Here is a 71,441-nt window from a genome sequence, read left to right as displayed (position 1 = left end):
TGAACCCGTTTCATCTTCCACTTCACAACAATGCTCTACTTTGTGTACAGACGTCATGTACAATCTTAACAAATTGCTTTAATTACTGCAGTTAGACTAAATAATAATAATAATTAAAAAAAAACTATTCAAAGGATGTGAATCCTTTTGTGACAAAAAATATTCACCTCAGGATTGGATCCCTAATAGCATACGATGGGAAAAAAGAAAGCAGTGTGTCTCTGTTTCTGTGTCTGAGTTGGCTTGCTTGAACAACATCTGCTTGTAATTACTGATTTGATTTGCTCCATTACCGCCGGACCCTTGGTTACATTTGTCCCTCTTTTATGACCTGTCACCGGATTACTCTGAGCCCACCAAAACGAATTAGCACGCAGGGAGGCTCCACCAAGCCCAGCCGACAGATGCCTCCTGAGAAGATGATCTGTCCTGCGTGTAACATGGAGAAATTTCTACTGCCGCTCAGTTTTGTTTTGTTGTTTACCATACTTTTAACGTTTTTAAATCCAGTCCTCCCTCAGCCATCCTTCCCTCCTGTGTCAGCCCCCTATCTGTCCTGTTTACTGTCACAGGGTTAATCCTTTAAAGCATCGTACCAGAAATATTTTTCAAAAAACATCTAATGCTAACAAAAATATGTTTGAGTCATTGCTTGATTTTCACCTTTTTGTATTAAATATGATACATTAGGCTTATGTTATGATGTAAGTAATATGAAAGCAGAGAGATACATTTTGTATGCATTGTCAAACCCTTTGGAATACATAAATGTCTATTTTTTTTTTTTACCATTATGTAAAATACAAATATGTAGCAATGTGTTTAATCTTTACTGAAGGTTTTTGTTCAAAATTTCTTTTACTTTAACTGAAGTAATGCAAAACATTGTCATTATGGACAGGTCAAAATTATATCACAAGTTTTCATGTTGAAATAACTTGAATGCAGCTTATTAGGATTTTATGTGCTAGATCAACAAAAGGTTGAGCATAATTGTGAAATGGAAGGAAACCAATGTCTTTAAATAATTGGTAACATGTGGCACACGACTGAACGCAGCCCCATTTTACTTTAATACCGCTAAACTAATGCCTTCAGAAGTCGTCTACATGTAAATACAGTCTAGCTGTGAGGATTTTAATCTGATTTTACATCCAGCTGTCCTCGCGCGGAGGCCTCAGAGGTTTTTAGACATCAAAAAATTGCTACTAAAATAGACTGAGGGGCCAAAGGAGAGCATTAATCAGAGAAGCGTATTTGTGTACTCCAGAAAACTGGCCTGTATGTGGACTAGATGATAATTGGTGTGTAAAAGACGCACAACGCCGACCATCGAGGACAGAAGGTGAGACCTCTGCTCTGGGTGTTCACGGCTCAACCACATTATGGGGATTTATGACACAAAATCCTAATAAAACACTCCGGGTGTGTGGTGCCAATATGACAAAACTTTAAAAAGCTCAAGGGGGATGCATGTTTTTGCAAGTCGCTGTGTAATGCGGCAGGTTTTTAGACGTTTCTGGTACCCGTTCATCGATCTATTACCTGTATTGAACATCAACTCGGCAAAATGTATCAGCTTTGTTTTTGTAATGGCTAGAATTTAAAATGTATCCTAAAAGATTAAAGGCAAAAGAGAATATCTATACCCCTTCTGGCTTTCTAACAGGAGGTATTTAGACAAAATGGACTAAAATTGCTTACTAAAAATGGCAAAGTATTCCTTGTTTCTTGTTCTGATTTAGACTGTAATTCAAGAAAGATTATGTTTCAGATTGAGCGGTTTGATATTTTTATTTTAGGACTAATGAGATAATATTTAGTAAAACTGGCATGCAGAGGCATCAGAAATAATTCTAAATAATCCCTAAAAAAACATTTACAGTTTATCTGATTTTAAAGCAAAAGAGTTGGGATTAAATGTAACATATTTGTATTTTTTTAATGTAAGACAGAAAGGAGAACAAATGCTTAAAAGACAAGCAGTTGGTTCTTAGCCCCTGTGTTATTTTGCATTTAAAAAAAAGAATAGAGTTTATTTCTGTTTTGTTTTTTTCACGCAGTGGCTTTAATGTTTCCTGAGAAACGACACATCTTGCTCGTACTTCCTGCAGAAACTAGATCGAATCGCTGAAGCGTAGCTGGGATAAACAGCCACCTCATCAGGCTGTTACCCGCAGCAACAAAAGTCTTGTTTACATGGCAGCAGGCCTGTTTCTCAACACGACCTTTAGCCCTGGACCTTTACGTGCCTCCGCTGTTCTTCCAAATCTGGTTAGCCGGCACATGAACTGAGCCAAATTATCTCCAACGGGGGGGGATAGGTGACTCACCAGCACGCCCAAAACACTCCACATGCTTCCTCACACACACAGAGCCGTGTTGGAGCGCAGACATAAGGTCAGGATTTGGCTGTGAGAGCCAGACATACCGAGGTTGAAAATATGTGTGGACAAAAGGCCATGGGGGGAGCTCCATTAACGCAAAAAGCACTCCCAAACTGAAGTGGAGACGCAGACATTTTCAGATAAGCTCTCTACGGTTCCTGCTTCGCTCGCAGGACTCAAAACAGGAAAGACGTAGTTCCTTTGTGCCGATATGGGGAGTCGCTTAAGCCCATGTGGAAAATAATCGTGCATGTCACATGAAGTTTTCCTTCACACTGCAGGGATTGTGTAAAAGTGTGAATAAAAAAATAAACATGTTGAACATTTTGCTCTAGTGGTGCATTTAAAAGGGCCATGAGGGGGGTTCCAGCTGAGATGTTTAGATCGTTTAAAACTAAATCTGGCCCATTTCTCCTGCTGACCTGTTTCTGTAGATGGGAACACATCATTTGGGTCCAAATAACCGCACCAGGAGGTGGTTCTAATGCTAAATAATGACGACTAACATGTATTCACTCTGAGCTTGTGCCACATGGGTTTCCATAGCCAGGTGTGCATTGCATTGTGGGAAGCAGTAGAGTAAACAAACTAATAAACAAAGACAGCACATCTTTCTCATAAAGCCCCATGTAACTTTCAAGACTTGAAAAAATGAAATGAAAATTTAAAAAATCCTGATAATTCGACCAAACTCTGTTTTCAACAGCTCAACGAAGCACCTTCTTCCTGTGTTTACATTTCCTCATGGCTGTGCTCCCGCCGGAGACTCAACTGACCAATAAACAGACTGAATGTTCTCGGATGGCTTTTAGTAACGGTTGCTGTTTCCCTTGGACTTTTCTCTGTCTGTGAAAACAAATCGAACCAACTGCAAAAAGTAAAAAAAAAAAAAAAATAAACTCAACTGATTTGGACTAAAGTTACCAAACCAGAGGTGTGAAGACGCCTATACGCTCGTCCTGGCCACCAATGTCATATTTTTATATTTTATTTGTATTTTAATGGTTCTTTTAAGACAATTTTATTTATTCCAGAACCAGTTTTGATGAGTTTTTGGGATTCTTTTCCTGCTGAAACGGAAATTTCTTCAGGAATCAGTAATCTGACCCAAACAGTCTGGGAAATGGGACAGGATCGGATGTTGAAGAATTAGCCCCAGACGGCTTAAAGTCTACCATTAACTGAAGGAAGGCCGAACACTGTCCCCAGTGATGCAAGTTTTATATAGCTATGGACTTAGATGGTGCTGAACACGAAAGCCTCCTCTGCTCCAGAGTCCACACCAAAAGTGAAACTTGCAGCTGCCTACATGGAGACGCTAAATGCCTCCTGGAGGAACAGATTTAAGGTTGGATGAAACGAAAACTGAGTGTTGGGAGGAGTCTGGATGAGGCCAGTATAAGCTGCCATGGTGGTGGCGGCACCATGCTGAGGGTCTGTTTCAGTGTCGTTACACTGAACAAGGTGGGGGGGACGATGAAGAAAGGAGACTGCCTCCAAATCTTCCAGTCAGATGTTTGAAAGCTGGACCCAGGTGGGTTTTTTAACGGGACACGGATCCCGAACACCTCAGAGGAGGTTTAGGAATGCATTGTCCTCCTGGAACAGCCCAGATGTCAACTTTTAAAGTTATATTTGTCTACTTAAACCAATCAGCATTACTCAGCTTCATGATTTCTGACAAGAAGAGTGGTCAAATATCCAAACGCTTTTTGACGGCTGCAAACTACCTATGGGTTTCTCTCGCAACTTCTTAAAGGATATTTATCCACATGTTTGTCTGGATGTTTGTATATATTTTCTGAATTTAGCACTTTTTTTAATCAACAATGGACTGAAATAGGCTAAATTCCAAGAATAATTAAAGTTTCATGTTGTATTATCGGTACACTTGAAAAGAAAGTGTACCAGTTAACAATGAGGGTATATGCAATCTTGGAAGAATAACTATGTTTATTGTGTTTATTGAGTTATTATTGAAGTTCATTACTGATTTTTTTATATGTTAAATATATGTTATTAGTGATACTGTATTACTATAACATTATTTTCATTTGGGAATACCTAATTTAAAGAACTGAAAGGCGATTCCTCCGCTGCCAACACCACATGTCGCACATGTTGCCTTGACCTCACTCTGTTTGTAATATTACTCTGTGAGGATTTTAGATAAGTAAACAATTTCAAACATATTTGCTTCTTACGCCTGTTTTCCCTCTAACGCTGCTCTACAAATCATCAAGCACTCATGCGTAATGCAGTTTAGGCTTTTGGGCTGCTGAAAGGGGACGCAGCCGTCTGTTATCCTCCACCCAGCTCGCTCGGCCCACGCAGAGGAACACGCAGCGTTGCCTATTTAAGGCAGCGCCGGGCTGCTGCTGCTGCTGCTGCTGCTGCTTACGATTCATCAATGCGGTCAGCACCGAGGCACGCCCTCTTTCCTCCTCCTCTCCGCTCCATTTGCAATAAAAGAAAGAGTGATGGGACTGTCTCAACACGAGCGGCCCTCTGCCTGAATGACTGCTGGCACCGGGCTGCCTCAGTCTGCCTGACATCCTGCTGCTGATGGAGACCTCCCAGGCAACGGCACACGGCAGATGTTCAAAAGAAAGGAATTACTGTTATCAATGCACATCTCCAAGGTTGCGTTTGCTTCAAAAGTGGTCTGACGTGAGAGCCGCGGTTAAAAACTCGTTCCCCTTCACCACCACCACCCATTAAAGGTTGGTTAATTCATTACCCAGTCACGTACAAAGACTTCTTGGTTTTTAAAGGCCGGTGAGGTCATGCTGGAGGGAGGAGAAAAAGTCCGGTAATCTCCTGCTCACCTACATTACATCATGTAGTCGGTTTGGCAGCGTCTCAAACAACAAGGAAAGGGAGGGGGACGTCGGTTTTACCGGCTCAGAGCCACACGTAGTACCTCTGGGCTCAGCAGGTCATTACAGGAACACACGAAGGACATCAACATCAGGGCACATTTAATCTATTAAAGCACCATTGTTTTATTTACAGAGAAAGCTTTGTTTTTCTAATCTAAGGAAAAGGACATGATTTAAATGTGTTTAAACAACCTTCTTCCCCCCTCATTTAAAACAGAAATGCATTTTCTAGGTGGGGAGAATGTCAGGACACCCGACCCTACATTACGCCCTTCTGTTGAAATACTTTCAGTGAGTCGACTCACATTGGTCTGAAGAAAGTTTTCCTCACTCCTCACTTGCAGCAGTGAGATGTTTGAGAAGTTTTTGTTTTGTGCTTGTTTCAACATCCTAAATAGATCAAGATCTGGGCTTTTGGCTCCTCCCAAGACTTTCCATGTCTCCATTCTCAGCGAGTCGTTGGTGGATCTACTGGGATCCTCTGGGCTACAGTTCTGCTTCGGCTTTCGTTTTTCTTTCTTACAGATCATCTCAGATTTTCTCAAACACACTCAGATACTCGGCAGGCTTATTGGTTGATTCTGCCATGGTGAGCTGGCCAGCTGCTGCCACAGCAAAGCCTCCCCAAACCATGATACTTCCTCTTCGATCTCCACCAGTTGGGAGGAGGATCATTTCCTGAAAGGCTGTGTTAATGTCAAACATGTTCTCTGGTTTGGTGTCCAAATAAAAAAAAACATTTGTTTTAGACTTATCTACCAAAAGAACATCCTGGTCTTTCTCCACTTTCTCCTAGGCAACATAATTTGTCTGGTGCTTCGTCTTTTTTTTCTCAGAGAGCAAACATTTCCTCATGGCACACCCCCAAAAGAAAGTTTCTGTAGCATATGTGTTTCAAAAAGTACAAAAGTGACGTTTCCTGAACAGCGGTGCAGTCGGTAGCTCTGTTGCCCTCCAACAAGAAGGTCCTGACTTCAAATGCCGGCCTGGAGTCTTTTTGCAGGACGTTTGCATGTTCTCCCTGTGATTGCGTGGCGTGCGTTCCCACTGGGTGCTCCTCCTTCCTCCAGTGGTCTATTCTCTAAACTGCCCTCATGTATGAATGTGTTTCTGCATAGTTAAGGCCCGTTTACACTACACCTAAAAACCAAGCCATGCCGAGACCGGTCCGAGCTTGGTCCAGTTAACTGAGATAAATGCAGCCGTTTACACACAAGAGTTATCTCGGTTATCCCGGTTCCTTGGTTGCTCCTCGCCTCCTAGTGGCGATCTGCGGTACTACCGCTCTCTGGGGTTGAAGGCGGGACCGAGCAAATCAAAATGGCGGCACCCATAATATTCAGGATGTTATTGTTAGACAGATTCGGCTTTTGGGACGTGGATAAGACAAATGAACGTCTAATAAGGATTTACAGACGCAGGAAACAACAACAGACGCTGAGGTTCATAAGCAGAGTCATCACTGGAAACCGTGTGGCACGGTAAGGAAGCTAGTATTATTATGAATGTCTGAAATTTGTCTGAATGGAGTGTGAATCGGGACGTGCAGCCAGACACGCCGGAAAATCCGCTGACAGTCAGCTGACTGTAAGGGGATGACGCGGTCTGCTCATGCGCTCCTCGTTATCAGGGAACCGGGATAAAAAAAACCAGTCCGAGACCTGGTGATGAACTGGTCTGCAGTTAGCGCGGTCCGGTTATCGTTAGCGCGGTCTGGTTCAGTCTGCTGACCATTTACACACAAGAGTTATCTCGGTTACCGAGCTCGGACTGGTCTCGGCTCGGTTAAAAAAGTGTAGTGTAAACGGGCCTTTAGTTGTCTTTGTGTCGCCTTGTGATGGACTGGCGGCCTGTCCAAGGCGGACCCTGCCTCTAGCCCAATAACCAGCAACTGAGTGGTTGTTTTTATTTGAACAATCAACAAAAACTAGTTAAAACCATAAAGTATTAATTTGACAGGAGGATTGAGTCCTCCTAAAGCTGAAGTCCTAAAGCTATAACATAACAATGCTGAGATTATCCCTCTAGCAACCTTTCTTCCACAAACACCAAAGGTAACTTTCTGGGGTAACTTTCTATCCTTGAAATCTGTTTTTCCTCAGTCAGATGCAGTGCAAACGGCCGGAGGTAAATTATGTGCTCCCCGTCTGGCTTTTGGAACAGATTGTGAAAAAGGTCCATAACGTCATAGCAAGCAGAGACCATCTTTTAGAGTGCTTTGTTCTCCTTCCCCCGGGTCGAAGCTACAGGTTGCCATCTATAAGGTGCACTGACATTCTTTTGTCCTAAGCGGTACCAAAGCTCTCAATCAAATTTGACACGTTTTAGAACATTTTAGAATGTTTAATGGTTTTTATTCCTTAACGTGTTCGGTGTTTTATTTGTGTTGACGTGCGGATTATGCCTTGATTATCGCTGTTGTGCACCAGTTTCCACTGTCTCCGTCAGAGGAGCAGTGTCCTAAAGTCTTTAAAACAAGAAAAAGCCTGACAAGGATCCTGGAGACTGCACCATCTTTAACTATTTTTAAATGGCAGGTTATTAACTAATAAATCTTTAGAAACCACCTTTTTTCTATATTTTTTTCTATATATCTTTTATGTATCTTTATAATCATATAAATAAGATAATCCTCTAGAGATGCACTTGGCCTGCAAATTATTTTTTTAAAGCACCTATAGGGAAAACCCAAAAGCTATTCACCAAGGCCATGTAGAAGAGAACGTGTTTAGAGACAAAATGTGACAAAATGAGGGATGACTCAAGACATTTGCACCCCTGATGGGAACTGCTGCTTCTACTTCCTGTTTGATCTGGAGCGGCTTATGTCCAGGCCAGATACCGTGGTGTTTGCGAGGTCACCATGATATCAAGGGGTGGTCAAAACACCAGATAAGGCACAATTCATCACCACAACCTGAACTGTTTCTACTGAAGCTACACTTGCATCACTGTCATTTTTTTTCACATTAGGTTACGTGACCCAGTTACACAGAGAATTACTTTACCACTCAAACCAAACAACAATTCAAAAGTGAAGGAAATTCCCACCAATGATCAATATCAGATTTGTTTTATTTATTCTTCTGTCCCTGGGCACCAAGGAAGGCCAATTGTCACCATTCCTGGAGGGACAGCACTATGTGTTTACAAGATTTTACTTAACAATTAAAGAGATTAAAGGAAAAAACTTTAAAAGAACTGTAGAATGTATTCATTTATTTAATTTACATGAATATGCTTTCTTCATCGGTACATCCTTTTTTAATGTCTGCCACTGCCCTCAACTGATAAAAGAAACAAATGATAGAGTTATTTATTTTTAAAATTATGGAGACTGGGGCTAAAAACAACAACAACCTGTTTTAACAACTTCCATCAGTTGTAGTTTAGCACACCAAAAGGTCAAGTTTGCAGTGTATTAGGTTGTTTAAAAAAATCCAAACAGGAGGTTTAAGAGATTTTTATTTATTATTAAGGCTTTTTTTTTTTTTACCAGACCTAATTTTTTACATGTTTTGTTATGTCTAACATAGCAAAACAAAACTCCTAATATTCCTGCATGGCTTTTCGTTGCGGCGTGCCAACCCAAGATTACCGGTGACCTGCGTCATGGCCACCCCTTAAAAACCATTCTGGAGGCTTAAAGGCGCCCTGAGAGAAGGACGCACAGACTGATGCGTTGTTGAATTAAACTGCTTCATGTTACATTAAAATACAACTTTATAAAAACCTAGATATGTCAGAGAGGCTGTCTGGTTTCCCCAAAACGCATCACCTCTCGTGCGTAAAACCAACCCCTCATAAATAATAATTTCAAATCATGCCGGAAACGTCCCTCTGATAAAAGAAAAAAAAAATAACTTCTGTTATTTGGCATGACTGTCCTAATGGACCAAAAGAAAAAAAATCCTCCTGCTTTAAAAACAAAACGTCGTTCCTGGTGGTCTGAGCTGTAAACGCAGCAGAGAGACTCACCTCTGCAGAGAGCGTCTGTCACTGTGCGCCAGCAGCGATGCGTCCGGCGAGTCTGACGGAGACGGTTCAAATGAGCGCAGACTGCGCAGCTTTAAAACACGCAGAGAGAGCGCGGCTGAAAAAAGAAAAAGGAAAAGAGAAACTAGAAGAGCCAGACCCTTACAAATCCCAATATACAATGACCTCAACCAGGAATTTACAAGCGCTCACTTTAGTTAGTTCTCATTGGCTCTGCGCAAACGGAAACTGGGGGAAAGTAGTCATAATTTTTCTGCAGGCATGAGAGCAGAGACTCAACAGTTACAACTCTGCGCTGCAGGGATGTTGGGCTATTACATGATTCATCTTGGCAGCACTTCAGTTGTTTACAGCTATTTAAAAAATGCAGCGATTTGTTAACTTGACACTTAAGTCCCTCTTCACGTCCAGCTTCACTCATCTCCTTCTTTGGTAAAAAGAAAAAGCAACAAAACCAGATGACTCAGCCCTGACCCAAGTAAATACAGACCGCAATTTTAATTTATTGGGATATAAAGTGTGATATAAAGCCCCCAAAGGACTTTAACAAATGTTTTTAAGCTGTCAGGGTGAATTTTCAGAGACCAGGAGGTCATGTCTGTTGTCTTAGAAGCTGCCAGGGTTACCAACACATCCAGTTAAAAGAGATAAAGGCTTCATAGACTTTATGTCCGTCCTGCTGATGTATGAGGCCCTGCAGCAATGCTCATACTCCCTAAACATTTTCACATTTTATCCTTTTACAACCTCAAACGTCAGTGGTGGGATTTATCTAGGCCAAAGCAATGCACCATTACAAAGCAGAAGGAAAATGATGCATTGTTTTCAAAGCATGTGCGAGTATTCAGCCTCCTGCACTCTTAAAAAAACGTGGTTAATGAATAGAGCCCACCTGTATGCAATTTAGTACAGCTGTTCTGTGAAAGACTGAGAGGTTTGTTAGAGAACGTTAGTGGCAAACGTTATTAGGCAAGGCAAGTTTATTTGTATAGCACATTTCAGTACAAGGACAACACAAAGTGCTTTACATGGTTAAAATATAGGAAAATGAAACAGGATGAAAGCAAGTTGGAATAAAATGTAGAAAAATTTAAACAAAATAAAACGTTGGGGAAATAGAAAATAAAAGCAAATGTTTCAAACAGTTGGACTACAAACTTAAACTAATGTTTCAGTAAACCAGTTTGCGTAATCAGTCAAAGGCAATCCTGGTTTTTAATCTTGATTTAAAAGAACTCAGGCTTTCAGCACTATAGTTTTCTGTAAGTTTGTTCCACATAAGTGGAGCATAGGAACTAAATGCTGCTTCTCCATGTCTGGTTCTGGTTCTGGGAATGCAGAGCAGGCTGGAGCCAGAAGAGCTTAGTGGTCTGGAGGGTTGATGCACTCGTTACAAGTCCGTAATGTTTTTAGGTGCTAAGACATTCAGGGATTTATAGACTAACAGAAGTATTTTAAAGTCTGTACTTTAGAACTGGGGTGATGTGCTCTACTTTCTTACTCTTAGTGAGGACCCGGGCAGCAGCGTTCTGATCGACTTTTTGGCTGACCTGGGAAAACACTGTTGCCGTTTTCGACTCTATTAAGGCCAAGGATGACTGCAGACAGGTCAGGGACAAAGCTATGTAGAAGGTATAGGTTATGAAACAATTTACTAAAATGTATTATTTAGCAATTACAATTTAGTTGTATATAACTAGGACTTGGCAGATCTGATTCGTCCTGAAAACCATCTTTGCGCACAACTCTTGAGGTCAGATGGGTAAGCAGACATCGACAGAGCTAAACAATGAATCCAGTTAACGCTGAAACAATTTACTAAAATGTGAACATCTTTCGGTGTCCAGTTCAATCCATTATCAAAGACGAAAGAATGTGCCTCAACTGCACACCTACCAAGACATGGATGTCCACCTACACTGACTAACAGTGAAGGAGAGGATTAATCAGAGAAGCAGCCAAGAGGCCCATAACTGAAGGAGCTGCGGAGATCTAGAGCTCCGGAGGGACAACTACTCCTAAGATCGACACTTATTGAAGACTGGCAAGAAGAAAACCAGTTGTTAAAAGAAAGCCATAAGATATTCTGTTTAGTTTGCCAAGGGGACACAGAAAACATCTGGATGTGGGTACTCTGGTACACTACCAGTCAAACGTTTGGACTCACCTTTGTCATTCAATAGCTTTTCCTTGTTTTTATGACTTTCTACATTTGCAGATACATAGTGAATACATCAAAAGTATATAGAATAGTGTATCAAACACAAAATTGTGAAATAAGTCAAAACATCTTGTATATTTTAGCTTTTTCTAAATGCCCCTCTTTGTTTTGGTCACTCTTGACCTTCTCTCGGTTAGCTTTATGAGGTACTCACCTGAAATGGTTTTCCAACTGTCTTGAAGCAGTTCCCAGAAGTGGTAATAAAAATAAAGACAAATGTAGTGTAATCTTAGACCAACACTGAAAGCCTTAATCCAATTAGGGATCCGCTGTCACACTTGAATCATTTCCAGAGTTATTCTCCTAACCAGACTTAATTTGAGCTATTTTGCTAAGAAGAAAAAGCAAACATTTAAGTGTTTGGACATCCAAACCTGACTGGTGGAAACCTAACTCAGGACGCATAGAGCTCTTATTGTGGTGGTCCCACAAGGCAGACTCAGTGGGGCTGAATACAGAATCATATTACAGTTAAAAAAGAGAAAAAAACAACTACTTTCTACTTTAAAGATAGATAAACCAGATAAATTGAAATTTGTGCAAGGCACTGTATACTCCACTGAAAACACAGGGGCAGGTCATCATTTTTATGAAATAATACTTCCCTAAATAGACAACAATATCAGATATCAACAATAGACATATGTTTTTAAGTTGCCATTTCAGAACTAGATCCAGCCAAGACAGAAAACAAAAAAATGTCTTCCATTAGGTCTAATTTATCTGTTAAAACAAGACTCTATGCTTAAAGTCTGCACAATAAATCTACTCGATAGAATAATCACAAAATAAGTTTGGGAAAGCATGAGCTAAGTGCTCCTTTAAATTCACTACTCCCTCCTCTCACTGTGACTCCTCTAAACAGACGATCTTGAGCAGACTGGATGGACTTGTGTCCATATTAGGAACATGTGGAGATTTAAATGCTGTCTCTCATAGAGGGGTAACGTATCATATTAGAACACCAATGCATGGCTTTGATTTATCCGTTTGTTTATCAATTACAATTTAGTTGTATATAACTAAGACTTGGCAGATCTGATTCCAGTCCTGAAAACCATCTTCGTGCACAACTCTTGAGGACAGTTGGATAAGCAGACATCGACAGAGCTAAACAATGAATCGAGTTGATGTTGAAATTTGAATCCACATGGCATGAAATTGCACTATGGCTGGGAACCCTTGCAATCTAACTGTTTTTATTTATGACCTCTGGTGTACCCGTTGTAAGACCAGGATGTCGGCTAGCAGTACCAACAATCACTTTGTGTAGTCGTCTTCTTTCTAGGGCTACATCCACACAGAGCTGAATACTGTATCCGCACAGAAAAGCTTGAGTGTGAAGCTTGCTCAGCAAGAAATTAGTTTTTGTTCTCGAGGTGCCAAGAGCAAGAAAATGTTCGTTTTGCCTCTGAATAACAATGCTTCATAAAAAAATGCAGCTGCCGTTCTCCTGCGAAGCCCCATCCACTGTGGCTATGTTACATCCGGGACAGACAACAATAACACGATGGCGTTAGAGCCATTTGTTTGGATCAATGAAAGAGGAGGACATGAAAATGTTTGAAGCGGAGAAGGTTATTTGTTATGCTGTTATTTGTGATAGCTAAAGAAATAGGGAAAACGAGTGAATGCAGACTGTGACATGTTCAACAACCACCCAATAAAACCAAAGTTTTAATTGGACGAACAGTGTTTTAGTCCGACAGATGTATGAGGCGGTTGTCGAACGACATTTTTCTGACTGCTGGACGTCAGTCAGTTGTTCTGATGATATTGTTCATCTATATGGACCGTACATCCAGCATGTCCCCATCACCCACAGCAGGCCAATCTCTACCTAGGAGATTAGTGGTCACACTCTTCTATCATCTGGGAGCTCCTAGAGTACTGTGATTGCTTGCTTCAAAAATGGGAATAACGACTATGTCTTCAGTTATTTCTGAGCTGACCAAGGTGATTGGGCTGGCCTTAAAGGGGACCTATTATTCAAAATTAAATTTTTGCACAGTTTTGTACTTACATCGAGGTCTCTATTGCTTCCAGAAACACTCCATGTGCTTAAAAAAAGCCTCATCCAGACATTTTTCAACAATAAATGTTTTGTTGGTGCCTTGAAAACAAGGCATTTCCAAAACCTCCCGATTATGTCACAATCGAAAAGCAATCCTGCCTCTAACCTAGCTACCGAATCTCAGCACATGGCAGGATTTGCCAAAAGACTTTGACTGAAGGAAAGTTCTGTTCCTCATGTTTGTTGTAAAGCTGCAGATGACAGAGAGGTAAGTACTTCATGATGTGCCTTGTGTGTTTTGTATTGCTGCTCGGCATGAACATGATCTGTGATTTAGCACAAGCTAACACTAACAGGTTACTGATAGCCCATTTAGATAATTACTATTCAGACATTGCTTGGTGTATCCTTGCTATTAAAATGTGTTTCCTGTAACGGATAGTACAAGTTTATGCAAACATAAAATTTGTGTATTGCCAAAACTACTGCTTTGGCACATACTGCTGCATGCTGCTATGCATACCTCCCACAGGTCAGACCTCAGAGCGGTTCAAAGTCTGACATGTGAGAGGTATGCATAGCAGCATAAATTAATATCATTATTTATGGCAATAATAAAATGTTAAATTTATTTGGACAACCATAAACTAGTCCAGTTATTCTTTTGCTCCAAATGGTTACTCTGATAAACTAAATTTATGGTCAGCAAACTACACTGCTACATCGGCTATATTCATTTTTCCTCCTGTTTTATATTTGAAATGTTACTAATTTAGTAGTATAAAGCAGGACCTTGCCATGAAGATGTATGACAATCCAAGCTATGTCTCATCCATGCCTGATCTTATGACCACAAAACAAGCCCTGAAACAGTCCATGCTGTTTAATTGGTTTGTAAGATCACAATCTGGCACCAAAGGAACTGATGTCCAATCACAGCTGCGCCCCAAAGATTAATTGAAAATGCATTCGGCATCTTAGCAGCAAGATGGGGCTCCATGACCGGGCTATAGGATGTTCTCCAGATAAGGTCGGGGATATGGTTAAGGCTTGCTTTGCGCTCCACAACTACTTGGTCTACACAGATGCTGTTGATTCTCCAGCTGCAAGATACATTCCCCCAAATTTTACAGAGTCAACCAATGTTTCTGGAGAGCTGCAGCATGGCGAGCGGAGAAGGCAAGTGAAAGGAGACGACAACCGCCGGGACACAGGAAGATACCGTCAGGAACCGAGCATCTAGGGCAGCCTATGTCAAAGAAATGACTCTTGTTCCATGGAAAGAGGATGTAATACACAGAGGGTGTCTGGAATAGCCAGGGAGGATGAACCTAATCCCAAAGAGTGAAATAACTTGAATTTAATTTTCATTGTGTATGCAGTTTCTGTCCGTTTTTTTACCAGGCTAGGTTAGTGTTAAATTGTTTTTTTTAGTAGTGAAGCCAGTAAATTTGTCACAGCAGCCCATTTAAGAAATATTACCAATGTGTCATAAGTAACTGTATCTGTGCCTTTAAAATGTGCTGATAATCGGACGGCTTTTGCTGTTTAATTAATGTACACAATCTACGGATTTTGTTTTTGCAAAAACCCCATTATCAGATTTGTGTCTCGCCATGTTTCTGAAAAGAGAAATGTATTTAAATCTGCATTAGGAACATTGACAGAGATGAACAAACGAAACGGTAAGACAGGATGTCATAAAGTTCTTAAGTCACTGCGGATGATGCGTCTCTATAGTTCTGCATCGCTGTTCCCAAGCTGGGCAGCTCTCTGCTCCGTCTCATGCATCACGTTCTGGAGCTTCCATTTAAAGTCAGAAAGCAGCTTTGGCGGCAGCGATCGCATGAAATCCCCAACATGCAGAAGGTATCTGTCAACGGGGTCCATCGTTTGCAGCATGGCGAGCATTCTCTGTCGCCCGGCTTCTATTGCAGCGTCCTGCTCGGTCCTCCTTCTGTCCAGGGCAGCCAGCGCAGCTTCAAACTCGAAGCCTTCCTCGGGCTCTGAATCCATTTCCTCCTGAATGACAGAATAAAAAAGTGTTAGAATCCATGAACACCAGCAAAATAAATAGAAACGTATAAAACCATACATTCTAAGTCTACTTCAACAACAACAAAGAAGTATCTTGTAGACAACATCGGGCTTGTTGAGCTAGATTTCTTATGGCAAGACCTTTGAAATTACCACCTGACGCATACTTTATGTTATTACAGTACATAAATGCTCTGTTCTCCAGATTATAGCACTATAATACAGCTTGTTGTAGGCCCAGTTCATATTAAAACCGTTTAATATATTAAGTAAGCCAAACAGCCAATTGTGGCTCTGTAACTGTAGGTTGCAGACCCCTGATCTTTTCTCAATACAGCGGGAGCTTAACGTGAAACAGCTTAATTTTTTATTTTTATTTTATTTATTTTTTAATTATTTTGTTATTTTATTATTGGGTAAAAACATAAACAAAACAAAAAAAATACAACTGATCCAAATGTCCAGTCAGTCACGGTATCTTTGTCAGCATTTATCATCCGAAGAAATTTAATATCATGTTTTTAGTACAGGGGCCAGGAACAGTTCTACAGGGGCACTGGCCCCTCTTGGCCCATGTCTAGAACCGCTCCTGCTTATATTTACAGTACAATGTCTCCCTGCATGGCAGATTTTATGAGCCCAGTTATAATCAATTAGAAAGAAATAATAATTTAAAGTGAATCTCTTGGTTATCAAGGTGTGACAAGCAACTGAGATGCTTTAAAAACGCATTTTATTGCTCTCCATCATTCGCTCTCTCACAGATCAGCATGTGTGTTTTTTGAAATGACCTCCTTTTGTGACACAGCCACGCTGTTGGTGGTCGTTTCGCGGGGTTTGATGTGTTTGTCGAGCCACTGCAACGAGGCGAAGAGTGCTGGCACCGACTTCTTCCCGCCAGGATTCTGACGCTTCTTCTCGATCACCCGTCGTTTGGCCTTCGCAAATTTATCGCGAAGGTATCTCCATCTTTTCCTACAGACCGTCTCCTCAGCGTCCAACGACCGAGCCACCTCTTTCCATGATTTATTGGCCACCTGCGGGTCTTTATACGACTTTAAAGACGTGTCGTATAAATTTTCATACTTTCTCACCGCCTCAGCCAGCCGTTCCTCAAAACTATCCATCGCTTACGGTTTCTTGGAATGTCCGCGGCCACGGCTCCCAAAACAACAGGCGGGGGAGATCACTTCCGGTTTCACGACTCGCAACGCCCATCCGGGTCCTGACCAATGGGGCGCCCCCGCGAGACAAACGTTCTGGCCAGGTGATGTGCCGAGAAAACACGCCGCGAGATCCCCCAAAGAGAGGTCTATGAGCAGGGGCGGTGCTAGGCATGTGGGGGCCCTAAGCGCAAATGCTTTTGTGGAAGGCCGAAATGCTTCACCAAAGTCACAGTTTAAAGGCAGCTCTACCGAAAACTACGTGAATTATACATACGTTTTTGAATTTGAAGAATGTAAAAAAAAAAAAAAATATCTCATAATAAATTTGTGTCACCCACTTTTTAATCAAAAGTAAGTAGCTTCATCAAAAAATTAAACCGCGAGCCCCTCTTTTTAACACCAGAGAGAGAACAGGTCAATGTTAATGAAAGTTAAACCTCTCATCAGCTTATTGTTTTTTTTTTTGTTTTTTTTTTTTTAAAGTGTTGCATGCTTGTTTAATTTTGGTTGTGCTTCTTTGTACACCAATGAAACGTATGGAATCAAACTTCTGTGGGATTAAAATGAAACATGATCCTATAGTTTACTTAACAGTTGATCGTTGATGGAATAAATTAAGTTTGATAAAGATCCAGATTCTCTTTGCTCCTTTAAAAATGTAACAACAATCATGTTTCAGCTCAAAAAGGACCATCAAACATTATCAAGATGGAGCCTTGATGAATATAACCTTATAATTTCATCATGATCAAATGTTTTTTGGTCTTTTTTTTTAAGCATATAACGTGGCTATATACCTTTAAGGCAACAACATACGCACACCCCCTTCTTGTGTGGCATCACTCATCATTGGGTACAATTCCCACATACCTGAAGGGCAACGCTCATCTGTCCAAATTATTTTATACACGCCTTATAAACACTATGGCAATGTCCAACCATCTTAACCAACCAGGAGGGAGACAAGATTAAAGGGTTTTGGTAAATAACAAATGTGTATATAAATCCCAGAATGAAAAAAGCACATGCAATTATTAAAGCAGCATGTCAAGACATCAGCCAGGAACTTAAAGGTTTGGCACATATGGATCTTACAAACGGGCAATAAAAAAAAGAAAAATAAAAAATGTAACAACAGGCAGTGGAGGATGAAAGAACTCACCCATCAGATGTGACTTTTGGAATATTGTCATAAAGCAGAGGTGGGACCAAGTCACTATGTTGCAAGTCCCAAGTAAGTCTCAAGTCTTTATCCTCATGTCCCGAGTCAAGAGTCAAGTATAGTCAGCCAAGTTTGAGTCAGGTCTCAAGTCAAAACAGGTATTTCTCACGTCAAGTCCCAAATCTGAAACTTCTAATTTCAAGTCGTTTAGAGTCTTTAGTAATGTTGACATACATGTTAAATGTCAATAAAAGAGCATCTTAAATCAACATTTATCTCAAAATGTGATAAAACCAGTGTAACTGAGCTTACATAAAAGTAAAATTAAACTCAGTTTTGAGAATAGTCCTCCTTTGAACTATATTTTTCCAGAATATTCAGTGAAAAATGTAACAGCAGAACTTCATATTCAGACCCAAACGAAATTACTCTTGGGAGTATTTATGTCCTCAGCTTTTTTTTCCTTTCTTTAAAAATCTGGTTAATTTTATTGGCTGTGCTGCAGCTCACGCACACATGTGTACAGAGTGGGGAAAGAGACAGACAGCGTGCGTTTGTAGATACTGGTTGAGTGAAATTAATTAATGGTGCACTCCTTGTATATGATAAATGTCTTAAGCTTTAGATTTTAGGTAAAATATCTAGTCTTTTTAAACAACCAGGTTCAAGTCCAAGTCAAGTCCCAAGTCTCTCAACACTTTTTCAAGTCAAGTCTCTAGTAATAAAACCAATGACTCCAGTCCTCACCTCTGTCATCAGCTGTCAGACTGAATGAGTTTGATTATTCACACTTAATAATATACATTAAAGTGGCATTTCAGACAAAGCCGGCATATTCTGTACATGCTTCATGTTTCTTACAAATGGAAAGATTACAAGACATTTCGGTATAAACGTTACTAAGCTGGTTAGAGGAGGAATAAATAATAATGACACCCAGTGGTTGAATTTGTAACAACACACACACAAAAAACAGCCTGCCGTTTCCTCAATGGTCTATTGCTGCTGTGAAACCCCACTGAATTTTTACGTTCTCCATGGCGTCTCCACTCTGTCACATGTGGTCAGTGTGAACCCGTTTTCATCTGCAAAGAGCTCAGGGCACCAGTGACGAATGTGACAATCGTGTTGTTCTCTGGCAAACGACAAACGTCCTGCACGGTGTTGGGCTATAAGCGTAATCCCACTTGTGGACGTCAGGGCCTCACACCACCCTAATGGAGTCTCTTTGCGATCGTTTGAGCAGACACATGCACATTTGTGGCTTGCTGGAGGTAATTTTGCAGGCCTCTTTTAGTCCTCCTCCTGTTCCTCCTTGCACAAAGGCAGAGGATAGCTGCGGGGTTGTTCCCCTCCCACGGCCTCCTCCAACGTCTCCTGATGTACTGGCCTCTCTCCTGGTAGCGCCTCCATGCTCTGGACACTATGCTGACAGACACAGCAAACCTTCTTGCCACAGCTCACATTGATGCTCCATCCCGGATGAGCTGCACTACCTGAGCCACTTGTGTGGGTTGTAGACTCCGTCTCATGCCACTATAGAGTGAAAGCACCGCCTAGGAACTGAGAAGAGGTCTGTGGTAACCACCTGCAGAACCACTCCTTTATTGTGGGGAGGGGGTGGGGGGTCTTGCTAATTGCCTCTAGTTTCCACCTGTTGTCTATTCCATTTGCACAACAGCAGGTGAAATTGATTGTCAGGTTGCTTCTTAAGTAGACAGTTTGCTTTCACACGAGTGTGATTGACTTGGAATTACACTGTGTTGTTTAAATGTGGTGTAGCAGTTTAGTACCAAACCGTGTCTTTAAAGGCATACTATGCAACATTTTACAGTTAATTAATGTGTTCCATACCGTTTTGGATGATTAAATGAGTCATTTTAGGTCGAACAAAGGTTTTCTCGGCCGCCCTGGTGGTCTGTGGGGGGAATACCGCACTTGCAATTGCAGGAGCCCTCGGCCCGCACCCACAGGCTCAGAAGTCTAGTGCATCGCGAGAGTCGGTCTTGCTTTACGGTGAGAATTGCTACACGCCCGCAGTGAAAGGCGTGCTCGTTGCTAGCGCAGTGGCGATATTTGTGCAGTTATCATGGCGGAACCAGCGAGAAAACAGCGAAAGCCCATGTCGGAGCAGGTAAGAAAGAGGAAAAGGGCTCTGGACAGAGAGAGGAGTCGTACACGGGTGAACATCGGGCAAGCTTTTTCCGAATGGTGAGAGCTAAAAGAAAAAGAAGGCTGCAAGGCTGACGCGGACCTCGCGTTTCTGCTGATGCGATTGTGAGTAACATTGGAATGGTTTCTCTCTCTGTGTGCATGTTCATACTTTCACTGTGTTAGTCATTGTTTGTACTGCCATTTGTTCGACTTTTTGTTGCGTTTGCCTGTCTGCTAAGCTCAAAACAACCGCGCCTGGCTTGACGGAGAAACCAGGAGAACAGCTGAGCATCTTCACGACAGTGCACTTTTACTTTTGCCCTCTGGGGGGAGCCTCGCTGGAAAATCAACCCCGGTTGCATAGTATACCTTTAATTTTAAAAGGAGAAAAACTTGAGAAAGACATCGTTGACGAAGAGGAATAATTGTTTATAGGGAATGTTACTTCCATCACGGTTGACAAATGCGAAGGATTTAGGTTCATTTTACAGTACTGCATGCTCCTTTAAATGACGAGGCCACTGGATGGAGAGCTTTAATTAAATGCAAAGGCTTTTATTTACTGACCGTTGCGCACACACACACACAGAACAGGTGGGAGTATATTTACACAGATGTAAACAGTCAGTATCTGCAACAAAAAGAAACAAAAAACATATGTATATATAAAAAAAGGATAGGACATGTTATCGTTTCGTTTTTTTTTTTTTTTTTTGGTCAGACACACATCCGTAAACACTTGCAGGCATTTTGGACACATTCACACAGAGAATATGCTGTATGAAGAGAGAGCAGACTGAAAACAGAGCACAGCAGGCCTCTTTGCTCAGCTACTTCAGTCAAGATTTCCGCTGATCAAAGCGTGTCACAGGAGACCGATCAGAGAGCCGAAACAGAACACGTACCGGCAGAGCAGAAAACACCAAGACCTAGATCACCTTTTGAAGAGTTCACATTGATTAAAGTGTCATTTAGGTAATAATGGCACACATTTCTGCTCAGATTTATTTACCTTTTTTTTCCTTTCAGAGATACACAAGCTGCAAAAGATCATTTATGCTCTGAAGAAAACACGACAAAAAGCATCTTGTTGCAAACGCAAAATACAAAACTACCTGATAAGATGGAAAGTTTGCATGAAATGGTCTTTACAATCACTGAAACACAGAGATATTTCTTTACAGAAGTAATAAAACTTCAACTGAACATTAACTCAACTGTCATTATTGACAAGATTTTTTTATCATCTCAGAAAAACTCAAAAAATAAAAAAACAAAAAGGTAAATAATATAAATGCAGCTGTGGGATAAAATAACATTACTGGACAAAACAGAACAACAATATGAGTGCAAATGAGAGGTTTCCTTCACTAGATTTAATCTCTTTAAAAAAAATATTTATCATACAAACTCAAATGGTATTTCAACTCTTTAGTAGATCGTACGGAGTCATAAAGAACAGATTATTAAAGCAAAATCAAACAAGCCAACATAAAAAAAAGTTAAATTAGAGGTTCCTGCACAGCAGAAGATAACTAAGGGAGGAAGAGCGATATCTACAAGTCTGCTCTACTCTCCTCCTTCTCTCGCTCTCTGTTTCTTAATTCCCATCTTCCTGCGCTCATTTTGCATGCCCTCACTTATTTTTCTTTGGCTTGCTCAGAGACCAAACCACACACACACACATAGAAATGTCACCAAATGTTTTCTGGCTTCGGTTCAAATAAACACAGCGCTGCCACGGCGACAACCCGACCAACGCTTCCTATTAAATTCGCTCCCCGCGACCTAAACGAGCTCCGAAAGCCGTCTGCTCTTCTGTAACATGCAGAGAAATAAACCAAATTCAACGCGTCTGATTTGTATTTGTGCGACTTATGTTTAACCTTCACACAATTCATTCATGAGAAACCAGTTCAGTACAAAAACAGGAGGGGTGAACAGCATTTAAACAATACCAACATTGGTAAGCTTTCAAAATAAAGACGTGGCTGAGTCCCAGCTCAAATGTGAGATATTTAATCTGAATGCTCGTTAAAACTGTACAATAGATCACAGTGCGTAATACTTCAAACGCTTTGGACTGCTGAGATGCAATATTTAGCAGGCTATAATATTCCAGGTGTCATATTTTTAGTAAACTGGATGGTCTTTAGCTGTCCTCATCTAATAAAGCTCAGGGAGAGTTCACAGAGAGCGGCAGAGACGTCACCAAAAGAAAAAGACTAGTGAGTTCATTCCAACTCGGTGTTTGACTATTGTAACGTAAGTCATGTTTGCATGACATTACGGGCAGCCCAAATATTAAGAATGATGAGGAGTGATGAAAGAAAGGTAAGAAATAAATAAGGTAAGAAATAAGATCCAGGACGGCAATATTATATAACCATTTACAGGTGCATCTCAGTACCTTAGAATATCTTTAAAATGTATTTTATTTCAGTGAGTTATAAATAAAAAAAAAGCTAAATTTGCATACTATTAAGATTATTTACACACAGGCTGAAATATTACGGTGTTTTCATCTCTTAATGTTGTTGATTACGGCTTGCAGTAAATAAAAACGCAAGTTTCTGTTTCTCAGGAAATTTTAACATATCAGACAAGTTCCGTATTTTTTTTCTTCCTACTCAGAGGTGTTATGTCAAGGTTTACACAATCATGCGTACGGCTGTGGATTGAACAGCTGTCCAGCAGTCTTTGAAATGATCAAGGAGGGCTAAAGAAGATGGCTTAATAGAAAGTTGAGTGGTAGGAAAAAGTATGGTAAAAAATGTGAAGAAGCAACGGGGATAAATGCAGGTTTGTGGGGATTGTGAAAGAAAGCTCCTTCAGGCGTTTGGGGGAAAATTACAAGGCTTGGAGTGGATCTGGGTCAGTACCACCACACAGGTTAAGGTCACTCTAATTTTCAGTACCTGGTAACCATAATCACAAAAAAAGCAACTGAATATTTCCTTCTGTGTGTAATTAATCCACAGTATAGATGAGTTTTAATTTGTGAACTGAAATGCTGAACTAAATCAACACGGCGAGATTCATATCTACTGAGATACAGCTGTATGAATAATTGTGACACAACAGTAGCATGGGAAGCAAATGTTTTTTCAGATTAAAGCAGAAAAGCACTGAAAGAAGTCTCATTTAAGTCGGCTAACACAGTCATTGTTCACCAGTATTTAGGAGCCTCAAAATATGAAACCAGACAAATAAAGAAGCTAAACTTACTCAAGTATGCGTCCCTTAAATTTCTCTAATTTCTAATGATATTACGAAAACACTTCTCTGTACATTCTGATTCAGACAACTGATTTTTCTTTGTGTCAAATTTAGGCACCTAAATGGGTTTGTATTGATTCGATGAAAAAATATCTGAATAGAAACGCGTGAGCAAAGCGAGACGTGTATGACAAATGTTCCTCTGCAAAAAAAGGGTACAAAAACACTTTAAGGTCGGACGGATTCAGTTTACAGAAAAACGTCAAAATGCATGGCGAGAATGGCACAAAGCTCACTTCACTTCACTTCATTCGGATCTCGCTTTCACAGCAGCAACCCCTCCAACTGCTGCGAGTGCGGTCGGCTGCCAAAGTAAGGTGCAAAGTCTCTCTAATGTCACGGTCTAAGGTCACCTGCAGCGAGCCGTAGCGAGCGCTGCCCGCTGGCTTCACATTGTTCACACATTATTTACAAGCAAACAGCACAAACTCATACCCTACACACCCGTGTAGTACACTGCTACCTTTTGGAATGGAGGCTTCTGCGTTATATATATATATATATATATATATATATATATATATATATATATATATATATATATATATATATATATATATATATATATATATATATATATATACACACACACACTTATGTACCATCCTAAAGCTGCTTTCAGAAGTAATCTAGTATAGAGTTGCCATGCTTAAAAACTACAATTCCCAGGCACTTGATTGAAACCAAAGGTACAGTAAAGTTTTCCACTGTGAGTCAGCTTGCCTCTGATGCTCAGAAAAAAAAGAAAAAAGAAAAAGGAGCAACATTTGAGGTCAGACCCCAAAGCGGTGACAACCAAAACAAAGCTTTAAAGTCCTAAAACGCAAAGAAAACGACAAGCAACCTTCACATGCATAACAACGTTATAGTTTCTCTTGAGATATACTGTACACTGACAAATTAGGTAGTGGCTGGCGTTTGCATTTGATCACTAACTCATGCTGCGATGCTACAGTAAGGTGACTGGCAGCAGCCGGGAATGTAAAATAAATGGAGTAGTATGAAAGTGAGCAGAAAGAGAATGAGGTAGAGACAGTGATTTGCCTTTAGAGGAAATCAGCAATGGGCAGAGAAAAAAAGCAAAGTGCAACAGAAATAATGGTGGAGTGAGAGGAGGAGTCAGGTACTCGTCTTTTGCTCAGTGGCTCGGGTCAGTTTGTTCTGGGCGGTGGTCCGGCCGGCGCCACGCTGGAACCCGCTTTTCACATGCGCAGGTGGCCCGTGAACGACGGCTCAGAGTCGTCCATGGGCAGCACCAGGCGGGTGCCTCTCATCACCAGCTCGTGATCTCCGTACGCCAGCTCCCCGTCCAGGTCGTCCGCGGCCGGCCCGCCGCCGCCGCTGGTGTGGGCCCCCGTGGCGTCTGTGCTGACCGTGATGTCGCCGTAAGTCAGGCTGATGTCGCCGTCCGTCAGGATGAGGTCAGAGTCGTCGTCCTTCAGCTGGCACTCGTTCTGCGGGGGGAGGGGAAAGCGAGGCTTATTATGCTGATCTAGAACGTAAGTGAATAGATCCGCCGTGACCCGCCGCCTGACCTCGAAGGCCTGAGGGCTGGTGAGGAAACGGGCGAGAGGGTGGCAGCAGGGGGGAAGCGTGGTTGTGAGCGGGGGCCCGCTGTGAGTCAGGATGGGCTTCAGGTAGCTGGAGAGAGGCTGGAGTCAAGGGAAAAACCTAAAGAATGAACTTAGAGGGGAGGCAGAGGAACTGGAAACAGCAGATGGAGAGAATATGATACAAACGACAGGGTCGAAAACTCCTTTGCCATGCATGCCATTGTTTTATTCCAGTTGACTCTCTTTACTTCTGGTAATTTTATTAGGGGCAAATGTATTTCTGCATGCTATGTTCAGTGTTCATGTCCCTCGCTGTGTGGTTTGGCTCATCCAAAAAAAAAGCAGGACAGGTCCAGACTACAGTGAACAATTAGGTCTGCAGAGAGCATCGTCACGCCTGACCTTCCTTCCATCCAGGACTTGTACAGGTCTAGGGTCAGGAAAAGGGCAGCTCTGCAGACTCCACACATCCTGCAGACAAACTGTTTAGACTTTTACCTTCAGGCCATTTCATAAAACCAGCCACAGGCTGCCTACTGATGAACACTGTGTACAACCGTCAGAGTCCCCAGATCAACACCATTCCTATGTGCTCCAATTCAGCAATGTTGTCCTCTTTTGTTGAAAATGAATCGATATTTACATATTTACAATGATATATGCTCAAAATGTCTTCATTGAGAGAAAAGTGAAACCAAAGTAAAATTCCTTGTTGTTCTTTAGGACCTGTTTGCAAACTAAGGTTTGCAGTAGAGCCAATAAAATGATCCAGAAAAATGTCGGAAAAACAATGAAAAAGGTTAATAATGTGTTGATGGTTTACTCTAAATGCGTTAGGCTACAGTTTTAAGTAGATGTTCACATACACAGTCTATTTTCTCACCCTTTGTTATCAAATCAGACAAAACCTTTCCTGTTTTAGGTCAGCTAAACTAATTAAATTTGCTAAATGCAAAAATAACCAGAGAGCATCTTTTTTTTTTTTTTTTGTAATTTCTCCAGATGTAGACGTTTACATTTAGTATTATTTCTGACAATATTGGAAGGCGAGATCATGTTTTAGAAAGCTTCTGATTCCATAACTTAATTCACAATGTTGGAATACAACCTGTGGATGTATTTAAGGGCAAAAGCTCAAACAAACGGCTTCCTTGTGTGACATCATGAAAAAAATCCAATAAGAGGATGTCATCATGGTCAGATAGCAAGAAGCCATTACTTCAAAACAAACATAATGTTTTGAATGTGCGTGAACACATTCAATGTTTTCACTCACATTCAAAATGTGTGTGAACAAATCTGACGCAGTTACACTAGTTCTATTGGGAGGAGGGGGCTAAAACTCCTGTAAAAATACTATACTCTTTAAAAGGCAAGTCTACCAAATACCAAAGCAATGTTGTAAACACCTCAATTTAAGTAAAAAAAAAAGAAAAAAAAAGATTCTCTTATTCTGGCTTTTAGCAATCCAACTTCGTTTTGCTACTTATGACGGACTTAAACCTGGAAAGGTTTACTCTGATTTAATGTCAGACAGTAAAAATGTTGCTTTTTCATACAGTGTATGTGAATATCACCTGGTTCTGAAGGTCATTTGCCTGTCAATTTACAAGCGGAGCGCCCTCTGCTGGCTTAACACATGAATTTCACTCTTCACTAATGGAGCTGAACATCTTCGATGCAGCACATGGTCTGAAGAACGAAACCAGGTGAACTACACAAACCCCACGATGTGTTTTTAAAGGATACTTGTGGTCGAAGTTGTACCAAAGTCGGAAAAGCCAGGCACTTTCTTGTTTGGTGCTTCTCCTCTCTATTCCATCGGCGAAACTCATCTGAAGCAAAACGGAGGATATTGTCCATTAATTGATATGATTTCAAGCAACATCAGGTGGAGGTTGTTTCACCATGTGGCGTCCTTACAGAGTTCTCTTGATCGGCGTCAACTCCCACGCTGTTAAAAGAAAAACAGGAAATCTGTTGTTTTCTCTGAGAAATTTCAATAAAATAAACAAGTAAAAACACTTTCTGCCAACAATATCTAGATAGAGGTAGCACCGTCTACAAGGACTGGGAAAATGATCAGAACAAATGGATCTTCGGCAGGTTTGCTGAACGTATCTCGTGTCATTTCCGTAACGGTCAAAGACTTTCGGTGTTAAATCAAATCCATCGTGAAGTCTGGGTTCTTAAAATGTTTCTCGATCGTATCCAGACTCAACTTTACGGATTTCTCTGCAGGCTTTCCTGAACATCTAGTACCGGTGAGTCTTCAGACAACAGACATTTAATCTGTTGCTATCAGTTAAACAAATGTTTTGTAATATTTTAAAGTGGTCTTGTTTCAGGCTTTCTGAGGATCTTTTAAAGTTTTTCTTTATAATTTAGCTTTAAAATCTCTTGCAAACACCTGGAACTGGACCCTTTAGGTGTTTTATCTTTGTTTTATGTACTGAACCTGTGTTATCTTTGGATCTTTATTTAGAAAACTATATAAACAGGGGGAAAAATTGTGTTTTTGACAAACGGAGAGCTACAAAGTGCTAAAACGTATATTAATATTACTAAATAGGCTTTATTTCCTCTAGTATTGTGTCTGTTGTCTCAAATGAAAACACAAATTTAGCTTTTGAGTTAAGGATCCTTTGTATGCCTTGGAGAAAAAAAACAAATCTAATAAAAACTTTGTACTTAATCACTTAATCTTTGAAAACTTTTGCCCGAAACTGAATCCATCATTTAATTATTTTCAACTATCCTTGATTTTGTGAATTTATTTGTAATCCCAAGATTTTTACTAATATAAGAAGCTAACAGGAGTTATGTTATCTCATCAGGATCTAACATGTGTTTAATGTGTGTCACTTTTTAGAAGGGATATGTCTCCAAACTTTGTCCGCGAGTTTAGCTGTATTCTGTTACTGATCCTCACAGTCAAAGCAGGAAAACACAATAAATGTGCAGGATGGGGAGGTTCATGAAAACAAGGACTGATCAGAAAACACGTGTGTAGCTAATACATGTGGATTAACTTCAAGTTAATCCAATGAGTTTACATCTGAATCTTATCTATGAATCTTACATCTGAATCTATATGGAGTACGACCACTGTTACAGTGAACTTTAACATTTATTTCTTAAAAATTAGGCTGTTTCAGATCACTTCAATTACTCGACCCAAAAGAGATAATCACAGTAAACAATGTTTTTTTTTTTTTTTTTTTTTTTTTTTTAATAATAACCGAACAAAAGGCACTTCCCCTGTGGCATTTAGAATCAAACTAACCCAGAAGTTCAGAAACAGAACGTCATACATAGACTGGGATATTTAAACTCAAGCCAAATGAGGTCCAGCTCTGAAAGGAGTGGTCTAGTCAAAGTCTGGACTTACATCTGCTGGAGATGCTGCCCTCAGCGACTTTAATGACTCATTGCTGGTCATTGCAAAAGCTTGGTCACAATTGTCATCACCAAGGATGGCGCAACCTTTTCACTGGTTGGTTTGAAAAGGTTTTTTACCTTCAATAGACTAAATTATCATTTTAAAACTCCATTTTGTATTTAATTGTGTAAGCCTCATTTTTATCTTAACACCTTAAAATGTAACATGAATATAGTTAAAATCTTATTGGTCTAAATTTGTGACTTCTAGTTTCAAACTAATGTAATCAGCCCTTTGCATCTTTTAGTATTAAAGACCTCGTTTCTTTTGCATTAGAACTTGTCAGGGGAGAGAAAATAGGGTTTCCCTGATATTGCTGAGACTTTATAAGTGGCTTGATACAATGGTGTCAGTAACGGGTATAAAAGGTATCGCTGCACTAAAAAAAGAATCCCTCATAATGTAAAAATGTAAAAACCCTCATAATGTAAAAATACTCACCTGTACACTGTGACTTTCTCCTGCATTGTTTACATTTCAATTGTTTTACTTATAAATCACTGCTGCACCTTATCCTGTAATTTAATTTTTACTGCAATTTACAAGCTGTATGCAACAAAATTTCGTTCTGTACGCACTCTGTGCATACAAAATGACAAATAAAGTTGTCTAAGTCTAAGTCTAAACATTTCTGCTCAAGTCTGAAACAGGCAGCATACCGTATCCGCTGACAAGACAGCATCTGAGTGGTGCCGCCCCCGCAAACCCAGACGGTGAAGAAAACCACCAGAAGGTTGGTGGAGAACATCATCTGGCGGGCGTACGTGGCCGTATCCCTGATGGACAGGGCGAAGGTCATCGCACCTCGCAGGCCTAAGAAACAAAGAAACAGGAGCGCATGAGAACGAGGCTCACAAACACGAGGCACAGCAGGACGTTCTCTGCTTTTAACCGGCTTCTTCTTTCACAGTCTGCACTCTACTGGCCTGCAAACATCATCATGTGCTGGAAGTTGGATCTAATCTTGTTACGCCGACCCAGATTGAGGAGGAACGACAGAGGGTAGATGTTAGCAGCTCGTCCCAGGAACACCGCCAGCTGCAGGGGAAGGAGGTCAAGGAGAACAACCCGTGGAACATCCTCACGTACGCGTGAAGCTTCGGGCTAAATCACTTGTGTCTAGAAGGCCTTTAATAGATGGGCTTTAGTTTTAGCAAAAATAAATTCAGAACAAGTAAAAAAAAAAATGTAATTATCATTTAAATTCCCATATTAAATGAAGCAAACGAAACCTTTTCTGTTTAGCAGGTTGAAAAGATACAAAAGCGCCAACGATGAACATGGGGTTAAAGATGTGGTTCTGGAAGGTGAAGAGGGTGAGACCCATGTAGGAGAAAATGAAGTTCTCTGCCAGGAAATTTAGCAACTCAAACAGCTGAAAGAGACAGAAAAGAAACGCGACATTAAAACTTCAGCTCATCATTCTGTGTTTGAGTCTGTTATCTTTCCAGCATGTATTTGACATATTTGGGTCATTTTCCTCCTGTTTACCGATAATTAGAGTTACAGAAACAAAGATCTTTAAACCCTCCTGATATTTAACATCAAATCATAAGTCAAATTTAAGGACCTTCAAGACATTGAAAAACACTAAACTCCAGCCATACACAATTTGGAAATTATGCAGCTGCGGTTTTGTTATTAAATACTGCTCTGATGATATTTTAGCAATCTACCAATATTTCCCTCAGTGTTCATTTTCTTGCCATCATAAAATGTCCCCACCACCCTCTGTGAGATTTAGTAACTTCTAAAACCTACACCTGATTTGAGCATATATCTATATCTATATATCCCTTCAGAATAATATAGAAATAACAGTCTTGTTTGTACACTTTTCTTTATGCAATCAATCCTTAAAATATGTTATAGATATTAAGAAAAAAAGACAATTATTGTTTCTATAAGTGACTGGCCCCAATACAATCATTCAGTTGTGAATTGAAGTGTAATTGTTATTCTAATATTTTAACAATAGTAATTATTATAAAAGATCTCATTCTTTTCTTTTAAAACCATGCAATTACGGCTCCATGGTTAAAGATTTACTCCCTCAGAACTGATTACTGATAGATTTGAGACCGATAGGATTTAAAATTTGACTTAATGAGACTGGTTAGAATCCTATGATTTAACGGAGGTTATTATTTGATACAACTATAATCTCTGGTGTGTTTTTTTTAAACCAAAAGGTGAACAATGAGCAGTCTGGTTCTGACCTGCTTTGTTCGGTCCTGAGACTCGGGGGACAGGTTGTTGAAGGTGTAGTGGGCCTGAGTGATGCCACAGAAGAGCACCGCCACCACGCCTGCAGAGCACAGGATAAATAACACGATCGGAAAACAAGCAAAAAAAACATTTAAACCCTTTCAACGCGACCGGAATGTGTAAAATGATGTAAACCACAGAAAAGGTGTGTTTGCTACCTGTGAAGCCACAAGCTTCAGCCAGCAGAAAGGTGCTCCAGGACATGAGGAAGAACAGAGCCGTCTCCAGCAGCTGGAAATCCCTCAGTTTGGTGAATTTTGTCACGTAAGGATCGCAGTCAAGGACTTTATTAAAATGTATTTAATTGGCTTTACGCGGACAAGCGTTTTAACGCAGTTCAGCGTCGGGTTACAGAGAACAACTTACAAGAACTCTGCACACTACTTTGCACAAACCAACTTTGTGTACTTGTGTACTTTTAATAACCCACAACCCTGTTTATTCAGAGCTGATTGAACATACGGGATAGATAACACGAGCAGAAAAGATATGAGAGCCGTAACGATTCCCGTGGCCACTCCCAGCGAGAAGGAGCCGCTGAAAACCCCAAGGAACATCCCGAAAGACTTCAGCATGGCCATGACCTCGAAGGTGTGGCTGTTGTCTCCTTGCGGCTGATATGCAACAATAGACCTGGTAAACATTAAAAGAAAGCATTTAATGGTGAATATACAGAGCTGAAAACCAGATATTTACATACGTTAGAAAAAACAACAACACAGTCTTCTAAAAGTTTTCTCATTGTCTGATATTAAATGCAACTGAATTGTCCCCGTTTTAGGTCAGTTTCAAAGCCAAACAACCAGACATACATGGTTGTTCCTATAACTTGAACTTTGACTATACCTCCATAGTATTTTGGTAGATTTGTCTTTTTAAACAGTATATCTTGGGTCAAATGTCTTGGAAATTTGCTGGAATTGTGGCCCATTCCTTCTGAGAACTCACACACACCTTTTCTGCTCTGCCAGCACATTTTCTATGGGACTGAGATCAGGGCTTTGCCTCTGTAGTCCTTTAAGCCACTTTGTAACGAACTTTGCAGTATGCTTAAGGTTATTGTTGAGCTGGAAGACCCAAGCTTCAACTTCCTGGCTGCCTTGGGATGTGGCTTCAATATTTCCACAGTATGTTCATTCCTCATGAAGCCAGCTATTTTAGGAACATAGTTCCCACTTGCAGCTAAACAGTTAAATTTATGTGTCATCGGACAACAGGACATGTTTTGCAGAAGGTTTTTATCCCTGCATGCATTTGCAAATTGTAACCTGTTTTGTTATGCTGCTGTTTGAGAGAAATAAACTGTCAGACTAAACTAACGCACATAGAACATGTTAGTACTACGGTTAAATGGATTAAACATTCTTTAGTTTGAAAAGCTGAAACCTGCACACAGAAAGGCTCACTTACTTAATTTTACCAGATGTCACGCTCTGTAAGCAGCACTCTTATCAGGAAGATATTTCTGGCCACAACTTCAAATTCCATCATGGCTGTGTTCTTGTTATTTTTGTGATTTTTTTTTAATGATTTTATTCAGGAAGCCAACAAATCTCTTCAACTAATAATTTTAACTCTGGAGTTAGAAACATATTCAAATAAAGTCAGCTTGTTGCGTATGAGAATTAAAAGTATGTTTTGCAACATTTTTCACTGAAGAATGAAGTCATTCGACAGCCAAATATTAATTTGGCTGTTGAATTCCTGACCAGTGCAGAGTTTACCTTAAACATCACCCAATGAAAGCATGAGATGGCCACCCACACCCAAAATTTCCAAATGCCAAAAAGACAAAAGTTTATTTTTTGTTACTGAATCTGTTTTTAAGAGCACAGTGGCTCTCTTCCTGACAGGTTGCTGATTTCTCATAAACTGCATGAGTTTAACTAATCCTGACCAGAAAGGACTCAGGCTGAATGTTTTCCTTCATGAAAAAAAAAAAAAAACAGTCTTGTAGGAGGAACTCTGAGATACTTAAAATAATCCATTGCTGGGAATATAACCAAGTGAAAACAGAAAAAGAAAAAAAACTACCAGAGAGGGCTGGACTATTTTCTAGTCGAAAGGACAAAACAACACATCATCAAACTTGGGTCAAATACATACTTAAAGTAGTTTAAAGTTCAAGATCCAAAATCAATCTGACAAACTGGGATCATTTAAAAATTCTGAAAAATATGTATTGCTTACTCAATAATGCCTTGGTAACTATGTGTGAAAAGCCAGGAAATAAATTAATATTTTACTGCAGTTGCATGATCCTCTCAAATGTTCTCTTCACCCAGTCAGGGTCACCAGGATTTTTTTTTTTCAGTGTAACGGTGGACGGCTGGTGGGGTATGCAGCTCGAAGGGGGCTGCAGTTCATCAAGCTAACAACAGCTAGCGTTAGCTAATGTGGTTCGGGAGGTTTACAGCTGCACTGATGCACGTTCTGGTTCTGCTTTACTGACTTTTCCATGTTGCTCTCAAACATGCGTGTCGTACTAACCGGTAACGGTCCATTACGCTGAAATGCGCTGGAGAGAAACCTGCCAATGTTTTTCCATTGGATGTAGGTCAGACCCTTAACGTCTTGATTTAGCCGTGTGTTTTTGGATCATACTCCTGATGTAAGACCAAATGAGAACCCATTTTCTGGTACAGTCCACAACAATATCATTCTTAACATCTAATGTTATTTGCTTTTGATGAAGAATGGAAGCTGCATTGGAGTGTTTAGAAATCTTGGGTCTCAGGCCAGCAAAATCCAATCGGAAAGCAAGTCCCAAAGCAAATAACTCGCCATACTAATACGGAGGCCGCTTCTATACCCTATTAATGCATGCATCTAATGTTGCATTTCTACCCACCGCGACTTTTCCTGTCTGTAATGCAGAAGCGGTACGAGGTTGCAATTGACAGGGGTTCTGTCGGGGGGAAAAAAAGCCCAAATAAATGACAGCATGTTCAAAAACAAGCCCTAAACCCACGACTCACGAAATTTCAAGGCGACTTTAGAAAACAGCAAGGCAAAAGTCGCTTATGAGCGGAGTTGGCACTGCTTCTGTTACACAGCCGCTCACAATACGCGTCAGAGATGTCCGTAAATTTGATCATTTCTCAGGCTTTGGTTATCCCGCGCGAATGCGCCACATAAAAAGCCGACGTAGGGGGGGTAACTTATTTATTACATTAGGTCCACAGATAACGCTTATCCTGTGTGAATAGGGCTTCAGCCAACTCACATAAAAAGTAGTTCACCGACAAGACAAAAGAATAAGTAACACACATTTCTAAAACCCAAAGTCAGTCTAAAGCTGATTCGTCTAGTTTGCCTTCAGGCATCGCAAAGGCAGATAACAGCATGCTCTACTTAGTTCAATGAGTTAGCCCCTCTCTCTCTCTCTCTCTCTCTCTCTGCATAACCCAGCTCCTCCTATCTGCATGCTGCTATAATGCATCATAAGGTGGAAATTACAACAGACCCATGGAGGGCAGAGGGAAAAACAGAGCATCACCTTAGGAACCGATGCTAGCTTGGTTAAATGTGGTCAGTGATTAGTTAATCACTGACCAGATAGCAAAGACACCCACTTTCAAGTTCGTGTCCCAGCTCAACGTGCTTCTCCGTTTACCTGCAGATTAGACATAATTTTATAAAAAAACAAAACAAACAAACACAACTTACGAGGACAGAACCACGGCCACGGCGTCGTTTAGCACGCTCTCTCCAAACAGCAACGCGTACAAGTCAACGTCAACCTGCAGCTCGTGGAAGATGGCCAGGACTGTCACTGTGAAACGAACAGAAACGCATGATTTCCTTTCATGGTAAAAACAAAGACACGGCGCTCAGAGAGACGTAGGTGCTCTGATTCCAGTCTGGTCGCTGCTGTTAAAATCTGTGATGGTGACACTAGGCAACATGGACCGAAAAACACATGGAAGCAATTTCCTGAGTAAAATGCAACAATTTAAAAGAATGTAAAGAACATCTCAAAAGTTATTAATTTCACCCTGCTAATAATAAGTATTATGCACCGTGCATCATCATTTTCTTAAGAGAGTTCAGCTATGGTGAGAATGTGTTGGATGTTCCAAAACTTTCTCCAGCTGAGCAGAAACAGAACTGAAATTAATATCTTTGGACCCAAAGAGGAACAAACCCGAGTCAGCACGCAGCTTCAGTTATTACAACTACAAACCAGTGATCAGGCCTGAAATCTTTGTGTAGTGATGAACTCTGACCTGAACCATCAAAGACACATAAAGACGGTAACAAAATCAGCTTTCAATCAGCTGAAGAACATTTCCATGATTAAAGGACAGAACTAGATCTAGAGAAACTCTTTCATGCGTTTATCTTTAGCCGCAGTGATTACTGCAACAGTGTCTTCACAGGACCGCCCAAAAAAAAAAAAAAATCAATCAGACAGCTGCAGCTGATCCAGAACGCTGCTGCTCACGTTCTCATTAAAACCAGGAAGATAGAGAACATCACCCCAGTTCTAATGTCTTCACACTGGCTCCCTGTAACAATAGACTTTAAAATATTTCTGTTAATCTATAAAATCACTGAACGGCTTGCCACCAAAATATATAAAAAACCTGTTGTTGCTGCATCAACCCTCCAGACCTCTCAGATCTTCTGGTTCTGGTCAACTCTGCAGACTCAGAACCAGAACCAGACATGGAGAAGCAGCATTTAGTTCCTATGCTCCACAAATCTGGAAGAAACTTCCAGAAAACTGCAAATCAGCTGAAACACTGAATTCCTTTAAACCGAGACTGAAAACCACCTGTTTAGAGCTACTTTAGCTCATAATAACAGGAACATTGACCAACATATTGATGTTTTCACTTGATACAATTTAATGTTTGTTACTGGTCTCACAACCAGTGACTGTTTCGATTTGTTTATGATGTTTTTATGTTTCCATGATGTAAAGCACTTTGAACTGCCTTGCTGTTGAAATGTACAAATAAACTTGACTTGACTCTGTTTAGTTTTTTCCCCTCAAAAACATTTAAACTCAAACTCAATGTAAATGTGGTCATCTTTACCAAGTTTAGAGACTCCCAGAAAATAAAAAGAGGGACAATTTCTGAGTTTCTGGAAAACTGCTATAATATAAATCTGATGCTCACCATTTGTTAGCAATTATATACACTTGTCAGTACTTTTCTCTACTAGGAGCAAAAAAATTGTTATTGGGATTTAGTTATACTCTAGTTATGCTCTACTGAAACTGGAAATGAGTATATTTTTCAACAAAATGTCATGGCGAATTTCGATAATGGTGTAGTAGGAGCCATCATTCCTGACTTGAAGAAAGTCTTTGATGGAGTGACACAAATATCACTTCTCAGCAACTGCAATGAAATTGACAAAATCTGAGTCATTAAAAAAAAATGGTGTTTTTGAAAAGGTTGACAATAGGGCCGGTGCAACTCAGGGTTTTATAATTGGTCCCTTGTTCTTTAGTTTGTATATTAATTACTTTCCTGAAGTTTTTTCCACTTTACATTGTTTTAAATATCAATGTGGATTTGTATGAAATCCCTAAGAATACGCATAGAATTTGTACTGTGAAAGACACAAATGGATTAAAACATTGTAGACTTACATCATTGTTCTCTGTGTGTGTTCTGTTGTTAAGATTGTGTAAAATATTGCATGTAAAACCTCATCAAAAGCCCATTTGCACATATAAACCTGGGTCTGTTGCTGAGACAATGGCTCCGAAGAACAGACAGTCTGTGAAGAAGAAGTCTCCTCTCAACTGGCCCAAATGCTTCATTAGCTTGACACAGCCGTACATCAACAACCTGTTTGAGAACCAGAAGGCACTTGTAATTATCTTTATGAATAATACGAAATGGATCGTCTATTCTTTACAACACCGTACATCCAAAAAGGAGAACCATCTTACCCAATAATAAAACAGGAAATCACCGTCCCCACAAAGGCATAAGCCAGGATGGATCCCATGTTGCGGAAAAAATGTCTCTGCAAAAATAAAAACAAGCATACGAACGCAACTTAAATCAATAAACGACAATATTTTATCAGTAATGACTATTAATTTAAATATAATGTTGTTCCTGAGAATATTTTACCCTTTTCAAGCTGTAGCCTGCATGAAAGATGATGGGTGGGAGCAGAATGTTGAAGAAGACTTCAGGGTCAAACGTAACCTGAAACACACAAAAAGAAACATCTTTGTCAATAAAAGCAGCAAAATGCAAAGATACCTTTTTTTTCTGGATACATTCATTAAGTTAATAATGAATTATGGAAGACAGATCTGGGACATTAAATGCTGAAGGAGCCCAAGGACTAAATCAAGCCTGAGAGCAATTTTAGCTCAGAATCCAGATCAGTGCAAATTAGATTAGTCAGAGCAACGTGTCCATTTGGGCTGTTTTTATTTTACACTGGATCACAGTGAGCAGACTTCTTATAGCACTGTACAATAAAAAGATTTAAAGCAGCCTTTTCTACTTGTTGCTTGTGTTGAAGTAGGGATCCTTGAGAAATAAAATACCTTGCAGAAGTATTCACGCCCCATGAACCTTTTCTTTTCTAAACTAAAACATGTTACAGTCACAAACTTCCAATTAGTTTCTTTTTTATTTGTTTGTTTGTTTTTTTGGACAAACCAACACAAAGCAGCACATAGTTGTGAACTGGAAGGAAAATAAAACACTGTTCTCTTTATTGAGAAATAAAAATCTGCAAAGGCTAAAAATACCCAAAACTGAAACAGATGTGGTACAACTGTGAAGCCATCCGCTTAAAATGACAGGCCGGGCAAGGACAGCGGTTAATTAAAAAAGCAGCTAAAAAGCCCATGGTAGCTCTGGAGGAGCTGCAGAGACACACAGCTCAGGTGGAAGAATCTGTAGACAAGACAACTGTTATAATTACCCATGTCAAAAAATCTTGTCTTTATCAGGAGAGGCAGGAAAAAAGGAAACTTAGCAAACATGTGGATGAAGGTGTTCTGGTTAGATGAGCTCAAAAGTGAACTTCTGGGCCTACATTTGAAATGCTATGTGTGCAGAATAACTAGCATTAAACATCATTCTGAATCCATCCCAGCTGGGGATGATTTTCTTCAGTGGGAACAGGAAAGCTGATCAATCAGTTGGAAAATTGATGGAGTCAAATTCAGGTAAAACCCTGGAAGTAAACCTGCTAGAGCCTGCAAAAGACTTAAAACTGGGGTGGAAGGTCACCTTTCAACAGGAGAACACCCCTAAACACCGCAGTAGAGAGAAAATGTGATGCTTTAGATCCAAGCACACTCCTGTACAGACATGGCCAAAAGGACAGGCCTAAATCCGATTGAAAGTTGTGACAAAACTTGAGTCATTTTGCAAAAATGAACAAACATTAACTTTTCTACGTGAATAAATCTGATGCATAGAAGTCTTTTGCAAAGAACATTGGACAAAAAATTTACAATGGAGCAATTCTGCAAAGAAGAATGACCAAATGTTCCGAGTCTCCAAATGTGCCAAGGTGGCAAAAACATGCCTCGAAAGACTCCGCAGCAATTTCAGTGAAAGATGGTTTTACCACACAATCAACTCAAAGGCGGTAAATTGTTAGTGTTGGTCATTGCACACAGAAATCTCCTATAAATGCGTTGAATTGTGAGGTATTCATTTGGAAAAAAACATTGAAAAGCTCAAGGGGTCTAAATATTTTTGCAATGAAATGCACAGCATGAAATAAAAGAGCTATTTATAGTGTGTGAAAATGGGAAAAAGTAAAACAAACAAGGAATATATAATTTCCCTGAAGACAAAGCATGATTAGATCCGGCCCGTACCTTGCGCAGCATCTCGTTGTCTTTCACGTCGTTCACCTCGCCGGCGCTGATCTCCCCTTTCAAGGTGTACTCGTAAAATTTGCCGCTGACATTAACCAGCAGGGTGGCGGGGCTGGCGTTGACGAAGCAGCTCGTCGAGACGACGCTGGCGTCCCGGGGGACCTGAACGACGTAACGCAAGATCACGCCGACAATCAGGCCTGGGGAGACAGAGACCAAAAGACAAAAAGGTAGAACAGAGGAGGGCTGGATGTAGGACAACAAAGCTCCGCTTCTTCTCAAATGTAATTATCTAACAAATGAACTGTATTGGGTTGAATTCAGGGGGTAGCAATGTTGCCTTGCAGCAGGAAGGTCCAGGGTTAGTCCTGACTGGTGACCTGTACCTCGTCTCTCACCCAGTGACAGCTGGAGATAGGCACCAGCTCCCTGTGACCCTCCACGGGTAAATGGGTCTAGATGATGGACGGATAGTAGGTTGGATTCTGAATTTAATAAAAACTGGATGTTCCAAAAACAAATGAGAGTTTAAATCCTGATAAAAGCTAAAACAACAAAAAACAAACAAACATCTAATGCGTAGCTTGAGCTTTTCTCTCGTTGTTTATCTACAGTTCCAGTCAGCAGCACCGTTATTTTCCAGTGTGGAACGCTTATAAAGCACACCACTGCAAACAAATTAAAAAATAAGAATCTGCTTCTAGAGTTTGTCTTTCTTTAATCCTCACAATGTCAAAAATCTACGTAGAGGCTACAAGAAATCGATCTAAACACCCCCACCAATATTTGGAGACATGCTTATTTAGTTATTCTAGCCACCAACAAGCTCCCGGCTACTTCAGGCTGAATTCTTGATCACTTTTCGCGCCAGAAACGGTCATTTAAATTTGCTGGTTTCCTGGCACTGACCCAGTTTTTAGGTGTAGCTCATAGATTTTCTGTAAAGTCTAAGTCTGGCCCATTTAAGAAGCTTCATGTAAGCCATGTAAGCTTCCGCCATTTTAAGCCTGTATTTACTGTGGATTTGGGGTCTTTGGGACCAGTTGGGTGAACAATTCAAGCATCTACTTATTTATTTAAAGTGAAGTTGAAGACTCAGGAGGTGTCCCTTCTCTTTCCATTGACTGCGATGTAGACGTGCCACTGGCAAGAGATCAACCCCACAGGATGTGGGGTGCTGTGTTCTCAGGTCTGAAAGTGTCACCTTTACACAACACAACAAACTTCATTTAAAAAAAATAACATTGTTTCTGCTCTGAAGGATAAAAATTGTCTTCAGAAGACATCTGGCATTTTTGTGTTGCTGGCCGCTGATCAGTTCTTTCTCTGTCGCCACCCTCTCAGCCCTTGGTGGTCAATGTTGTTCTAGCAGTTTCCTATAAATGGCAGCTTAGTCGTGGCGGTTCCAGGGTTGTTCCTGAGCATCATAACCTCTTTCCTTCCCTCTGAGGGTAACACTCCGTTCAACTAGTTCAACTTGTAGTCCAACTGTTTTTTTAATGTTTGCTTTTAGTTTCTGTTTCTCCATGTTCTATTTTGTTTCTACATTTTATTCCTACTTGCTTTTATTCTGTTTTTTCCTGTTTGTTTGTTTTTCCCTGTATTTTAATCATGTAAAGCACTTTGCATTGTCTCTGTACTGAAATGTGCTATATAAATAAATTTGCCTTGCCTAACACTCTTTCTTCAAATCTTGGCAAAGTTGGAACATATGTGAATAACTTGTGCTCAAGGAGAAGTGCTTGGGATGTGCATTTGCTAAGAAATTGCTCAACAACACTTTTTCATTTTGCATAAATCTACTATTCTCCTTTTAAAATCTTCCTGGTTCACTTGGACTTGCTCATTGAGAGTGCTTGTCAAAGCCCCAGGAAACAGAGACTACCAACTGTGGTCAGTCATAATGATGTATGAATAATTTCCTGTGTGGATTTTAAAAATACTTCTGACCAGAACTACACAGCTCTACACGGCACATTTTAACTCTTATTTCAGCTTTAGGAGATGACCTCAGGCCAGGTAACAGTTCTTGGTACATTTGAGGTAATATTTAAAGTAGAAATACAAAAACTAACCAATAAGGAACTTGGGCTGGACAATTCATCACATTTGCAATATAATTGCAATTAAAAAAAAAAAAAAAATCCAAATAGCAGAGGTCTGCAATTTTTGGCTACATAACAATTAATAGATCAGACACGTCCTTTAGGTGTTGGTAATATGTTTAAAGTGTGTTTTTCAGCAGTGAGATAATGTAATTTTATTACTGCTTTAGAGTTTATATAATCAATTTTTTTTTTTTACCAGAAAGGTTCAGGAACCTCACCATAGAATTATGTAATGGTAATGGTCAAACTGTTTAATACATAGACTTGTTCGTTGGTTGCACTTTATATTCAACAAAGAGTGATGTCCAATTCAATTGAGAGCTAATCTCTTGGATAATGATATTATGATTAATAAAAACAAGTTAAATTTCTTGTTTTAAATAGTCCTTGTTTACAAACATCTAAATATCGATAGCACATTTTTGTTCTTAACTGTTATTAATGCAGAGAAAAGTCCAAATTAAATCACAATTATGGTTAAATTAAATCGCAATTACATTTTTTGGCCAAATCACACAGCCCTACCGTGAATTTTTAGCAGATCTCTGTAAGGAGGTGAGTGTTGCGGACATATGAAACATGCAAAAATTACTAACAGTGAGTAATAAGATAGGAAGAAACAGTGGAAGGAAGGATTGATCTTGGATAAATGAAAATTAATCAATGGAGGAACAAACGGATGAACAGAGAGAAACAAAACTTTAACTGGAGTGGATGGAGATCATTTTTAGACAATAAAAGAGGAATTCATGTCTGTAAATCCAGAGTTTCCTAAACTTACCCAGACATGGAAATGTTAGAAATCAGATACTAGACTTTTGCAAACCGTGAATGGAAACGATATAAGATCCCATCATTCAGACCACGAAAGAGTGGTCTTAATCCTAATTTTAGCAACCCCTGGATTAATAAATAAACACACCCGTCTATTATGGGCCAAAGCCTTTTCGTAGCCAAACACTCCCTTAGAAAGTGTCTCTGTGAAGAAAGATACTATTTTCTTTTGTTGGTAAATCTTAAACACATGCACATTTTATTAAACAAGCGGAAATCCCCTTATTTCTATTTGCACCTGACAAAGTCTACAGTCAGATATTATTTTTTTAAATTAAAACTAGCATGAATAATGATTTTCTTCATGACATGTGTTTAATTTGACTGTTTGGCACTTATGAAACCTTTGTAAAAATCGACCAGTCAGGATAAAAAAAAAAAAAAAAAACACCAAAAATGTCAGAGTTAAAGGCGGAAGTCGTCTGCAGTGCACAGAGCAACCAGATTAATGGCTTTCTTGTTGTCAATCACAATGTCACCAGCGGTTGTACCTGAGCAGAGGGGAAGTGAAACACTTTTAATGCTCAAAGAAAAGGGGAAGAAAGGAGCACCTGCTCCGCCTCAACCTCCATCCTTTTTTAAAAAACGAGCCTAGGTTTAACATAGGCGTCGTGGTGTTGGCCTTTCCCCTCTCGTCCACGGACTGAGAGCCGCGGCTCTGATGGCGACTCTCACCGTAAATCATGGCCAGCCCGGTCTCGTGCAGAAACCTGAAGCGCCGGTGCTTGAAGAGCCAGATGGTCAGGATGGTGAGGGTGAGGAGCAGGATGAAGATGAGCAGGTCGGCGCTGTCCTGCCGGTGGCTCTCCTCGGCCTTCTTCTCTGTAACGATGTTCTCCATGGCACTGTCCTCTTCCTGAGCAGGAGATGCTGCAGCCGAGAAGCTGATGCACACACACAGGCTCGCCAGGACCACCTGCCGCAGGGTCCTCAAAGCCCGCAGGGACCCGTCCGCGCTCGTTTTTAGCAACATCGCGGCCGTTTTTATGACTGGGTCGATGTCGTCGGAGGTGGAAAAAAGGGGATAAATCTGGCCGAATATGAGTCACGGGCTGAGAGAGGGGATGACAGCGGAGAAGACGACAGCAACAGTTTCAACCCGGAAGTGAAAAGTGTATATTTTCCAGAAAGCGTAAAAATGTATTTCACTTTAAAAGTCTTCCTACAAATAGTTTTAGTTTACCCGACGCCCACCAAAATAAATGTCGATGTCAGATATTTATTTTCAGGTCTTAGCTCTCAGGTTAATTAGAGATTCAGAGTTTCTAACGTAATTTATCCAGCTCACTCTGCCCTGATACTTTTATTTTGAAATATATAATTGGAACAGGAAGTGAATCCAACAGTCATTTATTTCATTTTAATGCATCTTTTTTTATTTATGTCGTGCACACGCAATGATACCTTTGGAATAAAAAAAATCCAATTTATCGAATCAGTTTGTGACCTTTTTGACTCGTAAAGGTAAAGAGCGTAAAGTCTCGCGATACAAACACAATGCTACGTTTGTAGTTATTGGTATTTGTAATTTTAGATAAACTAAAACGGAAAAGGTACCCTGTTTTATATAGTTTCTCTACTCCGTTTTTCCAGTTTGCAATATTAACAAAAAACCGGGATGGAAAAACCAATCTTACACTTTCTGGATGATCAAATAATTGAAATATTACATTAGATAATATGTTTTTATGAGTTTTTGGAAATGCATTTGCAAATAATATTGATAATTCTTTGGTCAAATTTGTCTCATTAATACAATGTAGATTTAGCAAAAATAACGTATAAGCAAAGGTGTTATCCTCGCGTTATTTTGTCCGTTACTGTTAATTTTATTTATCTAACATGCACACATACATGTACATCTAAAAGCTCCTGTTTGTTTGTACAAAAATAAATGCATACCTATAGCTGTTTAACAAAATGTGCCTTGTTTAGTTAAAAGCTACGTTTTCGACATTACGAATAATTACTCATGTGCTATGTTTTACGCTGGCTGTCGTGTTCAAAGTTGAAGGCGAAAAGATTCAACAAATCCAAGGCGGACGTGAATGCAGCATTGAGGAAGCGGCACTCGGCAGTTCGTTGTGGCCGTGGCTAATCTCCGTAGCTAGACATCATCCTGGTTGTATTATCCAAATCATTAAATCCAAGTTTGGCTTGTTGTTATTAATTGCAGATCAACACGTCGTTTCAACTGCGCCTCGTGCATTACAAAGCTGGAGATGACGTCTAAAATTAAAGGTCAGCGCCATCATTTATCCTGCTTTGCTAACATTAGCCGTTTGTGTTTTTCTTGTTTTGTTTTTGTTGAACTGAGCTCGTCTTCATTGCAGTAATGAATGCAAACGCGTGTAATTGAATGAAATAACTGGAATGTATCGGATTAAATAAAAAGTAATAGCAACTGTAGTGCATTGTCCTAGCGTCACAGAATATGGTAAATACCCTTAGGTGTTTATGTTCATGTCTTTATGCGGATTTACAATGCAATTTTGAATATTTTAGGCATGGTTAACAGGGAGATGCATTTTTTTGACTGTCATATCTATAATTAAGTAATAAACGCCTTGTAAACTCTATTTATTCTCTTTTGATTCTAGTGGGGAAGGTCGGCTCCAAGAACAAAGAGGATGCTCCTTATGAGCTGGAGAGCCAGTTTGTCCTGAGGCTTCCCTCGGTGAGAGCACTGTTCATGAGAAAGCTTGACTTAATGAAGCTCAGCATGGCATGCTGTGATGGGAATTCACTATTTGTCTTTTTTTTCAGGAGTATGCCTCAACAGTAAGACGGATAGCACAGTCCAACAGTATGAACATGAAGGACAGACTCACAATCGAGCTGCACCGTAAGCTGCTGCATCAGTTCTCCTGTCACTTGTCTGTGTGTGATGCGGGACTTGTGGAAGCTGTCTGTTAAACTGCTCGTTTCATTTTTATCATGGAATTCATCTCACACAGGAAATGAGTTTACTTGCACCCTTTATGAAAAGGAATATCCTTTTGATTTTGACTTTTTTTTTTTTTAAAGATGCATTTGAACAATTATTTTTTTTTCAAGATGGAATTACCACACAACATGCAGATTCGTTATATTTCAAAACTAGAAAATCAGGTGCACAAGTTTGAATTTATTGAGATTTTTTTTTTCTTATCCAGACAGCCTAAATGATACAAACAAGCTCAAATACAAACATACACACCCCCACTTACTGTATGTATATGGAAAAGTGTCTTTTAACAAGTTAAACTGAAACAACCTGCCTTCTGTAGTCGTCCACGAGGTCCTGGCATGCTTCTTGTCTCTTTGACCAATAATTCAGTCACTTCAGCATAGCTTCAAACTTCAGTAGAACTTGAAAATGTCAATTTGGGAGCAGAGGCATCTTTCTCGGTCAACAAACTCCCTGACAATGTTGATGTTGCTTCCCTATGCGGGATAACATTGATTTTACCGTCTTCCAGTTTGAGATTGGCTTGCACCTTGGTGGTTCCTGGATTGTACCTGATCATTCTAATCTACTTTCCTCCCTGTAGGGGTAACAGTTTGGTAGAGATGGTTGAATCTTGACCAGAATATGGTATTCCGACAGGACAAGGATGCTAAAGAGATAAAACATTCTCTAGGAATGGACAAAGGAGTGTAGCATTAGCTTCCGGGATGATCCCTTATGTCAGCCCCATCGAACATCTGGACTATACCTAGAAGCCAGGTTGATGGCAGGAAATGAACCAATGCTCATAAGAAGAAGGATCATCAAATATCTAATCAGATTTATGCTAGAACCTCACTCATGGCTTCACTTAATGAATACAATTCTGACAAATGTTAGTGGGTTTGTGTGTAAATATTTGAGTCTGTATTTATATTTTTGACTCTGTGTTAGTGGAGAAAATGCTGAATACATTTAAACTTGCGCACCTTTTTATGTTTGTAAAAATGAATCCGAGTGGTTTGTTGTATCATGATTTCACAAAGAGCAGAGCAGTTCAAATGCATCTTTCAAGGCCTAAGATTGATATGACTTTCATGCCCATGATCACTGTATATGAACTTTAGTCTTAAATTCTGGTCTCGTTTTTCATTAGAATTTTTTTTATTAAGTGAGTTGGTGCAACTTTGTATCCTTTCTGCAAAATGCTGATTCCTGCGTGCAGTGCAGATAGTTTTTTTAAACAACTCTTCACAAACACTGTTTGAGTTATATTCTGTCAGAATTTGTTTAATGCTGGGCTTTTGATTGAACAATGACAATATTTTCTGAGTTCAGAGTTTCGGAGGTTTGTGTTTTTTGACTGTTTGCATCAAAGATTTTTCTTTTCTTCTTGGTGATCGCAACTGCAAACAGGCTTATAACGGAGGCAACCGTACTTTCCCTAAAATGCAACCGTCAGAGCACTGCAGTATTGGATAAAGTTATGAGTTTCTTACTTATTCACTTGAAAAAGTTAGTAACTCTCTTGAAAGTGAGACGGTCTCAAGGGACTAACCTATATAAATAAAGGATTAATAAAAAAAAAAAAAAAGTTCCTCCGAAAGATGAGGCTGTTTTGCTTTGTTCTTATCCTTTACAAATGCACATAGAAAGCGACGTGTGAGAAGGGAAAGGAGGGGCCGGGTTTCGTTTTGGTTTACAGACAGCGCTCAACTACCACCTAATGGAGAAATATCGCTTATTGCTTCTTTTAAATTTAGTGCATTGAATCCTTTTAATTCTGCCGATTACTTCCTGTAATCTAAAAGTAGAGCACAATATTTTATTAGCACGGATATTTTTTAGAAGCTGGACATTAATCCACTAAAAGCCCTTATGATGTTGGGATGAATCTTAGTCTTATGCTTTATCTGAATGTTGACTCTGCCATCTGTAGAGAATGCTGCTGACAAGAAAAACTTTTTGAGCACTTGTTTCTCGCTGTGTCTCTTGTTTGCAGCGGATGGTCGTCATGGGATAGTGAGAGTGGACCGTGTACCTTTGGCCTGCAAACTGGTGGACCTGCCATGCATGATCGAGTCTCTCAAAACCGTGGACAAGAAAACATTTTATAAGACAGCTGATGTCTGCCAGGTAATCCTCCTCCTTCTCCCCAAGCTCAACTTGAACTGTTTCTATTTTCTTCTTCTCTGAATGATCTTAATAGTTGTTGTATTTCTCATTTTCATTCATCTGGGATCATCCAGTAGGATGTAATTGGGAAGTAAAAGTTTGACGTTAGCTAATAAAAATCTGGTGGCTGATGCATGCATTTGTATTAAGCCTTTCTAACACAAAAAACTGGATCGGTGCATCTGTAGTTTCTGACTTAGCTTGAGCTGTTTTTACAAAGAAAACGAGGCAAAAAATGCAATTTCTAGTTGTGCGCTGCTGGTACAGACATATCCCCAAGGTTCTGCAGCTGTAATTATGTTTTCCAAGTTGGTAACTCAGTGTTGACTTTAAATAGTTTACAAAGGCATGCAAACCATCCTTCATTTTCATTCCATTTCAAAACTATGCACTACTTCCTGTTTCTCTGTTGCATAAAATCTTAATGAAATGCTTAGTCGCTTGTGGTTTTAATGCGACAAATATCAAGTGATATCAAAATGATTGAATTTGTCAATGAGGAGAAAAGTTCTGCTAAGTTTATTGATTCACTGTTTTTTTTTTTTTTTTGCATCTGTGGGTTAGATGCTGGTGTGTACACTAGATGGAGACCTTTACCCTCCTTTGGAGGAGCCAACCGGCACTGACCCAAAGAGCAAGAAGAAAGACAAAGACAAGGACAAGAAATTCGTCTGGAATCATGGCAGTAAGTAGATGAATATCTCCGCAGAGGCTCAAATATTTTTAGACTGTTTTTGCTAAAGGTGTCTCATATTAGCAGTGTTTGCCTCTGCAACTGGTAGAGCTATTTTCATTTTGCTAACTCTGTCGTTTCACGTCCGTAGTCACCTGCCCTCTGAAGAACACACGCAAGCGGAGATTTCGGAAGACTGCGAAAAAGAAGGTTAGACGTCTTTTTTTTTTTTTTTTTTTAATTTCCCTCCAGCGTCCCCCGCTCGCCTGTTTAGCATATTGTTTGATGACCCATCGCTTTTTCTCAGCTCTCCTCCAACAAGACATTTACATTTCATGAAACAGGCACGGCGGTGAAAGTAAAAACCAAGATTTACATATAAATAAAGCATTTCATCTTAGTTTTCCCCAAAGGCACACACACACAAAAAAAAGGCTATTTCAAAATAGCTTTGATCAAAGTGAAAGTGAGCGAGCCCGAGTACAACACTTCTGCTTTGTCTTCTGAATGGATTGTCCTGAAGGTGTGGAGCAAAGCTATATTGATTAGGCCCCTTCTGTTTCAGTCGCTAATGTCCTCCCTGGCAGGCAGCCAGCTGCTACCTGCGCGTGTTCGGGGTTGTGCGTCTGTGCATGCTGCTCGACAAGTGGCCTGATCTTTCCCTGCGTTTCTTTCTGCTGCAGTACATCGAATCTCCCGATGTGGAAAAGGAAGTGAAGAGATTGCTGAGCACGGACGCAGAGGCCGTCAGTGTCCGTATCCTTTTGGACGCCTACAGCACAAATAGCTGGTCTGTTGTGCATCACCATGCAGAACGTTGTGTGTGTGTGTGTGTGTGTGTGTCCAACATGTTTGTGAAGAATGGAGCTGTGAAAAGAACACATCATTATCTGATGTGTCCTGGATCCCGTGAGCGTACAGGTGCCTCTCGGTAAATTTGAGTATACGTTAGAAAAGTTCTTTCACTTCAGTAACTCAATTCAAAGAGTGATTTTTATGATGCTGATTCTTTACACGTGTATTTATTTTTGGGCTAATTCTGTCCAGTTTATGCACTCAGCTCAGTCAGGGCTGCTTTTGCATGAATTACTGCATCGCTGCAGCGTGGCATGGAGGCAGCCAGCTTGGGACGGGTTCAGGAAGCCCAGGTTGCTTTAATAGTGACTTTCAGCTCATCTGCATTGTTAGTCCTTAAGGCTTTTGTCTTCTCTTTGTCTGTAAGCTTCATAGGTTCTCAGATGGCTTAGCTCAGGCGAGTGTGTCGACCATTCGCGCATACTGGGTGACTTTGACCATGTGGGCAGGTGTCTAGACCTGCTGGAAACTAAAATTAGCATCTGGATAAAGCTTGTCAGCAGAAGGAAGCATGAAGTGCTCTAGGATTTCCTGATAGACGGCTTCGCTGACTTTGGACCTGATAAAACACGGTGGATCAACACCAGACAATGACATGGCTCCCATCACAAACTATGGAGCCGTCGCTCTGGACCTCAAGAAAGTTGAATTCTGTGCCTCTGCTCTTTTCTTCTAGACTCGGCGACCTTCATTTCTAAATCATGTGCAAGATGTACGTTAATCTGGAAAGAGGTCTTTGGACCACCCAACAGTCCAGTCCTTTTTCTCCTTAGCAAAGGTTAGACTCTGCTGACGTCTTCATGGGAAGAAATGCGGTGTGAAAAGAAGCTTTCAGGTCTGCGATGAGGCTCTGAGCTCGCCTGACAGAATAAGAGCGCAGCGAGGCTGCGTTGTGTGGCTACTCACTGTGAGTTAATTGAGACGGACTGTTCATTATGACTGCTTAGTTGAGCACAGTAAAACTAGATTCTATTTATAGTTGTGTTGTTTGCACACAGCTTTAGACGCACAAACAATAAATATGTGCATTCACAGACGTGGACAAATCTGTTGGCACTTAACCAACGTGTAAAAAGCCTTAAGATAAGGTCATATTTTATTGCAGTAGGGTAATCTCTTATGGTACAACCTTCAATTTATGTTCATTTATTTCTTTAGCAGGGACAATTTTATCTTAAGGAATAAAACAACCTTTTTTGACAACAGGACAGCACTTGTCTTGCATCATTTGTCAGGGTTGCATCAGGCGGACAGATCTTTGATCATTCCTGCTTCACAACCTTTTCCAGGTCGTCCAGACTGCCGCGTCCTCTCTTCTGCTTTCTTCTCTTAAGCTCCGCCCACAAAGGCCATGGAAGAATTTTGATTTGCGTGAAGATAACTTTTTATGGTTACTAGATTATCATAATAAGCCACATGCTTCAGTTTCCTAACAGTGAACTTTGGAGTTTTTCCCTTTTTGTCCTGCTCACTGTGTATGTTAGATAAATTAAAATAAGACCATGTGCATATTTATGCCACAGGGAAGCAGAAAGTCCTAGATTAGTTGTTAGATATTACGAGAATATAAAAAAATGCCAAATTTACATTATTTTTAAAGGAATTGTAAGGTGTACAATTAAGTGTGGCACAGTAATGATAATAATAATTTGCATAATAATTTCTTAAAGGGGACATATCCTGCTTTTTAATGCCTTCCTTTTCACGTTTAAGTAACTCAGTTGTCTGTATAAAGGGGAACTGCAATGCTTTGGTCTCAATTCCTCGTTATGGATGCCTCGTCCAGACGAAGCTCGGTCTGGGTGTACACAACAAGCTTTTTTTCTCGGTTAAGGGGTCCCGTCACAACGAAGCGACCGCGTAACCGACTAGCAGCTCTCAGAGCGGATAGGTCTGCACAGGCTTTTCAAGCTACTGTTTTGTGCTTTCCTGGTCTTGTAGTCAAGAGGAGCCCGGAGGAGAAGTTCAACCTCGTCGTCGGTCCAAATAAAAGCTTCTTTTCTTACTCCAGCAGTGGTAGCAGTCGCCATTCTTCTTTTTCTTTTCTCTGTGAATATCCTGATTCGGCTTTGTTTGGCCCCGTGTGGATGTGGCCTTAGAGCAACCCGTTTTGTTACTGTCTTTTTAAATGGAAATCACACACTTCTCACCCGACCCACGTTCAGCCATTTTTGTTGTATGCTGGGGGGGCGGTGTAATGAAAAAAAACATTCTACTTGGACTACAAAATCCTGGCCAAAAAAAAAAAAAAAAAGAAAAGACAAATTTGCGAAATTGGTTAGCTGGAAGTCCGTGGCCTTGTTAAGTAGTTCTGAAGCAAATACTTTGAAGTAATAGTTCTAAAAATGTAACAAATAATAGAGAGTCCTCTTTTACATTGTTCATCATTAAATACGTTTACTAAAATTAAAGAATGGTTTAAAAAATAAGTTTTTTTAAATTATCGTACTGCAATAAATTAATTTGTTTTCATGGCTTTTTATCCGCTTTTGCCAGACATGAAATGAATTTTGTCTAGATTTTTATGTCCTGCATGTCTCTGTGTCCCACTGCTGATAAGTGAACCCTCTAGAACATGTTTGACCCTAACTCCAGATGTTCAGGATGGGAGCTTATAGCAGAGGATGAGTCCAAAGAAGCAGATCAGCACGGCTCTCTGGCTAATTTGGACTCTTCTCCTGGCACGTCGGGACACAAGATGGGTCACGGATCCGCAGGTAAAACGCTACTTATTCATAGGTTCTATACAGTGTGAGGAAGTAATAAGTTGCTGTTTTTGTAAGTTTGGTCAAAGGCAAAGACGTGAACACTTTCATTATAGCCTCAAGCTAAAATAATTCCCCCCACTGGTTGGCTGTGGATAATGTTGCCATTGGTTTAATTTGCAGATGCTCTGCTGTGTCAAAGTGATGACTTTGCACCCTATGTATAACACCTTATGCACACTTTTTAAATATTTGCCTTAAATGTATCCCTCTTATCTTGTTGAAGTTTCAGAAGAAACACTTTTTTTTGTGGTGTTAATTATATAATTAAATGAAAAGAAATTGATTTGATTTGATCTTATATGCATATTCAGTAGTTGAGAAAATGGCACCGCAGAGGTTTAAGATCAGAGAATCAAGACAAACATTGCTGGCATAATAAGAATATTTTAATTTCTATATATTTTGTTTTAATTTTTATATTTTTGCTTGTGCAATTTGTTTTTCTCAGTTTTCTTCCCCATCCTCCGCCATACTGCACTTTGCAGTTTTGGTCATATCTGGCTCTACAAAAATGTAGTTATAGTAATTTAGGCCTGAGCAGGGGTCGTAGTCTGACTTATTTTATAAGTAAAACATCCCAAACAGGCATCAGGACAGTGTGCATGAAATTACAGAAAAGATTTGAACACCTGTATGATAACTCCATATTACTTCTGCAAAGAGAAATAAATGTACAATTAAATAGAAGTGAATGGGAATTAATTAGCCTCACTAGTTATCTAGTGTACAAAATGAAAGCAGTGATAGCAACTAGGGGGTTAAAATATAGGTATGACTTTTGGTGAAGAGGTGAATTTTTCGTACCATCAGAGCATAATTTGTGATAATCTTGTCTGAGGAAAGTATTCCAGCTGTTTGGGCTCAACATCCATTCCCTTTACTCTATATTATAAGACCACATTATAAAAGTATATAATTTCAGCTGTTCTGTTTTTTTTTATGTAATACCAACCCAGGTTTCAGCTCTCATTTTTCTGTTTTGTCTCATTCCCAATATAATTATTAATAATAATAAATAATGCTTTCTGTCTGACCAGTCCCACACGATGAATTGAGGGAGATCTTCAACGACATCAGCAGCTCCAGTGAAGACGAGGAGGATGAAGGGGACCGGCATGACGACGAAGACTTGAATATCATGGACACTGAGGACGATCTGGTGCGACAGCTCCAAGACAAGCTGAACGAGTCGGACTCTGCTCAGAACGAAAGCGACAGGAACAACCAGATAGGTGAGGAGACCGGGGCTTTAGCAGCATGGGTCCTCTGCTATGCTCACGATTGCTGGTTGTGTGAAACTCTCTTTGAATTTGGATGAGGAACGCATGCATGTCACAACATCACTTTAAGCTTTGCTAGTATATAGTTGCAGTTGTTGGTTAACTTAAAGTATCCTCTACTTGTTTGCCTCTCACGGCGGAGATGTTCTTATCCTTATCATTATAATTTGGTGCGAAACAATTGTCGGCACGGCTCCTGCTAATCCTTGCTGCCTATATGACGCCTCATCTTGTTGTCGTGTGATGTTAAGTTTGGGACATACTGATGGTCTCTTTACGTTTTTAGCATCCTGGGTCCTCTCTAGTGCTCTCTTCTCTTCCACACAGCTTTTCTACAGGATTTAGATCTGGGTACATAGATGGAAAAAGTTGATTATGTGTCAGGTGAAGCGTTTCCGTGTTGATTTGGCCACTCAGTATATTCTGGATCAGTATCCTACTGAAAGACCCAGCAACAACCTATTTCCGGGTTTTTGGCGGAAGCAAGTTTTTATAAAAAGTCTCCTTGGACAATTATGCTATTTTTCTTAGGGCCAAACGGGCTCACAGCATCACAGTGCCACCACTTTAGTTAACCCGGGCCTTGTGGGGCTTTTTGAGCTAATTTTATCTGTCGTTTCCAACCCACCTAGAGTATTTGATGCTGAAGAGCTCAAACGAACCCCCAAATTCCACATCGTTCGCTCCTGTACGTGTCCTCTCGGTTCCAGACCGCCTCCGTGAGTCCGTTCTGAGTTCTTTGGAGCTGGAGGAGAGCGTGCACGAGAAATAAGATTTCACCTGATAAATTAAGGAGACAGAAACAAAACATTTCATTCATCCTTTTAACGCCGCCCCAAAAGCATGGACTCTGCATATTTTTAGATCCATCAAGTATATATATATATATATATATATATATATATATATATATATTATTTTATATATTTCCTTATGTGTTTTCCTTCCTTATATGTTTCCTATATATATATATATATATATATATATTAAGGAAACATATAAGGAAGGAAAACACATAAGGAAATATATATATATATATATATATATATATATATATATGATATATAGTATATTATATTATATAACAATATATTATATATAAATATATATATATAGACAAATATGTATGTAAAAATTCAGTAGTTTGCATCCAATATTTAAATAAAACGGTCAACTTTATTGGGAATATTTAGAAAAGATGTTTTATTTAGTAGTACCCAGTCACTCGGTAAACTTCTTTGTCGTTTTGCACATTTTCACCAGCTGTGCCAACGTTTAGTAAAGGGGCTGCATATAGATAAGATAAAAAAAATGTCTCTTATTGATATTAAACAAATACTTTATTGCGTTAAACCCCAGTTGGGATAACGTTGTCTACTTTATGTGAAGTTTTCCCACAGTTCAAAGACTCATGTCCAAAAAGCCGAAGGATGATTACAGATCAATGCTCATATTAATAGGAGTGCAAAGTGCAGACTGTTTAATTTAAACGTATTCACATTCAGATAACCTCCATACCTTGCTGGATGAAGCAATAGCTACCTGAGATTATGCAATCGTTCACGCTGGGCTTGCAAGTCCCACCTCAGGGTAAATCCTCCCACTCTTTGCCAACTCAGATGTTAATTCTTCAGTCCTGGTTGTCACAGCTACAAGGTTGGACTTTGGAAGAGAGTTTGACGTTAAATTAAATCAGATCCCCCTTAGGTACTTGTCAAAACAGATGTAAAGAAATAAACTGAGCCAAGTATCTGAACTTTTAATAAGAGGTGAGTTTTTTAGGTCAGACATCGCACACACACAGTTAAATAAATAGCCCCTCTTTCACTTAAATACGCATGCTGTGCCCCTCGCCCACTGAGATGCCCATCACTGACAGCTCTCAGCTAAGCAGCCTGACAGGTGTTGTATCCCAGCATGCAGCTCTCCGCTCTGACAGCGCGCTGCCTCCTTATCTGCATACACGAGGCCGTCAGTCAGATCTACCGGTCAGCTCCAAAGCTGCGTCCAAGCAAGAGCTCAGACGCAGTTTGCTACAGGCCGGCTCAGAATGTATCTCCTGCAGCGGTTCAAGGTTGTGATCAGCGACGCTGCGTTGGCTGCTTCTCCATTCATTTAACAAAACACAGCCGCCGCACCGGGATATTAAGCACCAGTCGTTACGAGCAGCAATTAGTTTGATAAGTTTAGATGCTGATGAGCCAAAAGGTTTGTGTGATTCAGGTTGATTCAATTTAACAGGAGTGTTAAGGCCACAGTGGGCAGACTTTAGTTGTCTCAGCGCTGGCACGTCCTCCATTTCTCGTGGTAAATCAAGCTGCGGTGCGCATCTTTCCCCCAAGGTTGGCCCTTGTGCAGATGTTCCTACGATGTTCCAGCTTCACTACGCAGAGGAAAAAAAGCAAATGCACAAACATTTTCTTACTTTTCTTCTAAAATATTCCTGACACGCGAACCTGTTATTCTCCGCAGTCATGGAGTACCAGGTGCAGATCAACAACGTTAAAGGGCAAGCTTCAAGAAACACGAGCCCGGAAGAAACAGCAGGAGGAGCTCATCATGAAAGTGGAGAACCAGGCCCTGAAGGTAAGCAGGAAATGCACTTTTTTTCACTCTTACTGTAATTTAGGATCAGGGTTCCTGCATGGAGAAATCTTAATAAAGAGGCATAATTCTCCACAGAGCACATTTTCTCTCTGAAGGGATGCTCTAAAGGCTCAGTTCCACTGGCCGCGCACGGCTCCGCTCACTTTTTCAGGGCCAGCCCGGGTTCCTCCGGCTCTGCTGCAGAGCGGGGTCAAACCGCGCTGACTGGAGGGGAGTTTTGTGTGAACGCACTTAGTTTCAGGGATTGGGTGAGGAGAGACGAGAAGGTTTTCTCAGAGGAGGGCCCGAAAAACCGAAGAGCGACGCATTCATATTAAGGACCACTATGAACAAAGTGGGTTATTTTCAAACCGTGAACCACGCCTGAAGGCTAAAAAGAAAAAGAAAAGGGGACACTCAAGCTTTCTATACCCAGACGCGCTACATCAGATCTGTGGATTCATCGAGGTTTTCTCTCATTTCACACCGAAAGCTGTTAAGTTCAGTCTCTGAAGTAACCATCTATCCACCTGTTGCGGTACAAGGCAGCAACAGGTGGATAGATGACGCTATACAGATAATAATCTGTATAGCGTCATCGGACCCGGGAGGGGAAGCATTAAGGTTGTCAGGTTCAAACACCTAGAATATTCATCAAACAACACAAGGGGAAAAAAAGACAACAGCCGTTAGTTTCTTTGAATCTTGCAAGGAGAAAAGCAGAGAGATGCATTCAGTTACATTTCTCCTACTCTTCTGAAGCATTCTCTGCTTCAGCCTCGCTTTTTATTTTCACGGAGGACCCTAGTTACAGAACACATCGCAGGGCTTTAAGGAAGGGGGGAGAAAATTTGCAATGTGACGTTTGACATCCTAAACTAGCAGTTCAGTTTATGCAGAACAAACTTAACAATTAATCATTCAGTCCTCAGGAAAAGGAGTAACCACAGATGGCTAGGTGCAATTCGTCACGGTTACAGATAATGCTTGCATAAACAACATTCATTGTGAGTCTGTCTCTTTCCCAAGGCCTTACTAGGAGAGAGCGATATCAGTCATCTGAGAAACACTTTAAGGTCTGAATAAACTCAGACCTTAAAACCTTTTTAATAGTAATGAGTAAATACGTGATAAATGCAATGAACATAGTAAATAAAATAAAACATATAGAGAATAGTAAAAATAATTCTAACAGAGGTGCTTTGCAGAGTTTCCCTGCTGAAAGCATCTCGAGCTCGGTCAAGCCGCTCGCTCCACCCGCTGACAGACCAGTCCACAGCCTGGTACTAAGCACGCAGTCAAAGCCAAAAATCATAATATCCTTTAAGCTATTAACGTGTTGTCCTTGCTCCCGCCATGGCTGAGACAAAAGATCTAATATAAAGTTTTACATTTTAACGTGTCTGAAATCGCCTGAGCGATGCTCCTTCGGGAGCAGTGGCCACTCCTGAAGCTCGCTCCGCTCCCACAAGACAGGCGGGGATTAAACCAGAGAATCAAACATATAAAAGTAATTTAACTGCGGTTAAAAACCCTTTTTATTAACCTGTTCTCCTCGCCCCCGCCATGGCTGAGGCCAAAATCCCATATAAAGGTATAAATATAAACTCTGTTAATGAAAACAGCCGAGGGGAGCAACAGTGTGGTTTGGCATTTGTGGCGGCTACAGTCGAGTCGAAACCTTTTGTGCCACGGGCCACAATTACCTAGTTGAAACTACTCGGGGTCACAATTTATATTTTTCCTATTAAAAATACAAAATAAATTCAAAGTAATTTTTTTTACCTGATCAGCAATAAGTAAAACATGTAATATTTTAATAAAAGAAAGCATAAAATGTAGTTTATTGTACCGACAAGTTTTTTTTGAAGGATTTTTTTAAAGTAACCGTCTTCAAAACCCTTGTTGTATTTAGCCAAGTTTAATTCATAATTGTGCACAATTACAAATGATGCCCGTCTGCTTCAGCTCCTTTTGCTGGAGGGCCACCATTTTTACTATCCTTGAGCTGTGGTTTGGACAGCGCTGCTTTAAGAAGATTTGAAATGTTTTGTCAGCGTACAAACAGAAACTTCCTTACGTTTTATGGTATAGTTTAATATAAACTAGTGCATAGTTGTGTAGAGAATGTGAAAATGATGCTTTTCAAAATGTTTTCCATTACTGAAATGCATTTTCTCCTGCAATTACAGCTCCAAGTCTTTTGGGCTGTGTTTCTACCATGTGTTTCCTCATCTAAAGACTGGTTTAGTTGTTAGCAAAGTGCCTAAAGCTCACTCAGACTGGATGGAGAGCCTCTGATTAGTTTTCACACGTCATCACAGATCCTTAATTGGATTTAGATCTTTACTTCAAACTGTGCCACCCTAACTCATGAACTTGCTTCCATCTGAACGTCTGGCTGTATGTTTCGGGTTGTTGTCCTGCTGCAGGGCGAAGCTCTGGCCCAATCTCGTGTCTTTAACAGCCTCTAACAGCTTTCCTTCTAGATTGCCCAGTATTAGATCCATCCTTCCTCCAGTTAACTGAGACCGGCTTCCCTCGCCCTGCAGAGGAAAATGCATCCCACAGCATTATGCTGCCACCAATGTTTCACCGCGGGGATGTTTTGTTCAGTGTGCCGTGTTAGGTTTTTAATTGCACATGCATTTTGCAGCCATTTGAGTCAGACGTTTTTGATTAAGGGATAAAAAAAGGTGCTTGACAGTGGCTCTCCAGGACTTTGACACCCTTGCTTCCTCACCTAACCTCCAAAATTTCATTCCTGCACTGGCTGCTGTGTTCTTTGGTCCGAATGAAGCTGTTTGCTTTTAATGCTCTCTAACAAACCTCTGAGGTTGTTGCTGAAAATCTGTTATATAAAGTTATATATAAAAGTTTTGCAAAAAAACAAAATGGGCTCTTATTGCAGCTGATTGCACTGGATTTGGTTTAATGGGGTCAGTTTTAACGAGGGAGGATACAAAAAATGCTACAGGTTTTATGTTTTTAATTGTAAAACATGTTTTGCACATTTCATTACTTTGAATACAGCATCTTTGAAGGCAGCTATTTAGAGCCACTGCCATCCACAAAAAATACACACAAAACGTGCTTTTTCAACCGCGCTCTCGTCATTGAACACTTTACAATGAGTGGAACATGAGGAGACATGGGCCTTTTTTTTTATGCCGCCGTTTAGAGCTCTCGTTTCATAGTGTTTTGGGACCATCTCAGGCTCATCACTAGTCGTTATTATCACAGTCGCGTGGAAAAGGTCAGCTGTCTCTGACTGGCATTCCAAGTGGCCTTTCTGTCACAGAGACGATGGTGACATGAGCAGCCCGGGCAGACGCACGTTTAAAGCCATCACCGTTTAATGAGGCTCAGCGTGTCGACTTCTAACAAATCCTGTTTGTCTCTCGTCCCTCGCAGAATCGCTTCCAAGCCTTGCTGGATGAGATCATTCAGCAGGAGGAGCGGGAGATGGAGCAGGTAAGTACCCGTTTCATAACAAGACAGATGAGTTCATGCTGTGAGCTCCCCCCCCCCCCCCCCCCCCCAGCTTTCAACACTAACTACCATCCTTGTAGATGCACCCTAATTTCTAACAGAAAAGCTCAAATCCACTCAATTTGTCAGTGCTTTTTGAGGCTATGACATAATGGTTACCTGCTGTCACGGTTTGCCGTGTGCACTGACAATAGAAGAGTGTTTTTAGCATTATGTGAAGTGTTAATTATCATCTACTTTCTCTAGTTTAATTTGGTAGCTGCTGTGGCTCAATCGCACCATATATTTTGTCCCCCAACAGCTGGCCTCGCTTCAGGAGCAGCTGGACTCCCTGATAGAGAAGTGACCAGCAGGGGGCAGTGTGACATCGTCTTCAGCCGCACATCGTCACAGGAATAAAAAAGGAGGAGGGGTCTTTTATCGGCGAATTGCATTGTCATTCTTCTGTCATTTCTATCTATCAAATCTTCGGCATTTTAATTTGCATAATAAAAGTTTCTTTTTTTCTTCTTTTTGCATTATGGATGTGCATTTTTGGCTTTGGGAGAAGATATTATTCTGTCATCTTAAAATAAAAGCTGAGTTTTGGTCAAGTGCTATTTCAGTCTGTCTTTTTATGTTCTTAAAGAATGAGAAAGACACGTAAAAGCTCATGCAGTCTGCATTGTATTATAGAGTGTGTTTCTATACAGTTGCGTTTGCTAAAACACTGCTTATCAAATAAGGGAAAATAAAGCCCACTGGTAAAGTTTTAATTCCTAATAATTCCTGATTACAGATCCAGAATCAATAAAGCTCAAAATTAGTGGGCCAAGGTGATCAGTTCAGGTAGTGATATGGCTGCGAGTGTTGCTACAGTCGGCCCTTTTATTGAGTTGTTTCACACAGAGAAAATGTGAGGTTCTTCCATTATTCATGCCTGTTGTGTTTGCTTTGCTGCCAAACTGGTAAACGGTCTTAATTCTTGCTCATGGAACAAATGGCAACTGAACAAAACCTAAAGGCTGTCATCAGCAAATCTCACTCCTGTCCTCAATAATAATAATAAAAAAATCTCAGCATAATACTAATTATTAAAAGAGAAATTGTCATGGTTAAGCCAGCAAGAACTGCGGTTATCTGGGACGGTTCTGTTACAGGAGGTGGTCCAGATCGACGATTTATTTTTCTTCTGTCAGAACAGATCCCTCCACATTACTGAGAAAAAGCCTTTTGCATTTTAGGTGTTTTTCATAATCTTTTCATTGCTTCTATGATTTTACTGCACAGATAAAGGAAATAAGTTTAAATATTCAACATTTAATGTTAGAGCTGGACTATTCAGGCCTTTTTTTGGACATTTCCGATTTTACTTTTTTACATATACCAACAATAATCGAAGCACTGGAAATTTATTGTGATGTTTTTTATATGACTTTTTGTACTTATGTGATATTTATTTGCTAAATATAAAGTGAAGTTAAAAGAGCAAGCTGTTAATGAATGCTTTAATTTGGGGTAGTTTTCTTATTTCTGCATTTAATAAAGACGGGGGGGAAACTGGATCAACAGGAACTTAGCCAACTTCACTGGCTCACGTGTTCCTACAGAAAAAAAGGTCAATGAAAGAAGAGCCCTATGGAAGGATGGCGTTTACACCACATGTACATAATAGCTGACCTAAGTCTGGCTAAAGTTTACTTTAAATCTGCTTGGCAGAATGAATAAAACTGTCAAAACATTACTCCATGGACCACGTCTCAAAATTATTTACTTATCAGAGTACATAAATATAAATAATAATAAATAAGCACAACAACATAATCAAACTAAAACTATTTTACATTAAAACTGGCAATACTTGTAAAACTAGTTTACAGTATTCCAAAGAAATTTATTAATTTAAGAGAATTTAAACTGTATGGTTATAAGAAAGTTAACGCCGGCCGACCACAAAGATTGTTTCCATGTCAACAACACTAACAAAAAACATACTTTTTTTGGGCTGAAAACTTATTTTCAGTTGGTAAAACCTGAAAAAGTAAGCGTGACATATAGGGACAATAATTTAAGTCAGCTCAGAAAACCAAGGTAGTTGTAATCCTTAACATTATTGAGTGAGTTGTCGGTACTTACCATATACCTTTAAGTTGTAGGTTATTTCAACTGGTGAAAGTTCTGCTAGCGTTCATGCTTTTGCTGTGAAAATCTACTTTTGGAGTTGGCTTTTGAGTTAGCGGCTGAGTGTTCTTTTAATGCTCAATTCTAACAATAAAAATTGCCGCCAAATTCAATTCAATTCAATTTTATTTATATAGCGCCAAATCATGAAACATGTCATCTCAAGGCACTTTACAAAGTCAAGTTCAATCATATTATACAGATTGGGTCAGATTATACAGATTGGTCAAAAATGTCCTATATAAGGAAACCAGTTGATTGCATCAAAGTCCCGACAAGCAGCATTCACTCCTGGGGAACCGTAGAGCCACAGGGAGAGTCGTCTGCATTGTACATGGCTTTGCTGCAATCCCTCATACTGAGCAAGCATGAAGCGACAGTGGGAAGAAAAACCACCCATTAACGGGAAGGAAAAACCTCCGGCAGAACCGGGCTCAGTATGAACGGTCATCTGCCTCGACCGACTGGGGTTACAGAAGACAGAACAGAGACACAACAAGACAGACAAACAAGCACAGAAGCACACATTGATCTAGTAATCTGTTCTACATTAGATGGTAGTAGCGGGTGAGCCGTCTTCTCTGGATGATGTCACAGTTAACAGAACGCCAGACCAGGTGTACCTACTATGAAGAAAAAGAGAGAGAGCAAAAAGTTAAAAGCTGAAATGACGACAGTCATTTCAATGTAATACAATGCAAAACTGGAGAACAGTAGACTGAAGAACAGTAGAAATCAGTAGAGTGAGAAAATTAGACCCTGATGTCCTCCAGCAGCCTAGGCCTATCACAGCACAACTATAGAGATAGCTCAGGGTATGAGCCACTCTAACTATAAGCTTTGTCAAAAAGGAAAGTTTTAACATTAGTCTTAAAAATAGATAGGGTGTCTGCCTCACGGACCAAAACTGGTCCGTGAGGCAGAAATGAAATTTTGTTGTACTTTCTGTACAATAACAATACAGCCTGCCATTTATTTCTTAAGTTTAAAGTTGTACAAGTCATACTTAAGTTACCAGAGGTCAGGATTTGTACTTGGTAGATGGTGTCCCAGTGGTTAGAGAGCAAGGCGTTTGCTACAAAGGTCACTGGTTCAAAACTCGGACTGTTGCTGTCCATGAAAAAAAAAAAAACGCTGGGTTATAATGCACATGACAAATTTATCCACTGAAGGACAATAGAAAGAATAATTTTGTCAAAATAAGAAATTGGAAATTCATAGTTTGTACATTAGTCACTGCTGTTTTCATATAAATTGAAAGAAATTTAGGATTCCAAGTTACAAAAACATTAAATTCAAAGTTGGGCCAACTCAAAAACAAAACTTAAATAATTAAGTTGAAGTCCTAAACTTAAAATATTCCTGAAGTTTGTTGCCTGCTCTGCCAACTTTTTTTTAATTTATTTATATTTTTACAGTGAATGAGCCATATATAGAAAATATATGTTTTAAGATGCTTAAATTGGAGGCAACCGGGCTTTCGCTCAGTTTTTCTGAAAACGTTTCCCTAACTATCCAAGAGTCTTTGTCAGTTCCGGCGGCTTGCATTTGAGCAACCTGTAGTTGGAGCGCTGCTGCTTTTAAGCACATGGAGGCCCATGTGTTTAAAAACAAAGATGGCTTCCTTTACCCCTCTTCCAAACCATCTGTTCTCTCGGTCCAAAAACAGCAGCGATTTAAGCCCCTTTGGCACAAGTTGAAGACAGAACTTGGTCTCAACTACAGCAAAGAGGAATTCAGAGCCCTTTGTGGGGCTGTGGACCTATTCCAGTTGATCGTAGAGAAAAATCTAGAAGAGGTCTTACAGAAACCGTCACTCTTTTAAAGAACGATCCAGCAGAAACTCAGAGGTGCTTCCCACCCTTGGACAGAGTAAAAATAGTTTCTCAGAGACAACATGAGCCAAGAGCGTCTGAATGCACTGGCCATGGAAAAGAGACTTGTTTGTGAAGTGAAAGATTTCAGGAGTGGAGAACTAAATTTATGTTCAAATAGAGTTTAGTGTTGTGTTGCTATCTCGGATCTTCAGTGACCCCCCCACCCCCCCACCCCCCCCCCACACACACACACACACACCACCACCACCAAATCAGTCAACCATAGCAGCCACTGCATCTGATACCAAAACGTTAAAATAGTATTTTTTTTCTTAGCAAATAAAATTATGTGAAAGACAAGAAAATAAAACAGTATTAGTGTGAATTCTGGATAAATATATGTTCAAGAAGCATCTGAGCATCTATAAATGGATGTCACAGTAATTAAGCTTAAATGTCATCAGAAGCGTAGACTGTTTTTTTTTTTGTGTTTTTTGAAGGTTTTATTCTGTACATTAATACATAATTCATTATAGAAATGTGGTATTTAGTCATATTTCTTAATGATGTAGCCCAAAGAAAACATTCATTGTGAGGGGGAACTGAACCCCCCTCACCATGCCCTGAGGAACACTTTATTTGAATAATAAATGGCTTGTACTTGTATACCGCTTTATATTAATTAAATTACATTTTATTTATATAGCGCCAATTCATGAAACATGTCATCTCAAGGCGCTTTCCAAAGTCAAATTCAATCAGATTATACAGATTGGATCAGATTATACAGATTGGTCAAAAATATTTCCTATCTAAGGAAACCCAGTAGATTGCATCAAGTCAGACAACCCCAAAGTGCTTTACACTACATTCAGTCATTTACCGATTCACACACACATTCACTCCTCGACGGTACATTGTGGCAGAAGTGAGGCTGCTTTACATCGGTGCCACAGGGCCTTCTTGTCCAAGCACACAACAACTGAGACTGTCAGAGCGGGGTATCGAACTGGCAACTCCCTAACACCTTTTCCACTGTTGCTCCTAATTAACTTAGTTAAATGAAGGCGACGCAGTATTATAGTATACAGTAGCTAAAAACTGAAAACTGAACCTGTCTAAAAGATTAGACTTGAATCAATCTAAAACAGTACCCTTGATCCTGGTAAAGCTTAAGATGATGTTACAGATATTTGTTGTAATTCAACACCAACAGGACTCAGTTTTAGCATTTTTTTTAGCTTCAAGTGTACAAACATGAAGGCAAAAAATGGACTAATCTGATGAGGCTAGATCTTTCAATATTATACCATTTACCTTGAAATACATGGGAAAAAACATTTGAGGAAAGAGACTTTTTAAGCCCCCTACAACATGTTGCATACAAAGAAAAAAGGAAAGTAAATTCAATGAAATTTTATTTATATAGCGCCAATTCATGAAACATGTCATCTCAAGGCACTTTCCAAAGTCAAATTCAATCAGATTATACTGATTGGAGCAAAACATGTCCTATCTAAGGAAACCCAATAGATGCATTGCATTAAGTCTTGACAAGCACCATTGAAAAATGATTTTGTTGTTTTGTTTGTGTAGCTAAAAATACCAGTTTATACTTTGAAATAAAAGTTTGAGCTCATGTTGATGACTATAAATTTACAGAGTCATCTCTGAAAGCTGCTGGTGCTGGAGAGATCATCTGTCACTTTTAAACACAAACGAAATGTAAACGAGACCTGAACCAGACAGATCATTTTTTGGGGGGGTTGTAATTATCTCCAACAATTCATTAGGCGTTCCCAAATAATTGCATTTAGTCATGTAAAGCTATGCCTTCATCAAGTTCATCAGAGTCCTCTGCTTCCAGAATGATCTTTTGTTGTCCCTGAGGGATCTCGGCCTTTCTCGACCGCATGAGTCTGGCCTTTCCAGCTCCTTGCTGCAAGGATTGCCCCACCAATCGTCAGGGTAGGCGAGGGATTAGCTCCACAGATTAGAGTGGCCATCTCCAAACCATGGCTAATCCTGCCATCTGTCAGAGAGCAACAAACCAGCCAAGACTCTCTTCACTGGGCTAATTAGAAAAGCCAGAAGAGCGCACACTCAAAGAGAGGAGAAGGAAATCTTCAAAGCGCACAAACTTTTCTGTTTAACATCCAGCGAGGCAATGGAGGAGACGTACCTTCTCAACTACCCGGGGGTCAAGAAGAAAATCCTGGCAGGAGGCAAAGGACCACTGCCTCATTTTCCTCCAGGGACAAAGGTACCGTATCTTAAAATTTCCTTAGCGACGTTAAATCTGGAGAACAAACAAATGACAATTCTATTTATTCTGTTACAGTGAAAGTAGTCAGTTTTTATAATCTATTTTTAGGTTGGTTTTATGCACCTAAATTAGATCCCGCTGAATTATTCATAAGGAGGGGAAATTTACTCTGTATCTGGCTCTCGTGCACAAAGCAAACATTTGGTCAACCAAATTGCAACATGTTTTTCTGGCCCACTTCCTGCTCATCCTCTGATCTGCCGGTCTCCAACTTTTCCCCTCCTTCCCTGTCTCATGCGGCCATATGGCACCGAGCCCGGATGTTGTGACAAATATTTTCCATGACAATGCCAGCATGAATCTACATTCACCTGCATATCTGTGTGTATGTGTGTGTTTGTTTATGTGTGTGTGTGTGTGTGTCATTCCTCTCCCTTGGGGTAATTCCCAGTTGCTTACAGAGCTTGACTTCTTTTCTCCGGGCTATAAGGAGAAGGTTAGGACCCAGCACAATTTCACAGTCAGTGTGATCGAGATTTTGGAAGTCATTTATAGCGAACAGATGGGAGACCTAATGAAATATTCCATGTCTGTGTTACATAATAAGTGTCCCTGCGAAGTGCTTTCAAACAACAGAATCACAGGATCCCCTCAACACCAAGAAGCAAATAAGCATTTTAAAACGAAAACGTTTACATGTTCATAGATAAAAACTGATGGCATAGAAATATGGAAGTGATAGGATTAAAACAGAGCAAACAGTGGGAACAAATGAGAAGGAAGATGTTGGTAGGAACCAAAGTAATTTACATATCCATGGGAATCAAAAGAAGTAAGTACATAAATGTTATGTGATAACATTGAACGCCACAGAGTACAGTCATGGCCAAAAGTATTGAGAATGACACAAATGTTATATTTTCACATGATCTGCTGCCTTCTGATCTTCATGTGTGTATATCAGATGTTGTCATCACATACGTACAGAAATACAATTGCAATCATATAATGAGTAACAAAAGCTTTTAATGACAGAATGAGTTAATGCAGCAAGTCAATATTTGCAGTGTTGACCCCTCTTCTTCAAGACCTCTGCAATTCTCCCTGGCATGCTCTCAATCAACTTCTGGACCATTCTTGCACAATCAATGCTTGCATTTTGTCATTTTTCCACCGGTCTCTTGATGATTGACCACAAGTTTTCAATGGGATTAAGATCAGGGGAGTTTCCAGGCCATGGACCACCAAAATCTCTATGTTTTGTTCTCTGAGCCAGTTAGATATCACCTTTGCTTTATGGCAAGGTGCTCCATCATGCTGGAAAAGGCATTGTACATCACCAAACTGCTCTTGGACGGTTGGGAGAAGTTGCTCTCGGAGGACATTCTGGTACCGTTCTTCATTCATGGCTGTGTTTTTAGGTAAGACTGTGAGAGAGCCGACTCCCTTTGGCTGAGAAGCAACCCCACACATGAATGGTTTCAGGATGCTTTACAGTTGGCATGAGACAAGACTGGTGGTAGCGCTCACCTCGTCTTCTCCCAACAAGCTGTTTTCCAGATGTCCCAAACAATCAGAGGGGGATTGATCAGAGAAAATGACTTTACCCCAGTCCTCAGCAGTCCACTCTCTGTACCTTTTGTAGAATATCAAAAGAATATGTCCCTGATGGTTTTCCTGGAGAGAAGTGGCTTCTTTGCTGCCCTCCTTAAGACCAGACCTTGCTCCAAGAGTCTCCGCCTCACAGTGCGTGCAGATGCACTCACACCTGCCTGCTGCCACCTTCCTGAGCAAGCTCTGCACTGGTGGTAGCCCGATCCTGCAGCTGAAACACTTTTAAGAGACGGTCCTGGCGCTTGCTGGTCTTTCTTGGGTGCCCTGGAGCCTTTTTGGCAACAATTGAACCTCTCTCCTTGGAAGTTCTTGATGATGCGATAGATTGTTGATTGAGGTGCAATCTTTCTAGCTGCGATTCTCTTTCCTGTTAGGCCATTTTTGTGCAGTGCAATGATGACTGCACGTGTTTCTTTAGAGATAACCATGGTTCACAGAAAAGAAACAATGATGCCAAGCACCAGCCTCTTTTTAAAGTGTCCAGTGGTGTCATTCTTATTTAATCATGACAGATTGATCTCCAGCCCTGTCCTCATCACCACCCACACCTGTGTTAATGGAGCAATCACTGAAACCATGTTAGCTGGTACTTTTAAGGCAGGGCTGCAATGACATTGAAATGTGTTTTGGGGGATAAAGTTCATTTTCTAGGCAAATATTGACTTTGCAATTAATTGCTGTTATAAAAGCTGAAGCAGTAGACTTTGTAAATAATAACATTTGAATCATTCTCAATACTTTTGGCCATGACTGTACAAGTATTGAACACACTTCCATTGTTGACTGCTATTACTAGAACTACCTGCCGCATACGTTGCTCAGGTGTCACGTCTGGCCCCTTCTTCTTCAAAAACTGTCATCTCGGAGCTTTAAGGGCCTGTTTTCGTTTGCACTCTGATCATCTCTTTCTTTAGATTTTAATTTGGGTTCAAGGTAGACGATTGACTGGGCCATCCATTGCTGAGTGTTGTGCTGAAAAATCCACTTTGTTTCATCTTCATGAAGTCTCGCGGTGGGGAATGCTGAAAGACAACCTGACCCCGTAATGTTGCCAACCCTCCAGCCTTTTGTTATCAGTATTGTTCAGGTGGTGCACAAAAAAGCCTTCTTCCTAAAAGCATGTTGTCTGTAATGACATCCGACCAGTTTTACGTTTTGTTCTCATCTTACCAGGCAATATTCTTACCAGTATTTCAATGACTTGTCCAAATGCCCTGCAGCAAACTCTAAACCAGGCTTCAGGATGCTTTTCCTCACAAATGGAGTCTTGTGCTAACAATGTGCTGAGAGGCCTTTGCAGTTGAGCGAATCGCTTGTTTGCATATAAAAAGACGACCTCCTGAGTGAACGTCTTTCTGAAGCTCTCTTTGAGTTGTTTCCAGCTACTTTTGACTTCTCTGGCAGAAATCTTGGGAGGAGCGTCGCATCTCACAGTTTTGAGAAATTACTCTTTTTCCACCTCTGGATTATGGCTTCAATGCTGCTCAGGGCAACATTCAGAAGTTTACACATACATCTGCAACCAAATCTCCTGGTGTGTTTTAAAGGAATAATATTGAGAGATAGGTCTTTGCTTTTATCCATAGTGGGTTGGTCCATGTGCAAAGCATTTTAATTAAAACCCCTTTTTACAGTTTATCCCCTGGGACAAAAACAAGTGACATTTATTTGTCCGTGTACTGTATTTGCTTTCTAAACAGCAGCTATTTTCTTGGCTTTCTGTGCCTTTTTGCAGCTGCTTTTCGTCATCTGTTCAACACTCATTACCTGTGCCATGCATAATTTATTTTTTATTATATGTGTAAATGACCTGTGCTCCTACTGACATTTGGTGGGAATTTAATCCCAGTAGCCATATCAGAAATTCATTTACTGGGATAACATTGACAGATTAAAAATATTATTTTGCCCCCCTGTACATCTAAGCTGGTCTTCCATTTCCAAACCCTGCTGGACAACTTTGAGCGGACGGTCATCGATGACAGTCGACTGGCCGGCAGACCTGCGGAGATATTTACCGGAAAGATGTTCAAGATGGAAATTTGGGAGCCCATTCTCACATCCATGAGGGTCGGAGAGGTGGCTGAATTCTGGTGTGACGCCATTGTGAGTTCTAGAGGTCCTTGTTAGCCTTTATGGGAAAAAAAAGACACACGTTTTTACTTTACATTAGGCAAATAAGCCTTTATTACCCACTTACATGTTCCGTATAATGTAATATAAATACATTTTGCAAATTACGCTTTTTTCTTGAACAAAATATCTTAGCAAGTACAATTGTGCAAGCTTATTTGTTTCCCATAAATTACTGATTGACAGGAGCCTCCTGTGCCAGGGGCGCCACATAATTCAGTACTTATGTGTTTTATTTCAGCCCTTTGATGTTCATATTTTTGTTGATGTGCAATTTTCTTTGCAGCACACAGGCTTGTATCCCATTGTGTCCAAGGGAATGAGGCTGATTGCCCAAGGGAAAGACCCCCTGGAGGGCCAGAAACACATGTGTGGCATGGGGAATCTGTTCCACTATCACTCCACTGGTTTCCCTGAGCTCGACGAGATAATGCGAAATCCTCAACCTCTCATTTTCATCATGGAGCTGTTGCAGGTAAACTACAATGTTTCAACCGTTGATTAAATGAAATCATCGTTAGCTCCAGGTGAAACTCACCAGCAGCTTGGGTGCCTCCAAACCAGCAGGGGGCTCCCAAGAACACTACAATAGCAGTCATACTAGAATTAGTAGTAAACCTGCAAAAATGATTTTATGATGGTTGTTATTTAAAATTTGTTAGGTAAAAGTTTTTAACTTAGGTAAAATATTTCATTGTGGAGTAGGTTAGCATTTTTGAAGTAGCCTATACACCTTTTTGCAAGCTACAGCACTTTAATCTTTATGTAATCTTTATATTTGAGCAACCTGTATATATATATATATATATATATATATATATATATATATATATATATATATATATGTATGCACTACATATTCTATAATTGCTGTGGATATTACTGTCCAGTTATAAACTAAGTTATTAAATATGTTAGTTATATTTTTATATTTTGTGTGATGTATGGTGATGAGCAAGGATGAGATCAAAGGGATATTAATGCAGTCATTATGATTAAACTTGGTCGGATGGCTCTCAAATAGAAAGCTGTTCTGGCCCAATACAATCTCGGACTAACTCTGGCAAAATGTAACATATAGGAAGGAAAATAAAGAATTGACATTAAATAAATGAAAAAAAAATATTTACAGGAAAAAAAGCAACGAAAATAATTGTGTGCTTGTGATGAGTTTTTAAAAATCTTGAATTCAGTTTGTATAAAGATATTTTTCAAGTGTATACATTTAATTTATTTTATTTATTTTATTCTACTTGTATTTCTGTTTCAGTCCCACAATCAACATTTTGTTCCACCCTTCTTCCACTTTTTCACCCATTAAAAACAAACCCACACATGTAACCACCGCATCTCAATTTTGTTCTGATAGAAGTTAAATGTTTCATCAGATAGTGGAGATAACTAAAAATACAAATGGTCAAATCTCATGTACAATGCAGTGTTAGCACATCTTACCGTCTAAAGACTTTAAGTTGCATGCCATTATAATTGATTGTGGTTCTGAACGTCATTGGAGCTGCTTCAATCTAATGAAATAGGAAATATCCTTTTTTGTATCAAACACATCTTACTCTTAACTTTCTGATGGTTGATGTGTTTTAAAAGAAACATGTTTCCTTACAGTAGACTGTGAGTAGATGACATAAAATAATTTTAAAACATCAGTTGTTCAAGTGACCAAGAAAAAACCTTGTGATACACTATATAAAGTGTGAAAACTGATCAATTTAAAGAAAGTTTCCTTCAAACCTGTTTATTGTTCAAAAATACCTTTTTGAAGACTTGAGGAAGAAATTCACCTCTCATAGGGTTTCTGTTTTATTTGCATTTTACTAAGCCAGTTGTTATAACCAGACTCATGTCATTTTTTTTTTTTTTTTTTACATCTGCAATAATATTTCCTGATAGCTATGTGTGATGTATTTATGAAACATACATAAACACCTTTTTGAATCTCTGTTGCCTTCCATTGCTGGAGGGTTTTTCTCTGCTGTTACATGTTTATCCTGCTGAGTTCTCCTCCTTCCACCCCCCGCTGCTCCCAGGTAGGAGACCCCTTGTCCTACCACAGAGAGTCATGGATGATGGAGAAGGATGAGAAGCTGCAGACAGTGCCGGTTCTCCACATGCAGGGCAACGCTCTGGTCAAGCAGAAACAATTCAGAGAGGCTGCCAGCAAGTACAAGGAAGCTGTTCTGCTGCTAAAAACCGTCCAATCCAGGGTGAGTAAAGTGGACGGGGATAAATTGAGGTGATTCGTGTATTTGCTTTCCTTTAAGTGATTAATGAATGTTAGGCGACTAGGGGTTGATTCCAGTTTTCAAATTTTGATCTGCTTAACTGTGAGCCTGCTTTAGGACAGTTGATGGGAGACCCCACAAAAATGTATAAAAATAGAAAATGAGAAGATTTAAGAATTTCCAAATCAAAAGTCAACGTGTAGAGTCATAGATTAAAGAACTTTATTTTAAGCATAGTACAAACATTTTCAAAAGGGTTGCGATCAGGGCCGTTCCGCATGGTTAAAAAAACCTCTTTAAACCATTCCAAATCAAGCTTTAACACATGATTTGGATCATTTTTATGGTAGACCATCTACGTGTGTTTAAGTTATACCCATGTGTTTGTTGATTTTTTTAGAAGATATTGAATTTGGAGGCATTTTTCATTTATTTTTCCACCTATTTTGTGTAATTTTTTTAGTATACCGCTAGTCTGGCAGCAAAGCAGCCCAACAGTATAATGTTACCACCACCATGCTTAACTTAACAGCTGGTACAGTGGTTTGAAAGCTTGATTCCATCTACTTCTTCTGATCAAACGGCTGAATCCTTACCTTGTCTTATCTTATAACTTAAGTTCAGAAGGCATTTGCCTTCTTCATCCAGGTAGCTGCAAATTTCAGTCAACATTGAAGGTGTCAATTTTGGAGTAAGGAGGTTGCACCATTAAGTCGATGTTGATGAAAATCTTCCTCCGCTGTGGAAAGTGATACTAGTGTTCCAGCAGCTTCCAGTTTATGACAATGGTTAATAGTTCTTGGTTATTCCTGAGCATCCTCTAACACTGCAAAAAGGGAACGAAAAGTAAGTAAAATTTTCTTGAAATTAGTGTATTTGTCCTTGATTTGAGCAGCTAAATAAGATTATGTCCCAATGGAATGGGATCTTTGCACTTGAAATAGGAACAATTAATCTCCATGATCTTATTTCAAGTGGAGTATATCTATTTATCTTATTTTAGGGGTCAAAATACTCTTTCCATTGACAAATAATCTTTTTAACCTGCTCAAATCAGGGACAAATACATTACTTTCAAGGAAATGTTACTTAATTTTTTTTCCCTTTTTGCAGTTAACCAATTTATTT

At 40.0% G+C, this 71,441-nt stretch overlaps 5 protein-coding genes across 7 annotated transcripts in view; 2 read left to right on the top strand and 3 right to left on the bottom strand.

Annotated features, from left to right (window-relative positions):
* Window positions 1–9,377, bottom strand: part of fhl1a (four and a half LIM domains 1a) — a 21,699-nt gene extending 12,322 nt beyond the window's left edge. The window contains exon 1 of the mRNA XM_012861716.3: window positions 9,248–9,377. The gene's annotated coding sequence lies outside the window, so the exon portion shown is untranslated. The remainder of the gene's footprint in view (window positions 1–9,247) is intronic.
* Window positions 9,378–11,582: 2,205 nt separating this feature from the next.
* LOC105925738 lies at window positions 11,583–16,739 on the bottom strand. The gene is made up of 2 exons (XM_021315991.2): window positions 16,329–16,739; window positions 11,583–15,522 (listed from the first exon to the last, which is right to left on the bottom strand). Exons 1-2 carry the CDS (start codon window positions 16,662–16,664, stop codon window positions 15,235–15,237), a joined length of 624 nt encoding a protein of 207 aa, XP_021171666.2. The 5' UTR covers window positions 16,665–16,739; the 3' UTR covers window positions 11,583–15,234.
* A 3,819-nt stretch (window positions 16,740–20,558) lies between these two features.
* On the bottom strand, window positions 20,559–42,442 carry slc9a6a (solute carrier family 9 member A6a). Of its 2 annotated transcripts, XM_012861714.3 has the most exons (16): window positions 42,001–42,441; window positions 38,384–38,583; window positions 36,663–36,740; window positions 36,476–36,552; window positions 36,259–36,371; window positions 34,231–34,336; window positions 31,053–31,194; window positions 30,720–30,825; window positions 30,513–30,601; window positions 29,555–29,668; window positions 29,220–29,331; window positions 28,953–29,106; window positions 26,775–26,805; window positions 26,601–26,686; window positions 24,834–24,939; window positions 20,559–24,752 (listed from the first exon to the last, which is right to left on the bottom strand). In XM_012861714.3, exons 1-16 carry the CDS (start codon window positions 42,296–42,298, stop codon window positions 24,501–24,503), a joined length of 2,064 nt encoding a protein of 687 aa, XP_012717168.1. In that variant the 5' UTR covers window positions 42,299–42,441; the 3' UTR covers window positions 20,559–24,500. The 2 variants fall into 2 exon arrangements, with proteins under 2 accessions (XP_012717168.1, XP_021171665.2); XM_021315990.2 differs by having other exon boundaries at window positions 20,559–24,939; window positions 42,001–42,442.
* A 916-nt stretch (window positions 42,443–43,358) lies between these two features.
* On the top strand, window positions 43,359–58,682 carry taf7 (TAF7 RNA polymerase II, TATA box binding protein (TBP)-associated factor). Its single transcript, XM_012861852.3, is given in 13 exon segments — window positions 43,359–43,566; window positions 43,926–44,002; window positions 44,092–44,170; window positions 46,257–46,390; window positions 46,994–47,114; window positions 47,254–47,312; window positions 47,786–47,858; window positions 50,561–50,674; window positions 51,763–51,957; window positions 54,478–54,506; window positions 54,508–54,591; window positions 58,006–58,065; window positions 58,385–58,682. Coding segments are annotated over 13 exon segments (1,089 nt in total). The 5' UTR covers window positions 43,359–43,547; the 3' UTR covers window positions 58,430–58,682.
* A 5,002-nt stretch (window positions 58,683–63,684) lies between these two features.
* The window catches only part of LOC105925836 (aryl-hydrocarbon-interacting protein-like 1), a 24,559-nt gene continuing 16,802 nt past the window's right edge, over window positions 63,685–71,441 (top strand). Inside the window, exons 1-4 of one of the 2 annotated variants that reach the window (XM_036126938.1) lie at window positions 63,685–64,323; window positions 67,867–68,046; window positions 68,360–68,548; window positions 70,119–70,295. In XM_036126938.1, the coding sequence (XP_035982831.1) occupies window positions 64,228–64,323; window positions 67,867–68,046; window positions 68,360–68,548; window positions 70,119–70,295 (642 nt within the window). In that variant the 5' untranslated portion in view covers window positions 63,685–64,227. The remainder of the gene's footprint in view (window positions 64,324–67,866; window positions 68,047–68,359; window positions 68,549–70,118; window positions 70,296–71,441) is intronic. The other variant, XM_012861877.3, reaches the window with a different exon arrangement.

The sequence above is a fragment of the Fundulus heteroclitus genome, chromosome 23 (assembly GCF_011125445.2).
Source record: "Fundulus heteroclitus isolate FHET01 chromosome 23, MU-UCD_Fhet_4.1, whole genome shotgun sequence".
Classification (NCBI taxonomy): Eukaryota; Metazoa; Chordata; class Actinopteri; order Cyprinodontiformes; family Fundulidae; genus Fundulus; species Fundulus heteroclitus.
This window is presented reverse-complemented; position numbering and strand designations above follow the sequence as displayed.

What these genes read in the sequence shown, in the direction of transcription:
- LOC105925738 (XM_021315991.2), bottom strand. Translation starts at nt 16,664, where the DNA reads ATGGATAGTTTTGAGGAACGGCTGGCTGAGGCGGTGAGAAAGTATGAA. An exon ending in TGGCTGTGTCACAAAAGGAG is followed by an intron (nt 15,523 to 16,328) that starts GTCATTTCAAAA and finishes TCTGTCATTCAG; the next exon opens with GAGGAAATGGATTCAGAGCC.
- slc9a6a (XM_021315990.2), bottom strand. Translation starts at nt 42,298, where the DNA reads ATGTTGCTAAAAACGAGCGCGGACGGGTCCCTGCGGGCTTTGAGGACC. An exon ending in TGTTCATCGTTGGCGCTTTT is followed by an intron (nt 29,332 to 29,554) that starts GTATCTTTTCAA and finishes CTTCCCCTGCAG; the next exon opens with CTGGCGGTGTTCCTGGGACG. An exon ending in CTGTCTTGTCAGCGGATACG is followed by an intron (nt 26,806 to 28,952) that starts GTATGCTGCCTG and finishes TTCTTTTAACAG; the next exon opens with CGTGGGAGTTGACGCCGATC.